The following is a 72,089-nucleotide window of genomic DNA, read 5'->3' as shown; positions in this document are numbered from 1 at the left end:
TTTGGCCGTTTAGTGTACAAGAAACAATATTTTCATCATATCCCAATACATGTGACAATAATAAATCAAATCAAACAAAAGTATTTGGAGCCTAGTTAAGCATCAGAATGAGGGTGGCCGGCATCACCACCGAGTCTAATTCTGCCTCACCCAAAAACTACTTGTGACATGTTGGACAAAGCAGCAGATCTTAATCAGCAATCAGGAACCTCAGTTGACTATTCTTGCATTAACCCTGGGACTTGAAGATCAATGTAGCTGCCCTATTATCAGTGCAGCTACAAGTAACAAATGGAACACAGCAACAGTGGAACCTGTGACCTTCCTAGACTGTTTAGTTGAACTCAATATTGTATAAGCTTGCTGAGCTGCTGGGAAAAGTATTATTACATCCTTTAGCTAACGCATAACTCTTCCACTCAAATGTATATGGTATTCAAGTGACATCCAGAACACATAAACCTTGTCTTGTTTCATTAATGATGTTACCGTGGTGTGTATTAAGATGTGTTGGGCAGATTTTCCTTTTCAATATCTCATTATAAGAGCTTGCTAAAGCAACAAGGACTGAACACAAAATCAGACACAAGCTGCTCACAGCGCTCAGCCCATTAAAATCAGTTGACACATTTTAATTATGTGGCCAGGTGTTGATATTCCTATTTGTGATTAATGTTGCATCACATATAACCATGCTTGATTGTATATGAAGAGGATGTAATTTATGAACTCCGTGTTATAACCAGTTAGTGATTATCCTGTATCTAATAACTTATGCCATGTATATGGAAAGATTACATCTTCTACCTTCAGACAAGGTCACAAACATGGGGCAGTATGAGTTGCACTTAATGGATAAAAAGATCGGATTACATTATGATGACTCGTTTGGAATAAAGAAATGTGATACAACTGTGCACGTAGAGTTCAAACCTGGCACGTAATAGCGGTGGCTCCACTTCAACACCATCATCAGCATCCAGAAGTGTTGATAATACAATGCTATATATCCATCCATTTAATAGAACTGGACCACATTATTAATTCTACAGGCAATAATCATTATGAATGGCAATCAATCTCAGGTTCAAACAACAAACCAGATATATTATTAAGCAAAGTGAATAAAAGCAAGGCAAAACAGCAGATAAAATAATATTTAATTACTCAATTACACTTTAAATCCACTTCAATATGATAAAGCCAAAAGGCTTTAAAATATTCGCAAAACCTGCAACTCGTGTGAAGAAAAGCTTTTATGTGACAGCAGAGACACTCATGGAGTGTTTCTATAGGTAAAGTCACCATAATCCCAGGTGACCATAGGCTGCTCGTAGGGGGAGAGCTGACAGGTGGTGATTTAACCTGAGGATCACCACACCTCAGGGGAGGGTCAAGTTTGGGAAGGCAGAGCCTTCATGAATAACTTCAGCCAGTACAGGAATTGAACCCATGCTGTTGGCTTTGCTGTGCATCAATAACTAGCTGTGCAGTCAATTTATAACTGCCCAAGGAAATGCTGTGACCCCCCTCTCAAAAAAAAAAGCTGGAACTTTATTTTCCCTTTGAAGTTCAGCTGAGACAAAGGAAGATCAAATCTGTCAATCACAAATAGAATTCAAAAGCATATAGACCGCCTGACAGCCGGTCTTCCTGATGGAACTAACATTCATAATTTCGAAACACTGTGGCTCAGGCAGATAGTACTAGCTTATCCCCAAGTCTGTCAGCAGTTCCAAACAATTCAGTCTCTCATGGTCAGGTTAAGATGAACTGTTTTCAACCTCTGGTTAACCTTTGGGGAGAAGACTGCTCTTTGACAGGATTAAAATGGTTACCAATCTGCTCTCTCCAACATTGTGCTAATGTCGAAGCATTTTGGCTAAGATCAAGGGTAGTATGGACATGCTGTGCTTGGTTGAAATCATTAGGTTACATTTCAGCTTCATTTGAAGCAATTTTTAAAAGCGGCATCTCGGCCTTTTGGCTAAGATGGAAATGAGATCAAGTCTTGGAGGAGGAGCTATACCTACTCCAATCAGTTGGATCATGTAGATCAAGCCTAAGACAGGAGGTGAGAGCGCTGTCTTGTCAGCTTGGATCGGGAACGTCTCAACTTGTTGGGACTCTGAATTGGACTTGATTTAATTGAATTGGAATAAAGACAAAAAAATCTGAAGCATTGTGTCCAATACCAGTTAAGCAATTCACCCACAACAAGCAGTCTATATACAAGTTAGCGATATGTATCCCCTTTATTGCTGAAATCAAATTAACAGGGAACTACCACCAAAATGCAGTTTAAGAGAAACTATTTTAAAAACATTGATGGACTGCATGTTCTTCATGAAGTAAAATTAAAATACAGAGTCTCATGATCGGTCACACGAATCAATATTTTGCCACTGAAATTTTGTCATGAGCTTACGAACTTCAGTCCCGCCCTGAACATAATGGATAGTGGAGCAAGCTCGGAGGGCCAAGTGGCCTCCTCCTGCTCCTGTCTTCTATGTTTCTATGTTTCCTTCCATATTTTTCCAGAAGAAATAAATATCCTTTCTATCCATTTACTAACTCCCCTTACAGAATTACTGAAGATCAGGCTGTCAATATTGAAATGAAACTTCCTCGTCCGCAACAAACTTTACTGTATGTTTAGGGAATTCTTGTGAATTTGATGACAGAATATCAGGTCTTTGTAGAATTTGTAATCAAAAAGCTGCTCTCCAGGCTTGAAAATACTTTTTAAAAAATAATTTTAATGCAAAGCTTACGTTTTAAATACATGCACTGTTGTACTTGTGATGTGCCTAAGGCCAAGTCCTCTGCTCAACTCTCCATGCCTCATGGTCTTGCACTTTCCTCTTCAGTTGCTGGTAGGTGTCTCTCATTTCCAGTTTCAGTGAATAATCTCACTCAGGAAAAGATTACACGAGGTGATTTCCTGTTGCTTTCCGCATGTATCCTTACAGTAAACACAGGCCCACTTCCTGAAGGAACCTCCTCCACCTATCTGTTGAGGTTCTAGCTCTTCTGTCATCCCCATGGCAACCTTACTGGTTCCGCCAGTGGCCATGGTTCATAACCCCAAATATGGAACCCTTATCTGTGTCTGAGATGACTTGCAACAGGATAACGTTTACCACTGACTGAGATCTCAAATGGTCAAACTATCACAATTGTTACAATTCACCCAAACAAAAGTGCTTTAACTGAATTCAAGGATACTGGTGTGCCTTGTTTAGGTCTCAGGCTCATAGTGATTACAATCTGAAAGATAGATTGCCTGTAATGTAACGATACATACAATTGCATTGCAATCCTTCACTTAATTCAATAAGTTGAACTAACCAGTCACTTTTTGGTTCCTTGTATTGAAGCAGCCATACAGCTCTATTAGTAGCAAGGGATTGGTTTTTGTAACACCCACGCTGCTGAGAATTTAGTCTTGGTACTGGGACTACAGGAGTGGTCAAGAGGAGCTCAGAATTTCCCCACAAGGTATGGAAATATTGGTGAAACAATCATCACAGTTACTGGTTTTGAGCAGAACTAAAAGATGTCCAGGGGCCAACTATTTCCCCACCCTCTGGAATACCTAGAAAGACTGACCAAAGAGGGGGAGAAAGTAAACGCATCTGTGGGCTTTAGATTTAAATGTTAGCGTGCACATATTCATTTTAAAGAAGCACAGTATACGTCAAACCGAACTGGTTAGATTGACTCAACTGCTCTCTAGAAAACAATCAGAGCACAGTAAAATGCATTACTCATATAGCTAATTTGGTACATCCTCTCACTACACTCTGCAATGCATGATGTACTTTTGCAGTAAACAGAGTGTGGGTGCCAGAAGGAATATTAACTTAATGGGATTTCGTAGTGGTCTGCATTTGCCAAAGCATTCACTGGGGCTTTTATGAATTCTTATCATTCAGTTACATCTGTATGTGTCTATAAACCCTCTCTAAACAACATTAATCAACTCTGTATAAATACACTTATGACACATATATAATCCTTATTTCCAAAGAGCACAACAGTTCCTGAAAGCATTGGGAATATATTAAACATTTCTCAAGTTATGACTGTTGAGTCACATTTATTTTAACAAAAACGTAACTTTCAGTGGTTGTACAGTTCTGTTTTTATTTGAAAACTTCCGGAATAACAACGCATGAAATACAATTTCAGATAAATTCAATTTAGCAATTACAGTTTTAATTTCCACTTGCATGTGGCACTAATTGCCTCTTTTTTTGGCTGATCAAATGCTTGAGGCACTTAATGACTACTGGATGTAATGGGTGGCAGAAAGATAACAATATCTGTCAGTCAATTTCATTATTAGAAACTTACGGGGTTCAACAAAATTGTCCTTCTTCGAAAGATTTGTTACTTATAAAATTCTACCATTTTGTTTGTGCTGAATGAGAATACTGGGTTGTGTTTTAAAATATTTAAAATGCTCCTTGAATGACAATAATCCTTGGAGACTCCAACAAGCATATGGATACACTCGGGTCAGCTATACTGTAGACAAATTGATTGCAAGTTTGATCTTGGAGTTTGCTGGGAATGCATACAAATTATAGGAATAAAATCTCTTCAATACAGTAATTGCTTACTTAACATTGGAGTTGCATTCCTGAAAAGTGCAATTTTAAATGAAGCAGCTTTTCCTGTTACAACCAACATAAAAGCTGTAGTTAGGTTTTTCAGGACCTTTCTTGTCAAGTGAAAACTATATGCAGGTCATACGTTTCCTAGTTCAATGGTTTATAAATGGCACACAAACAATGGAGCTTCAAGCAACAACAGTCTGAGGGAGAGCATTTTGAAAGGCAAGTGAAAAAGGAGTGAGTGATGTTTACTGTCCACATTCCACGCTGATTGATATGAAGAACTTACAATTGCAAAGCATTTTATCAGGACTTCCTGAAAATGCTTCACAGCTGATAAATTATTTTTGATGTGTAGAACCAAAATTACACACAAAAGATCCTGCATACGGCAAATAAAATGGGTGCTCAATCCATTTCATTTTGGTGTTTGGTTTTGTTCATGGATGAGTATTGATTCAAATGCTGGAAGAAAGCATTCTTCAAAATGCGTCATCAGATCTTTTACGTTCAGCTGAAGAGTGAGAAGTGACAGCCACATTTTCACATTTTATTAAAAGCACAACACCTCCAGCAGTACGACAACTCTGTCAGTACCTCCCTCAATCATCAACCTCGATTACATTTTTATGTGGGGCTTAAATCCAAAGCCTTCTGGCTGAGAAGGGTGACAACTGAGAGAGGTTGCTATTTGATACTGAGATGAAGTCTTGTGTTTCTGGTATAAATGTGGAATTCTGACTTAATTATTTTGGTGGTACTACTTAATCAAGAGCTTGTGGAGAAATGATGAGCCAGCCAGAACTTTGAAAGCATAGCCTTTGAGTAGAGTACGATCATTAATTTGGTTCAGTTGGTGCCTCTGGTTTAGAGGATTGTGGCTTCAACTCTATGCAGGGTTTGAGCACATCATCCAGTACAGTACTGGAGTGGTGCGTCATTGTTGATGCTGCTGCATCTTAGATGAAACATTAAGCTGCCTGTCCCAATGGATCAGGTGAACATGATTCCACATGCTCTTCAAGGAATTATGAATTCTCCCAAGTTCCTGGGCAACATTCCTCACTAAACCAAAACAAAATAACAGGGATGTTATTTTTCTCACTTACTGAACACTTTTTTCTCTCGTTATTGGGGTGGCAAGGCAGCATGGTTGTTAGCACTGCTGTCTCACAGAGCCAGGGACCCGGGTTCGATTTCAGCCTTGGGTAACTGTGGCCATGATTCTTCCATCATGACTTGCAATTTCTCTGTCGGGTCAGGATGAAAGATGCGCGTCTCTGGCCTTGAACAGGATTTGCGCACACACTGGGAACACACGCACATCTCCCAGAGCCGGAGAAGAGTTGCTGGCCAGACTACGCTGGAAACCTGCAGGAAGGCAGGTAAGTAATTTAAATTTTTCCTGTAAATATTTTAAATATGTTTGTTAATTAGTTATTGGGACCCAATTGATTCTTTCACCCTGCCAGGAGTTCTTCATTCCAGCAGTGTTCAGATTAGTTCCACACGTTCAGAAGACTCTGCCGGAATGAAGAGGGGCAATCGGGGCTTCCCAGGGGGTTGGCTGTTGGGGTGTGGTTGTGCCCCATGAGCATGGGCACCCAGGCAGTGCCAGCTTGTCTCCCCGTCACTGCCTAAGGGGCAGAATGCTCATGCTGTGGAGGCACCTTGGCATCGGGCAGTGCCAAGGGGCTATTTTGGGTGGGGTGTAGGGGTGATCGGTGGAGGTGGAGGGTCCTGTTGCCACTCTGCAGACAGGATCAGTCTGGGATGGAGGGAGGGCAGTGATTAGGATGGGCTGGGGTTGTGATCTGCTGGGGGGGGGGGGGGGGGGGGGGGTGGCAGGTCTGCCTCCATTTTGACCTTGGGGGGAGTCAGCGGTGGGGAGATCTGCTGGAGTGAGGGGGCTGGGGGTAACCCCACTACAATGGTGTGGTGGGATCGCCACTGCTGGGGGGGTGGGGCCTGGAAATCGGGGCACTCCAGGACAAGGGGGGGTCAGAATGGACCGGGAATTGCTGTGGGGGCTACAATCGAGCCATCGGGGGTGGGGGGGGGGGGGCAGGGGGCTGGAGGGGCAGCACTGCGTGGGTCCCAGGCTGGCCAGCGATCAGGTTGGCCAGCAAACAGCTGGGGCCTCTGCACATGCGCAGAGTTCCAGAACTGTCAAACTCCAGCGCAAATAGGCCACACCCTACCTGGGTTTTTAATGAGATTCATGACTGGGACCTCTTCAATGCACAGAGTGCAGAGTTTCAGGTGAGAAGCTAAACTGACAGAACAGTCAGGATTTAGAACAGTTCTCCCACCACTTCAGCACTTTTGGGAGAATCGTGGCTTGTGTGTGTGGAGCTTGCACACTCTTCCTGTACCTGCATGGGTTTCCTCTGGGTGCTCTCGTTTCTTCCCACTGTCCAAAAGATGGCGTAGGTTAGGTTAGTTGGCCATGTATATTGCTCCCTAGTGTCAGTGGGATTAGCAGGGTAAATATGCAGGGTTACGAGGATAGGGTCTGGGTGGGATTATTGTCAGTGCAGGTTGAAGGGCCAAATGGCCTCCTTTGGCACTGTAGAGATTCTGTAATTCTATGAACCGTGTTTGGGATGCCATTACCGTTTCTTGATAATAAGATGGCACAATTAAGAAAGCAATTTTTCTTTTGTAGGATGTAATTATGTTATTTATGATCCAATCGCAGAATGAATGGCCTTCAGTATTTCCAAATCTAGACCATGAGAATGGAATCTCCACAAAACAATATTGTTTGTAATGTCCAAAACAATATTGAACATCACAAGATCTGCAAACAATCCCTGTAGTATTAAACAAGCATCAACTTGTTTTTTCATAAGAATTGCAATCTTCTCACCACTTATCTACTGCCCTTTACCCTAATTTAATTTGAACATGTTAATCAAGCTGTTTTTCTTCTTATAACTGGAGAGTCTTTATCTCCTGATCATAGTCATGGTCAATTTTTTCTCATCAGAGTGATTGACCTAAAGATAGAATTTGCACAGGCAGTGATAATTATTAGAAAGTCCAGAGAAATCATGTCATCAGCCATGTGCAATAGATTGGTCTTTGTGGTAGAAATCACAGTGATGTTAACAGCACAGGGCATTATTTATGTGGAAAAGAGGCAGAGACTCCACATACACAGTTAATCAAGGAAATCCAGAAGCTGCTACTGGGGATGCCTTCCTCCACTAATCCCAGGATGCCTTCTAAAAAAGACATCTCACACACTAATCCCCCATTCCAATACATGGAGTAACAGTGTTCTACAAACCTCAGATATATGGATCCATTTCAGTAATCATTTTAATGGCATGGTACGTCTTACTTACTCCCAATCAAGCTCTCCAGCATTGACAATTTACTTTTATATGTGTGGAGATTCATTCCTTCTGATTTGAATTATTGTTGGAGGCTTTTAAAAAATGTTTTGTTTAACTTTTATATCTTCCACTCTTAAAAAGTTTTCATTCTTTATCTTTATTTTCTGCACCAGATTAGACAAAGGATGGATTTTACAGCGGACAGATTGCCCACCCCCTGAGCTAACTATCCATCAGTGTCTCACCAGCTTTAAATCCCTTTGGAGATCATACCCTGTGGGAAGCCGTAATTACTTGAGGGTGGTATTTACCCTTCTCAGGGACAGAAAGCCCTGACCTTGACACTTGCTGGCTAATTTGATTGACCAGTAGCTCTGTAGTCCCAGCAGTGCCAGAAGGACAGTAGTGGCCACTGCTAGGGTTAAAAGCAAAGCTCAGGGAGGAAGATGCCATCCCTGGACTCCAAGGTAAGTCCAGGCATTTTGGATGGTCAGGAGACTCCAGCAAGACCTTTAAGCTGCAGTTAATTGTTCCCCCGAGGGCCTCAATAGGCCTAATAATGGATTACGTGCCTGACATGTAATCATAAAATAGAATCACAGAATCCCTACAGTGTAGAAGGAAGTCATTCAGCCCATTGAGTCTGCACCAACAACAATCCCACCCAGGCCCTATCCCCATAACCCCACATATTTACCCTGCTAATCCCTCTAACCTAATAGGCAATTTAGCAAGGCACATCTATGTGGGAGGAAACCAGAGCACCCAGTGGAAATCCACGCAGACATGGGGAGAACGTGAAAATTCCACACAGATAATGACCCAAGCCGGGAATTGAACCCAGGTCCCTGGCGCTGTGAGGCAGCAGTGCTAACCACTGTGCCGCCCCGACAACAATATGGTAATATGGGAAGATGGGCAGGGGAAGATTCTGCACCCATTTTAATTTACATGTCCCCACCCCTCTACCTTCAAATAGGCCAGCAGGGGGGCCATGAAATTCACCCCATTGAATTCAATATTCAGCTAATTGCTATTGGTTTGGATTTTTCGTACTCCATTCATTATTGATTAATTTGATTGATTACAGAGATACATAATTGTTCAGTCAAGATGAGCTGCAGAAGGTGCTGTGTGTTATGGCTAGTTGGCTGACTGAATCTGCAATACAAAAGCCCAGAGGAAGTGCAAGGAAAATCTCTACTTGGGCCTATTAATATTTCTCCTGATTTCTGTCGACCTGTGGATGATTAAGAAATGTTGTTTTCCCACACTTCTCCTTTTTAAAAGGCTAATATCACAAGTGTACTCCCCTGGTGGATAGCCTTCCCTGCTGTTATCAGGTGCATACTACATTTTCTAACCATCGAAATAAGGAATGGAAAATGAATTATAATTTTTTTTATTCATTCGTGGGACATGGGCATCGCCAGCTGGCCAGCATTTATTGTATTTGAACTTTTGGTTTGCTAGGCCATTTCAGAGACAGTTGAGAGTCAACCACATTGCTGTTGTTCTGGTGCCAGACCAGGTCAGGACAGCAGATTTCCTTCCCTGAAGGACATTAATGAACCAGATGAGTTTTCCAACAATCAACAATGGTTTCATGATCATCCATAGATTCTTAATTCAGATATTTTTATTGGATTCAAATTCCACCATCTGCTGTGGTGGGATTTGAACCTGGGTCCCCAGAACATTATCTTATTTTCTATATTAATAATCTAGCAATAATATCACGAGTCCATTGCCTCCCAATTGCATATTTCGCATTGTGATCCTATTTTCTTTCACCCTTTAAAACATTAGCAGTGCAGGAAAAATATTAATACGCTGAGGATCAGAGAAGCCGATTGCATTACCTGAGCAGTATCTCAATGCAAGTTTCTTGTTTTAGACTTTTATGTTGAGATACAATTTAGCAGCAATCCTGAATCTTCAATGATAAGAGATCATTCATTAAGTCTACACTATCAGATACTGTGAAAAATAGTGGAAGGTTTAATTAAAGTGTACTGGCAAATCAGGATTTAATGCTTTGATTGCTTGCTCAACTGCTAATTGTGACAAAGAGACACCACTTACTTTGAGTTTATGGATTACCTTGAGAGTTATAACTTAGGCAATTGGAGCAGCTCCCAGAGAATAAGATCAATTAGAAGTATGCTCTATTCAAGTGTTACTTCTGGAACAAATGGGTTGAAAGCAGAGGAAAAATGCCAATCCAGGTAGTTACAAGCACTACTCACCATAATAGCAATCCTGGTGAAAAGCAGGGTGACGTTTACCACAATGAAGAAGTGCACAGTACACAATCAGTTGCTATCAAGGGAAGGGCAGGGAAAGGCAATCATTAGAAAGAAAACCTGTGGGAGGTTGGGGGTGGGGCAGGGGGAAAGGTCACTTGGTTGACCATCAAGCATCATCCAATCAGGTGATGAGTCTTTGAGCTTTCCAATTGGCCAAAGGAAGATTCAAATCCAATTGGTGGTCAGAGCCCCTGAATTTAGACTCCGTCGCCCCCCCCCCCCCCCTCCCTATCGCCACTTCCTCCCAGTTCTATTTGAGACATTGGCTGTAGTGAGGTGATAGAATCCTGACAGAGCAGAGGAGGCCATTCAGCCCATTGAGTCAGCACCAACTCTCCGACAGAGCATCTTACCCAAACCTTCTCCCCTGCCCCATCCCTGTAACGGCATGGTGGTTGGTGCTGCTGCTTTGCAGCTCCAGCGTCCTTAGGTTCGATTCCCGGCTTGGGTCACTGTATGGGGTTTGCGCGTTCTCCTCGTGTCTGTGTGGGTTTCCTCCGGGTGCTCCGGTTTCCTCCCACAGTCCAAAGATGTGCGGGTTAGGTTGGTTGGCCATGCTAAGAAATTGCCCCTGAGTGTCCAGGGATGAGTAGGTTAGAGGGATTGGTGGGTATAATGTGTGGGGGTAGGGCCTGGGTGGGATTGTGTTTGGCGCAGACTTGATGGGCCAAAGGGCCTCTTTCTGCACTGTAGGGTTCTATGATTCTATGAACCCTAAATTTTGTTCCGTACATCCTTAACCGGAATAAACAAATGCTCAATAAGGTGGGGTTTAAATTTACTATTTAGCAATTTGATATGCGTATTAGTTAAAATATTTTCCTTCAAGGAATAGAATATCTGCTGCCTAATGTGGAGTGAAACTTTTCATTAATCTACATAAACTCTGCATGCCTAATTCCACAATGAACATGAGTTAATTCCCAGACTCCAAATTGAGTTGCTTTCAGTAAAGTTGTGTATATTTTTTAGATGAAAATGTTGCAATTTACAGGTTATTTTCAGGTTCCAAAATATTGCAAACTGTAGCAAGTGATAAAAATTTTTAATTTTTTGTGGTGTATGACTCCAGGGTTCTCTAAAATAACTAAATCTTCTGCCTTCATTAATTGTATCTCCTTTAAGTTAATATGTAATTATTCAATTTGGGTTGATAACTGGTAGGTAACAATTGTTCCATATAAGTGCCAGGCAATGACCATCTCCAACAAGAGAGAATCTAACAATCTCCCTTTGACATTCAATGGCATTGACATCACCAAATCCCCCATCATTAACAAACATCCTGGACATCACTGTTGATTAGAAAATGAACTGGGCCAGCCATCTAAATATTGTGACTATAAGATTAGGTTAAAGGCTATGAATTCGGCAGCAAGTAACTCACTTTCCAAAAGGCTGTCCACCATCCACAAGGCACAAATCAGGAGATTGATGGAATACTTCTCATTTGCCTGGAACACTCCAACAATGCTCAAGACCTTCCAGCATAAAGGAACCAATTTGATTTGTACCCTGTCCACCACCTTAAACATTCATTCCCTCCACCACAAGCACAGTATGGCCACAGTGTGCATCATCTACAAGATGCACTGTAGAAATTGACAAGTCTCCTTTGACAGAATCTTCCAAACCCATAATCTCTACCACCTAAAAGGACAAGGTGAGCAGGTAGAATCATAGAATCCCTACAGTGTAGAAGGAGGCCATTCAACCCATATAGTCTGCACTGACCACAATCCCACCCAGGCCCCATTGTCATAATCCCTCATGTTTACCCTGCTCATCCCTCTGACACTAGAATCAATTTAGCATGGCCAATCCCACACATCTTTGAACTGTGGGAGGACACCGGAGCACCCGGAGGAAACCCATGCAGACAGCAGGAGAATTTGCCAACTCCACACAGTCACCCATAATCAGAATTGAATTCAGGTCCCTGGCACTGTGAGGTAGCAGTGTTAATTACTGTGCCAATGTGCTGCCCTGCCATCATGCTGCCCATGGGAACACCAACATCTTCAAATTTCCTTCCCAGTTACACAGCATCTCGACTTGGAACTGCATCACTGGGCCAAAGTCTTGGAACTCCATCCCGAACAGTACTGTATCTACACCACATAAACTGCTGTGGTTCAAGAAGGCGGCTCATTGCCACCTTCTCAAGGGCAATTAGGAGCTAACAACAAATGCTAGTGACACCCACAACTCATGAATTATTTATTTAAATGGATGAGAAGGGAAGTAAAGGAATCTGAGGAAATGGAGATTAAAGAAAGACACAGTCAAAGGAAAGTTCTGAGAGACATAGCAAAGCAAAGCGATTTTGAATAAAGGTTCAGAGGGCAGAGGTGTAATGGCTAAAGATTAGGCAGTAATCAAGCAGAGCATGCAAGGGACAAGAAATAATCCAGAGGAAATGGAATAGAGGATATGGGCTAGAGTACATAGTTGAAGAATATACACAATAAGGAGAACAGTGAGGCCTTTGAGGGGTTCACAAACAAAGACCTACAATCCAAGTCTCTGGGCCATGGGCAGCAAAGTTGAGTGCAGATGGTGTATATTATGGGTTTCTGAGGTTTTTTGAATGGGGCAGATAAAGAAAAATTACACGATTGGATAATAAGTGGAGATAGCCACAGTTAATCAGAAAAATGGACTGGAATTCAGGTTACTTGGCAACAGCTGAAATAAGGTACGTTCAGCGAGTCTGTTGTTGGCCTGTGCGCTACAGAGCCAGCAGTACCGAGTGAAAGAATTTCCCTGTACCTCAATCGTCACCCCAGGGCTACTCATTTCCATAGATTAGCCTGTTTACAGCGCTACACAGGAATAATTGAAAACACACTACTTTCACAAATCACAGCTTTGAAATTGTCATTCTTTCCACAGTAGAAAACGGGGATAAAGTACAGGCGCCAAAAATAACATAGTATTGTGAACAAGTTACTGAGTCATTTTGCTATAACATAAAGGTGGCTTGTATGTTTAGAAAACAGTGAGGTCAAACATTTCTGAAAATAATAGAACCAGGAAGCTGCAATTAGAGGTGTGGTGATTCGTATATAAAGGCTATTGAACATCAATAGCAACACCATTAATATGGGTTAAAGGTTATTCAGTAAAACACACATTTCATCAACCCTCATTGTACCACCAGGAAATTTCACATCTCCAAAAGATTCTTCAAGGGAGCTTTGCTTTTTCTGCTTTCCTAATGCAATTAACTTCACGATTATTAATTGTAGTGTCTTGCGCATAGTGGGAATAGATTTCAAACAAAATTAAATTGACAAATTTAGAGGTATTTTGCAGTCTGAGAGGAATGAGAAACATACCATGTAAGGAATTCCATTCAGTACATCTGGTAATATTAGGTGTGAATGGTAAACTTAGTCAGGGAGCTCTGTAATTACACACAGGTTGATCACACTGTTCTGTGGGACACTGAGCAAGCATAACAAAATTAGATTAAGTAATCAAGAGTACCGTACTCCATGCTATCTACTTCACATTATTATGCAGACACCAGATTCTTTGACTTGCACATAAGACCCCTTTGACCCCTGTGCTGGATTACTTTACTGACCTTTGCAGTCTATTCTGCAATCTTCATGCAGGCCACAAACTAGTCTCTGACTTCCTGCCCGCTCATGACTCCTGCCTGTCTGAACTATTTCCTGCTCCAGGCATTGCTTCTTTGACCAACCCCTGTCCTTAAACTCTAACATTGCTGTTTGATGTGTATGTTGCAAACTCTGTTTAATGTCTTAAATTCCATGGCTTCCATTTCCACTGTGATTGCAAATTGACCCCAAACCCAGGTGGAAGCACTTCTGTTCCACCACCTTTCCCCTCCCTTTATTGAAGTGGCACCTTCTCCCAAAATCATTATCCTCATTTTTTGATCTTCTCTAACAAATGATTCCAAGTTCACCTTACTGTCTTTCCCAATTCTCCAGATGAATTCCTATAAACATGAGAACTTAAATTGCCTTACAGTGACAGGGACCAGGGTTCCAGCCTTCGGTTATTGTCTCTGTGGGGTTTGCATGTTCTCCCCTTGTCAGCACGTGTTTCCTCAGGATGCTCCAGTTCCTCCCAAAGTCCTAAGATGTGCAGCATAGGCTATGCTAAATTGCCCCTTGGTTGTCAAAGGTGTGCAGATTAGGTGGATGAGCCAATTTGCCCCTTATTGTCCAAAGCTGTGTAGGTTAGGGAGATTGGCCATGCTAAATTGCCCCTTAGTGTCCAAAGCTGTGTAGGTTAGGGAGATTGGCCATGCTAAATTGCCCCTTAGTGTCCAAAGATGTGTAGGTTAGGGGGATTAGTGGGATAAATATATGGGGTTATGAGGATAAGGTCTGAGGAAGATCTTCTGTCGGAGAGTAGGTGCAGACTCAATAGGCTGAATATCCAGTCTCCTTCTGCACTGTACAGATTCTATGACTGCCCCTAGATAAACATCGGGCAGGATTTTCCAGCCTCACTTCTCCCTAAACCGTAAAATCTCGCCCGAGGTCAATGGATCTTCCCATTGTGTGCCCCCCCCACCCCCCACCTGCTCCAATTCCTGTGGCGGGTGGGCCAGTCTCTCTCTGCCTCAAATCTAGGCATCCTTTGTACAACACTTATAAGGAAGTGTTACTTTAGACATAACCAATCTAGAGAAGCTGATCGAATATATTTTCAATCAACGTTCTGAGTGACTGATCTGTATGGCATACATCACCACCTACTGTTCACTTGATAGTTTTGCAGATATGAGATTAAAACATAGCCCATAATTCATTCTTAAAAGGCCTCAAAACTTTAAACTTTCTCCATAAAAAAGTTAAAACCCTTTTTTTAAAATTATCCTGAATTGATAGAACAAAGTGGTTGAACACTCCTACAGAATTGTTGACCCAAACTCATCCTCCTCATTTTGGTCAAGTTTTCAAGCAGATTCTACATAAAATTTTTATATATTCAATTAGATGGAGAATAACATGCATGAAGCAACTTCCCAACTTCGACTAAGGTGTCTAACTGAAAGATACTGGAAGGTAGCATTAACACAATGTAAGACCAAGACTGGGCTCCAAGATGCAGAAATGTATGCAATGCAAAGTGGCACCACTAAAGTTAAAGTTAAATTATATGTCACAAGTGAGCTTACATTCACACTGTAATGAAGTTACTGTGAAAATCCCCTAGCCGCCACAATCTGGCGCCCGCTCAGGTAGGGAGAATTCAGCATGGCCAATGCACCTAACCAGCACATCTTTCGGACTGTGGGAGGAAACCGGAGCACCTGGAGGAAATCCACGCAGACATGGGGAGAACGTGCAGACTCTGCACAGGCAGTGACCCAAGCCAGGAATTGAACCCAGGTCTCTGGCCCTGAGGCAGCAGTGCTGACCACTGTGCCACCTTGCTGCCCGTGCTAACAACATCCATTGGAAAAGAGCTGAAAAGTAACAAATAATCTTCCAGTTGCAATAAGGGGTAATTTCAAGAATGAGATATTTGGTGTAGAAGTAACGATGGTTAGCATTGCTGCCTCACAGCTCCAGAAATTCAGGTTTGATTCCAGCCTTGGTGGCTGCCTATGTGGAGGTTGCACATTCTCCCCATGTCTGTATGGGTTTTCACTGATGCTCTGGTTTTCTCGTGCAGTCCAAAGATATGCAGGATTGGTGGATTGGCCATGCTAAATTGCCTCTTGATTGTCTATGTGTATGTATGTGTGCCCTGTGATGGACTGGTATCTCGTCCTGGGTGTATTCTGCCTAGTGCTCAGTGACTCATGGGTCAAGCACTGAAGCGCTGCAATCTATGTGACCGTTGACCCGTTGACAGTGAAGGAACGGTGTGTGGCTTGGAGAGAAACTTGCAGGTGGTGGTGTATCCATGTACCTGCTAGAACTTGTTCTTCTACATAGTAGTAGTTATGGGTTTGTGAGGTGCTGACGAAGGAAGCTTGGTGAGTTGGTACAGTGCATCTTGTAGATGGTACATACTGGCATGACTATGTGGGCAGTAGGAGGAATGAATGTTTAAGGTGGTGGATGGGGTACTCTTGAAGCAGGTTATCTCCCTCACACACTATTCCATCAGAAAAAAACTAGGAGTCCACAACAATCGTCACCAGGAAATCAAATTGGAACTCAGAAGAAGCTTCTTTACTCTGAGGGCAGTAAGAATGTGGAAATTGTTATCACATGGAGTAGCTGAGGTGAATGTTATAAATGCACGAAAGGGGAAACCAGATAAACATATGGCGAAAAAGGAAATAACAGGGTCATGCTGATAAAGTTAAAGAGGAAAGTTGGGAAAAGACCTCTTTTCAAAATGTTAAATGACTCAACAGCCTAACTTTCTAACACATGCATCATTTCTCATTACCAGAAGCTAAGATCCAGTTTTCTATTGTATGTTTCTCCAACTGATGAGAAAGTTAAGCACAAATTTAATCTCTGACGAAGGTAAGATGAGTGTAGAGGGATATGGGCCAAATGCAGGCAGTTGGGGCTAGCTGAGTAGTAAAAACTGGGCAGCATGGACAAGTTGGGCTGAAGGTCTATTTCCATGCTATAATCCTCTATGACTCTGTCTTCTGCTTCTGCTGAAGGCCAATTTGACCCCCAACTGGTTCAAATGCCCTGCGCATGAGGGAAGGGGCAATAATTCACCATTGTTCTTGTTGCCGATCACAATCTAACGTGTGTGGTTAATGTAGCAGGATAGAATTGGGGTTGCCCTCCACAATCAACAGTTTCCCACAATAGTCATGAAGGCTATTGGAGGATAGATTGTCTTACGATGCACCTTTCTAAAACAAGCAACTGTGATCTGTATCCCAGGATTGGCACCTTCAGAATGGAGGGAAGGAAACAGTCAAAGAAAAAACAAAGGAAATAGGAGCGCATTCAAGGACTCCCTTTTAGCAGCACTGGACTTGAACTTCACTGTGTTTGAGGCCAAATTCAACATGAAGCTGTTTATTTTCTCCTTCCATCTTTTCTCTTTTCTGAGTTGCTTCTTCCAGTGGTAATTCCTGGCTTCTTGAGTACCAATTGTAAATTAAAAGCAAAATATTGTGGATGCTGGAATCAGAAACAAAAACAGAAAATGCTGGAAAAACAGAAAATGAACAGCGTTTAGAGCCAACATTTCGATTCTGGATGACCCTGCGTCAGAACCCGATGAAGGATCATCTAAGCACGAAACAGACATTGTCAAACCTGCTGAGGTTTTCCAGCATTTTACTGTTTTTGTACCAATTCTAAATGATGTGTGTGATTTTTTTAAAAAATGAGTTTTATTTACCAAGATAACTGACTATCAACCACAATTCACCATTGCCAAGGCACAAGAACCTATAAATACTAACATTTGTAATATGCAAACCCTACACAACGTGTTGTCTAACATCTTTAAGCTTGAGAGCCAAAGTTCTTTACAGCTTTCAAATCACTCCACAATCATGCTGACATGTACTACCCACCAAAACAATCTCAGATGTTTTTCATACAGACTAAGAACATGGTGCAAGATAAGGCTGTTATGAATTCACCGCATTCTTGGAATGAATGACTGAACTGCAATCTGTTGTCTTCACACAGAAGATCTTCCCAAGTACAGATCATGTAACTATGTTGTCACAGGTTCATGCATTCCCAGTCTGCTGCCACCAGAGGCCATTAGTGCACTTTGTGAAGACTGTGATGTTACAGTCTGAACGAGGCAAGGTGGGGACTAATCACAAGTTCTTCATCAAAACAGCCGCATATCATTTTAGGGCACTTTTTTTTTATAACTATTTCAGTTATAGCTTTGAGCTCTGTTGAGTGATTGACTTCAGACTGAAAATAATCATTTTCACAAAGGAGTGTCCATTGACCACAACATCTTGAAATTAAAGTGCATAAATAAAAGAAAAATCAAATCGCATGGAACAAGCTGCTGTTTGTTTAAGTGATTCAGATTCTAGAAAAAGCAGTTTGGAGTGAACACAGGGAGAGTCTTGTGATCTGCAGCTATCCTGGCTCATTCTTTCCGTTTGAACACCAGGGCTGTGACACTATTTCCAACCTTTCCTCCAAACTGGAATTTAGGTGTTGGCAACTCCTGCAGCATCTCGAATCCTGCAATAAAACAAATAAAAAGAGCATGTTATTGCACATAGCAACTATATTAGCTCTAGAAAGTTAATTGGGTACTTTGAAACATGTTTCTCGGGGGATACTTAAATAAAGCAGTAGAAGCCAGGGGTGGTCTGGCCCATTCAAGCCTGATAGAGGTTATTGGCATTCCACATTGTTAAAATATACTGGGGTCTGCCAGAATTCCTGTATTTGTCTAATTTGGTTTAACAGATGCGCGCAGAGATCATCTTGCAGCTTTTATTTCATAGCACTAGTGCAGAGCGAGACTAATCTATTTACTAGGCTGAAGGCATCTGGGGGAAGCAACCAAAATCTTCTAACATTCATTGATCTCCTTCAGTAGTTGCCTGAAAAAGGACAAAGATAATGCCATGGAAAGTTACAGCCACGAGGAAGTGGTTTGGAGCACAGGCATAAGTTACAGCGCAGAAAGAGGCCATTCAGCCCATCTTATCAGCACTGGCCAAAAAATATGAGGAAACAAAAATATAATCCCAGTTTCCAGCACCCAGTCCGTAGCCTTGCAGGTTACAGGGGAAGCAATGGCCTAGTGATATTATCACTAGACTATTAATCCAGAAACTCAGCTAATGTTCTGGAGACCCGGGTTTGAATCCTGCCACGCCAGATGGTGGAATTTGAATTCAATAAAAAAAGCTGAAATTATGAATTTGTTAATGACCATGAAACCATTGTTGATTGTCAGAAAAATCCATCTGGTTCACTAATGTACTGTAGGGAAGGAAATCTGCTGTCCTTACCCGGTCTGGCGTACATGTGACACCAGAGCCACAGCACTGTGATTGGCTCTCAACTGGCCTCTGAACAAGGGCAACTAGGGATGGGCAATAAACGCTGGCCAGCCAGTGATGCCTATGTCTCACGAAGGAATAAAAAGACATCACTTCAAGTGAAGATCCAGATACCTTTTAAATGAGTTGAGCGTTTCAGCCTTACCCACCCATTCAAACAGTGCCCACCATCCAGAAATCAAACTTAGTGATGGAAAGGGTAAAAGGAGGGTTGTAAGTCAAAGATTTCTTACATCGTCAGGTATTTATACACTTTTATTACAGTTTCTATTTCAAACACAGTTCATGAAACCCAGAGTAATCCAACTATAAATAGCTTCACCTACTGCACAGAAATGATGCACAGCAAAAAATAACAATGCCAGAATGCTAAAATATGGTTTTGAAGCTATCTTCCCTTACTCAATAAATGTTCTGTCTCAGGCTTCAAGATAATAAAGCTGCTAGTTTAAAAGAGCAGTGAAATGATGATAGAAATGAAATACCTTCACTGAAGTGATTGACCAGTTCCTCTCTGGTCCAGTTACACGATGTTATAATGAACAGGCCTCCATCCTGCAGAACACTATGCAAGGTCTGCTGATATAAACTCCGCTTTTCAGCTGGATGGTCAGGACTAAGGCTAATGGCATCAAAGGTTCCCTTGTCTGTGCAAATATCATACTGAGAAATGTTAGGAGCTGGATGCAAAAAGTCTGCCACCTAAAAATAAAAAAGCTACGTTAAGAATAACATTTCAGACATTCCAACTGCTCCAAGATATTGGCATGGACGAGGGTTGGGAGGAAATTTGTGTTATTCATATAATCTATAGAGCAGAAGGAGGCCATTTGGCCCATTAAGCTTGCACCGACAATAATCCCACCCAAGCACTGTCCTATCCCTGTAACCCCACAAATTTACTGTCCTGATCCCCCTGCCATTTAGGGACAATTTAGCATGGTCAATCAACCCAACCGCACATCTTTGGACTGTAGGAGGAAACCAGAGCACCCGGAGGAAACCCACACAGATGTGGGGATGTTGTGATCACATTTCTTCCACCCAGAAAAAATCATTTAGCTAAAACTGTCATTATTACAATTATCCATGAGCTCATCTATGTGGCCAATTGAATGATTGATCAATACAGCAGAACGATGTGGACCATTACAGTTAGCTCTGATGAATATTTGGCACAATCCCTGCTTGAAGCAGGACAGTTATCTATGATGATTAATAGGAGGAATTTAATTGTGGGCTCAAGTTAAAAGTTCCCTACCGACTGATAGCAAGAATTGATTAATGTGTAAAAAGTGAACATGGCAACAATTCATTATTGCTACATTTATCCAAACTGCGAGTAAAACAATTTCCAGTGCCTTCAATTATCCTATTATTTGCAGCACATAGTCACGAGGGGGTGCTGATGCAGAATCAATGTCAGTACAGTTAAAACAATTGGTTGATGCTGCAGCTTGAGCAGCATGCCTGAGAAAGGCTTAAAATTCCAACACAGACAAAGGATTTGCAAGGATTAAAAATAAACTTGGCATCAGAATACATCTCCTTCGTTTGTTATGTTACCAGCAATTAACTTCTGAGCAATTACTCTGTATAATTTATGAGCCAATTACACCCAAAGATCTATTTTAATTGCAGTAACTCTACATTCCAGCTAACCCTTCCATTTAGCAACGTACAAGTTGCCTCCCAGTTTCTCTGAACACTTGAGAGCATATTGTCCACATTCCTTTCCCGCTTGACTGACACTTTTGAGAATTACCCCCCAGAATAATACACAAGGAACGCGACAAGCTACAAATCCAAACTTGAAGCTGTTTGCATTGCAGTGGCTGCCTTCTGGGACATCGCAACTCATTCCCTGCCTCTCCTGAACTCTCTTGTCCAGCACTATCCTCAAAACTGCTGTTTTTCTGCTTGAGAAACTGTTCTTGTAGGGATCAAAACCAGAGAGGTGATGGTTGTTAACCTGCAATCTGATTCAGATCTCACTGGTGAAATTCAATAAAGCATAGGCTAGTCCCAGAAAACTGCCACTGAATCTGACAGATTGTCATAAAGACTTAACTCATTCAGTAGTGTCCTAAGGGAAAGTTATTATACAACCGCATTGGTATGGGCCTGGAGTCACATGCAGGCCAGACCAGGTGAGGATGGCAGATTTCTTTTTCTAAAAGACATCAGTGAACCAGATGGATTTTTATAATAGTGACAATGGTTTCATGTCCATCATTAGACTTTTAATTCTAAATTGGTCTCACCCATGTAAGACTCCAATTGCACTTTAGGCAGTTGATTTTTACTGCCCTCGGGACAACTAGGAGGACAATTAGTGCTGTCTTGCCAGTGCTATCCATATTACAAGACCAACTTTTTAAAATCTCCTTTTCTTAAGCAACTGACAATTCTTAGATTTTTCTTTGTTCTCCAAAGTCCCGGAATGTCTTGCAACTACATTCCGATTTCTCTCGCCATTCTCTCTTCAAATCATTTTAACCTAGCTCTGACCCATCCAAATTACAGAGACCATTCTGATCAAAGTCACAAATGATGTCTTGTACGGTTGTGACCATCGCTGCTCTTTCTCTCTCTTTCCATCCTTCTCCATTTTTCTGTTATCCTCAGGGTCAGCAATCACTTCATCTTACAGCAACGTCTTCTCTGCTTTCCAGTTCTGGGGCACAGCCCTCTCCTGGCTTTGCTGTTTCTTTAAATTAATTCTTGGGATTTGGGCATGGTTGCCTGGGCCAGCATTTATCGCCCCTTCCTAATTAACCTTGAACTGAGGGCATTTTAGTTGTCAACCTGTGATAACCCCCATGACTTGTATGGGGGAAATCACTGATTGACCTCCTTGTAGGACTCATTGAATATGAGCTCCCTCATGATGGTAATACTGTGCCCTGTATAAAGCAGGCCCCTGAGTGGGTCTGGCATTCCAGTTTTCACTTTGCTTTCCTTTATTTTGTGCAATAAAAGACTGTTCCTTTACAGCCGACTCCTGGAGTTATTATACAACCACATCGGTATGGGCCTGGAGTCACAAGTACGCCAGTCTAGGTGTGGATGGCAGATTTCTTTCTCTAAAGGACATCAGTGAACCAAATGGGTTTTTACAATAGTCGACAATGGTTTCATATCCATCATTAATTTGAAATTTTAATTGAACTAAAAATTTCACCATCTGCTCTGGTGGGATTCAAACTGGGGAAAGCAGTGGGTCTCTGATTACTAATCCAGTGATAATTCTACCACACCACCTCCTCCCCCTTCAAAGGGCTTGAGAACGGGAAAATTTACAATAAAACCACAGACAACTCAGTGGGTAAAGGCAACAGGCAAATTGGATTATCCAGACCAGGATGACCCAGGCCACCCACAGAAAGCAAATAAGTGCGGCGTGCAGGAATGGGACAGCCGTAGTTATGGGGGATTTCAATCTGCATATTGATTGGTCGACCCATGTTGGACGTGGGGGGCTCGAGGAAGAGTTCTTGGAATGCTGCCGGGATAGTTTCCTCGAACAGTGTGTGTTGGAGCCGACGAGGGAGCGAGCTATCTTGGATCTGGTGCTATGTAATGAAGCGGGTAGAATTAGGGACCTTGTGGTGAAGGATCCTCTTGGGGAGAGTGATCATTGTATGGTGGAGTTTCTGGTGCAGATGGAGGAGGAGAAAGTGGGTTCCCGGACACGCGTCCTTTGTTTGAATAGAGGGGAGTACGGTAGGATGAGAGAAGAATTAGCGAATGTGGACTGGGGGAGCGCTTTGGAGGGAGGGTCTGTTGAGGAGCAGTGGAGGATCTTTAAGGAGATCTTTCTTGGTGCTCAGCGGAAATTTATTCCGATGGTCAAAAAGGACTGTAGGAGGAGAGGTAATAAGCCGTGGATAACGAAGGAGGTGAAGGAAAGTATTAAATTAAAAGCGGAGGCGTTTAGAGTAGCTAAGAGTAGTGGGCGAGAAGAGGATTGGGAGAGGTTTAAATGTCAACAAAGATTGACAAAGAAGTTGATAAAGGAGGGTAGGAGAAACTATGAAGCTGGGCTAGCGCTTAATATAAAAAAGGATAGCAAGAGTTTTTATAAATATATAAAAAGGAAGAGGCTGGCTAGGGTGAATGTTGGTCCTTTAGAGGATAAGAAAGGGGACCTAGTGGTAGGGGATGGGGATATGGCTAAGGTATTGAATAACTTTTTTGTTTCTGTCTTCACGGAGGAGGACGTGAATAATTTGCCGGGTGTTAGCGATGGAAAGGTGGTAGGACTGGAGGGTCTTAATGACATTACTGTTACTAGAGAGGCGGTGCTCGACAGGCTGGAGGGGGCTGATTGTGGACAAGTCCCCAGGACCGGATGGAATGCATCCGAGGGTTCTGAAAGAAATGGCGGAGGTGATAGTGGATGCCTTGGTGGTTATTTTCCAGACGTCGCTGGATTCCGGGGAAGTGCCGGATGATTGGAAAACGGCTAATGTTACACCGTTGTTTAAGAAGGGTGCCAGGCAAAAGGCGGGGAATTATAGGCTGGTTAGTTTAACGTCTGTGGTAGGTAAAATGTTAGAATCTGTCATTAAGGAGGAAATTGCGAGTCATCTTGAAGGGAATTGCTTGATAGAGCAGACGCAGCACGGTTTCATTAAAGGGAAGTCGTGTCTGACAAATTTACTGGAGTTCTATGAGGATGTGTCTAGGGCGGTGGATAGAGGAGAGCCGGTGGATGTGGTCTTTCTAGATTTTCAGAAGGCGTTTGACAAAGTGCCTCACAAGAGGTTATTGCAGAAGGTCGAGTGTCATGGAGTTGGGGGTAGGGTGTTAGCGTGGATAGAGGATTGGTTGTCAAATAGGAGGCAGAGAGTGGGGGTCAACGGGTGCTATTCGGATTGGCGGATGGTGACTAGTGGAGTGCCCCAGGGGTCGGTGCTGGGGCCTCAGCTTTTTACCATTTATATAGATGATCTGGAGGAGGGAACCGAGTGTAGAGTGTCGAAATTTGCTGATGACACCAAGATTGGGGGAACGGCAAATTGTGCGGAGGGTGTGGAGAGTCTGCAGAAGGATCTAGATAGGCTGGGTGAATGGGCCAGTAAATGGCAAATGGAATTTAATGTTGGCAAGTGTGAGGTGGTCCACTTTGGTAGGAAGAATGGTAGGAAGGACTATTACTTACGGGGCGAAAAACTGCAGCAGGCGACGGTGCAGAGGGACCTCGGGGTCCTTGTGCATGAGTCACAAAAACCCAGCTTGCAGGTGCAGAAGGTGGTCAGGAAGGCGAATGGGATGCTGGCCTTCATAGCGAGGGGGATTGAATATAAAAGTAGGGAGGTCTTGCTGCGGCTATATAGGGCATTGGTGAGGCCGCAGCTGGAGTACTGTGTGCAGTTTTGGGCGCCGCACCTGCGCAAAGATATTTCGGCCTTGGAGGGAGTGCAGAGGAGGTTTACTAGGCTGATACCGGAGTTGAGGGGGTTGAGCTATGAGGAGAGGCTGAATAAACTGGGCTTGTACTCATTAGAGTTTAGAAGAATGAGGGGAGATCTCATTGAGACATATAAGATGATGAATGGGATGGATAGGATAGAGGTGGAAAGACTCTTCCCGATCAAAAAAGACAGTAGGACTAGGGGGCACAGCCTCAAGATAAAAGGGGGGCGGTTTAGAACGGAGTTGAGGAGGAACTTCTTCACTCAGAGGGTGGTGAATCTCTGGAATTCTCTGCCCGTTGAAGTGGTGGAGGCTGCCTCGCTAAATATTTTTAAGACGCGGGTTGATGGGTTTTTGATAGGAGAGGGGATTAAGGGTTATGGTGAGAGGGCGGGAAAGTGGAACTGAGCAGCGACAGATCAGCCATGATCTTATTGAATGGCGGGGCAGGCTCGAAGGGCTGGATGGCCTACTCCTGCTCCTATTTCTTATGTTCTTATGTTCTTAAAGCATACCTTGACAGTGAGATGCTACATTATTGGAAGCATAACCTCAGTCACTGGCTAAGTCGCTGTCTTCAATGGGTAAGCGAATGAGATGGAGGAGCACAGAGAAGGAAAGTCACAGTTTTGGAAAAATCAGAAATTCACAAGGGAAGTTTTGAAGAAAAATTCTAGGTAGCCTTATGACACGGCACATTGATGTATCAACAAGCTTCACCAGAGGCCAGTAAGACGCAGGTTTGTGTCAATTTCCAACCTCATCCAAGCCACATGAAAAAAGGTTGAGCGCAACTAATATGATTCTCCTCAGATCGGGTAGTTATTTTGGAAGTCGATGCAGAAATATGCACCATTTCTCCATTGTCAGAGACTTACAATGACTCCAGGAGCTGGCTGTGATGGAACAGTGCTTTTATTGCACGAGATGAAAATAAACAATAACCACAAACCTGTAGTGAACACAACAAGTCCCAACCAGGACTAAAAGGTTAGTGGACTCTCTCAGGGAGTTGTGTATAGAAGGCTTGGTATACAAGCTCCATCTGGCTGGCTAATTACCAATCCCCAGGGAGCAGGTATTCAATGAATTCAACTGGGAGATTAATTAATGATTCCCCGTGTAGATCATGGGGGTTATCACAACACTGATATTACAGAAAGCTGGAGAGAGTTGCTTCTCAACTTGTGAATACGAGACCGAAGGAGAAATTGAAAAGGGCAGCCCCCAAAAAGAAAGGAACCCCCCCTCAAAACAAAAGACAAAGCAGGCATTAAAACATTAAAATAAAATGTGATTAAAGGGGTCGATAATATACCCCAGCCCCTGCGATGCCCAGCGGGCATGGAAGAACATAAGAACATAAGAAATAGGAGCAGGAGTAGGCCATCTAGCCCTTCAAGCCTACCCTGCCATTCAATAAGATCATGGCTGATCTGAAGTAGCTCAGTTCCACTTTTCCGCTTTTTCCCCGTAACCCTTAATTCCCTTGTCTGCCAAAAACCTATGTACCCGTGTCTTAAATATATTTAGTGAGGTAGCCTCCACCACTTCAATGGGCAGAGAATTCCAGAGATTCACCACCCTTTGAGTGAAGAAGTTCCTCCTCAACTCCGTTCTAAACTGCGCCCCCTCCCCCCTTATCTTGAGGCTGTGCCCTCTAGTCCTGCTGTCCTTTCTGAGTGGGAAGAATCTCTCTACCTCTACCCTATCCATCCCTTTCATTAACTTATACGTCTCTATAAGATCCCCCCTCATCCTTCTAAACTCCGACGAGTACAGACCCAGTCTATTTAGTCTCTCTTCATAGTCCAACCCCCTCATCTCCGGTATCAGCCTAGTGAACCTCCTCTGCACTCCCTCCAAGGCCAAAATATCCTTGCGCAAGTGCGGCGATCAAAACTGCACACAGTACTCCAGCTGCGGCCTCACCAGTGCCCTGTACAGTTGCAGTATGACCTCCCTGCTTTTATATTCTATCCCCCTCGCTATAAAGGCCAGCATTTCATTCGCCTTCTTGATCACCTGCTGCACCTGCAGACTGGGTTTTTGCCACTCATGCACAAGGACCCCCAGGTCCCTCTGCACTGTAGCATGCTGCAGCTTTTCGCCCTTTAAATAGTAATCCCTCCTACTATTATTTCTGACAAAGTGGATAACCTCACACTTGCTAACATTGTACTCCATCTGCCAGGTCCTCGCCCACTCGCTCAGCCTATCCAGATCCCTCTGCAGACTTTCCACATCCTCCGCACAATTTGCTTTTCCACTTATCTTTGTGTCATCCGCAAATTTCATCACCCTACACTCAGCCCCCTCCTCCAGATCATCTATATAAATGGTAAATAGCTGAGGCCCCAGCACCGATCCCTGTGGCACTCCACTAGTTACCAACCGCCAATCAGAATAGCACCCATTGATACCAACTCTCTGCCTCCTATTAGACAACCAATCCTCTATCCACGCTAACACCTTACCCCCAACTCCATGCCTCCTAACCTTCTGAAGCAACCTTTTATGAGGCACCTTATCAAACGCCTTTTGAAAATCGAGAAACACTACATCCACCGGTTCCCCTCTGTCTACCGCTCTAGTCACATCCTCATAGAATTCCAATAAATTCGTCAAACACGACTTCCCCTTCATGAATCCGTGCTGCGTCTGCTCTATCAAACAATTCTTCTCTAGATGCCTCGCTATTTCTTCTTTGATGACGGATTCAAGCATTTTTCCAACAACAGACGTTAAACTAACCGGCCTATAATTCCCTGCGTTTTGCCTGCTACCTTTTTTAAACAGTGGTGTAACATTAGCCGTTTTCCAATCTTCCGGCACTTCCCCGGAATCCAGCGAAGTTTGGTAAATAATCACTAAGGCATCCAATATCACCTCTGCCATTTCCTTCAGAACCCTGGGATGCATTCCATCCGGTCCTGGGGACTTGTCCACCATCAGTCCTGCTAGTCGATCAAGCACTACCTCTCTAGTGACAGTAATCGCATTCAGGCCCTCAACTCCTACCATCCTTCTATCTTTAAAATCCAGCAAACTATTCGCGTCCTCCTCTGTGAAGACAGAGGCAAAAAACTTATTTAAGGCCTCAGCCATTTCCTCATCTCCCACCACTAAATCCCCCCTCTCATCCTCTAAGGGTCCAACATTCACTCTAGCCAGCCTCCTCCTCTTTATATATTTGTAAAAACTCTTACTGTCCTTTTTTATATTTAGTGCTAGTTTAGCTTCATAGTCTATCCTTCCTTTCTTTATCAACTTCTTAGTCAATCTTTGTTGATTTTTAAACCTCTCCCAATCTTCTACTCGCCCACTACTTTTAGCCACTCTAAAAGTATCAGCTTTTAATTTAATACTCTCCTTTACTTCCTTCGTTAACCACGGCTGGTTATCCTTTCTCCTACATTCTTTCTTTACCATTGGAATATATTTCTGCTGAGCACCGAAAAAGATCGCCTTAAAGATCCTCCAATGTTCCTCAGCCGTCCTACCGACCAATCTGCGCCCCCAATCTACATTTGCCAATTCCTCTCTCATCCTATCATACTCCCCTCTGTTCAAACAGAGGACACAGGTCCGGGACCCTACTTTCTCATCGTCCATCTGCATCAAAAACTCAACCATACAATGATCGCTCGTCCCAAGAGGATCCCTCACAACAAGATCCCTAATTGTTCCTGTCCTCGTTACACAACACCAGATGTAAGATAGCTCGCTCCCTCGTCGGTTCCGTCACACACTGTTCGAGGAAACTATCCCGACAGCATTCCAAGAACTCTTCCTCAAGCCCACCGTGTCCGACATGGGTCAACCAATCAATATGCAGATTGAAATCCCCCATAATTATCGCCATCAACAGTGTCCAAGGGCATCAACAGTGCTCTCGGACACCGCATGCTCCCTCCCCAGGGACACCTGGCCGTGAATGTAGCCACGGTAGAGGGGCAGACAGTTGGGTCGGGCAACCCCTTTGGTCGCCCGTGGCCTGGACCTGTTTATGGCAGATTTAGCCAGGGCCAAATAATTAAATCATCTGAAAGAACAATAAAAAGAAAGATATATTTGTTGATGATAAATTTGATGTGAGTTTGGTGTTTGAAGGAAACACTTACTAAAATCCATACCTGTAATTTCAAAGACATCACCCCTTCCTTTTCAGCAATAGCTTTAGCAAGGTCCACAGCAGAAGAAGAATTATCAACTCCGGTCAAGTTAGTAAATCCTGATTTTGCCTTTAATGAATAAAAAAAAGCACATTCCGTATGAAATATCAAATGATCTGTTTTTGCCTGTCTCCAACCACTAATATACCTGATGTTGGCACATTTTCACACTGCCAAATTTTCAGGCTTGAGAATCCTTCCATTCTCATTTTTAAAAACTGAAAATCTCAAATGATGTAGAGGAAGTCTAGCACTGCTGTGAAGTGATTTGTACTTTGTGGCAATATTGCATGAGATGTTATACTTTGCCAATTTGACTGCAACAGGAAGAGCAGTGCAAAATCTGCTACAGGAAGCAGGCTCACATGACTTTGGATTGAAATAATAGAGTATAACTTCAGTATCATGTCAAACCCAGGCATTTTCTTGGGCCTTCTGAGAACTTTCCAAATTTGCTTTGAATTTTTAAATATTTGATTTGATTTATTATTGTTACATGTAATGGGATACAGTGAAAAGTATTGTTTCTGGCACACTATACAGTATAGACAAAATATACTGTTCATAGAGTACATAGGGGAGAAGGAAAGGATAAGTGCAGAATGTAATTTACAGTTACAGACATGGTGAAGAGAAAGAGCAGTTTAATATGACCAGCTTAATATACAATCAGTTTAACGTTTTTAAAGTTTATTTATTAGTGTCACAAGTAGGCTTGCATTAACACTGCAATGAAGTTACTGTGAAAATCCCCCAGTCGCCACACTCCAGGGCTTGTTCGGGTACACTGAGGGAAAATTTAGCATGGCCATTGAACTTGGCCAGCACATCATTGGACTGTGGGAGGAAACCAGAGCACACAGAGAAAACCCATGCAGACATAGGGAAAATGTGCAAACTCCAGACAGTGACCCCAAGCTGGGAATCAAACCCAGGTCCCTGGCATTGTGAGACAGCTGTGCCAACAACTGTGCCGCTGATAACAATTTAACATATGACGTATATATATGATATAAAATATGCAGAGAATCCAAAGGCACCTACCTACATTCTCAATCTCACAGATTTGCCTTGCACATGCATGTGATGATCTACACGAGAGCTGTGTCCTGGATCCGACAGTTCCAAATACAGCTGGGCAGCAAGGCAGGGATGGGAAACATGGATGGAAATTGGTATCACGTGTTTTTTTTGAGGAAACCACTTACACTTCCATAACATTAATTACATACAGAGGTGTCTCAGTGCACTTTATAGGGAGATAGGGCAGCAAATCAACTTCACCTAGGCATTGGGGAGAAATGGTTTCGGAGAGATGAAACCATAGTCAAAGGGGGTGGTCTGAGGGAGGTTAACAAAGCAGAACTCCTGGGAGAGGAGGTTCAAATGGTTAAGAACAAGACAGCCAAAAGAATGGCCACCAACAGAGAAGCAGGGAATGAGAAGAAAACCAATGTCAGAGAATCAGAAGGTGAAGATATCAAGGCCAAAGCTATGAAACTCTGGCAAGGATCTGGGTAACGGAGATGCAGCTGGAGTATGGGTAGAACGTTAATTTTGGTTATGATGAACTACATTTCACGCTAGTGTTTTTAGATTACGAAATACACTTACGAGTTCAATCAAAAAAACACCATTTCCTGTCCCAATATCCAGCAGGGCCACATCCTTGGGAATTTTTTGCATTTCCATCCAGGTTATTATACGATCCATGCTTTCTTCACCAAACCTAAAGGATAACAGGAGTTGTTGACCAATGATTATCTCTGAAAAATTACATCAGTATTTATTGCCATGGATTGATTAATAAAATGAGCCTCTCAAACAAGGGAGAACAAACAAACAATAAACCACATATCCAAGGGATCTGGAAAATAATATTGGTGGGCCATGCAAAATTATAAACTCTTAAACTGCATTTATTGTTCAGAGGCTCAGCAGCCTCTTTTTGGAAAATATATACAAACAAAGTTAAAAGACGCTAATTTAAAATGTCAACGAGAAAGATTTCTGCAGATTATTTTATAGAGCTTGTTTTTTCTTCCCACTCCTGCTCTTTTAGCCTGGAGGGACCTGGATAAAGTCATAAAGACACTAATGGCTCTCTGAGCCGTTGTCTGGAGTGCCCAGGTTTTGTTTATGAGCTGAGAGAGTAAGCAATAATGTGAAGATGCCGGTGCTGAACTGGGATAAGCACAATAAGAAGTCTCACAACACCAGGTTAAAGTCCAACAGGTTCATATGGTAGCAAAAGCCACTAGCTTTCGGAGCGCTGCTCCTTCGTCAGGTAAGTGGAAGTCCTGTTCACAAACAGGGCACATAAAGACAAAAATTCAATTTACAAAATAATGGTTGGAATGCAAGTCTTTACAAGCAATCAAGTCTTAAAGGTACAGACAATGTGAGTGGAGAGAGGGTTAAACACAGGTTAAAGAGATGTGTATTGTCTTCAGATAGGTCAGTTAGTGAGATTTTGCAACCCCAGGCAAGTCATGGGAGTTATATATCCAAGACCCCAGTTGAGGCTGTCCCCATGTGTACGGAACTTGGCTATCAGTCTCTGCTCAGCGACTCTGCGTTGTCGTGTGTCGTGAAGGCTGCCTTGGAGAATGCTTATCTGAAGATCAGAGGCCGAATGCCCATAACCGCTGAAGTGTTCCCCAACAGGAGGAGAATACTTTTGCCTGGTGATTGTTCAGCTGTGTTCATTCATCCGTTGTCATAGCATCTGCATGGTCTCCCCAATGTACACATGACAACACAGAGTCGCTGAGCAGAGACTGATAGCCAAGTTCCGAATACATGAGGACAGCCTCAACTGGGATCTTGGATTCATGTCACACTATCTGTAACACCCACAACTTGCCTGGGCTTGCAAAATCTCACTAACTATCCTGGCTGGAGACAATACACATCTCTTTAACCTGAGTTTAACACTCTCTCCACTCACATTGTCTGTACCTTTAAGACTTGATTACCTGTAAAGACTCGCATTCCAACCATTATTTTGTAAATCGAGTTTGTGTCTTTATATGCTCTGTTTGTGAACAAAACTCCCATTTACCTGTCAAAGGAGCAGAGCTCCGAAAGCAAGTGGCTTTTGCTACCAAATAAACCTGTTGGACTTTAACCTGGTGTTGTGAGACTTCTAACAGAGTAAGCAACAGCAGGCTATACAATTGGGAAATAAGTCATAACCAAGTCTCGAATCCTAGCTTCATACAGACACATGGGCCCATTTTTCCAAGCAAGGTGGGGAACCCAACATCCAGGTAAATTCTGGGTCCTTAAACTCAACAGTGCCTCAACAGTGTCGCTCCTGCAATGCTACTTTTAAATTCAAAGGCCCTAACTGGATAGGAGATGACCAGCACCTCCAGGAAGCAAGAACTGCCTTCCTGGCGCCGGTGGCAAAAGCCGATAGCAGCCATTTTGAGCTTGTCACTAAGTTGCCAGGTAGGACTGTAGCTCGGCACTGGCCAGTTGCTGGAACACAGGGGAGAATGGCCATGTAAACAAAGATAAGATAAAGCACTCAATTAACGTGAACGCCCATCAATTTTACACACATTCAAATCAACGTTTCGATGTTTCCACAACAAATCTGACAGCTGGGCACTTATGGGCGATGCACTGTCCGGGTTCACGAAAACAAATATTGGAAATCGCACTTCTGACCAAACAAGCTCATTAAGGAGTTTAACGAGCCAGCGAACGGGATTCCCCTTCCCTCTTCCCCCAACAACCCTAACAATTCTAAACTGTGCCGGAGTCATTGGGATCCTGAGATGACCTCTGGGACCACGTTTTGGAAAATATGCTTGTACCAGGTCCCAAGCCAGTGGGTGTTGAAAAAACCGGGCCTTTTTTCAGTTGGTGTCATTAACTGCTAACTAAGAACATGAAACCAGGTCAACTATCCATGCATAATTGTAGTTAGAAAAAAAAAGAATAATTGTAGTGCCCCTGCTATAGACCGTAAAAAACTGCACACATTGTGAAATCCTTCGCTTCTGCTCCAGAGAACCTTTTGGGATAATTCATGTGTCAATATAAATATTCCAAAAACACTGCACAAAAATTTAAAACGACACCATTAGATGCACTGAACTGCTCAAAGAGAACACTAATCTGTCACTATGGTTGTGACCATAAAATTTAGTCAAAGATCGAACATTATAGAAGAAAGACCAGATCAATTGATCACTGAAAATATTTCATGCCAACAGCTTTTCACCATACTATATTCTGTTTGTATGTGCAACAATCTTATTGTGAAGTTTTCGACATATTTCCTTCTAGGCAGCAACAGGGAAGTAATTATTTTTCCCTTTGTAATGCTGATGAACAATAATTGCTGCTGATAAACAATAATCAGTTGATCAGTTCTACTGGAATATAAAGCTACATTTGATTATTGTTTCAAAATATAATTCACATTCATAGAATCCTACACTGCAGAAGGAGGTTATTCGATCCATTGAGTCCACACCGAACACAATCCCACCCAGGCCCTATTCCCGTAACGCCATGCATTTATCCTAGCTAATCCCTCTGACACTAAGGGGCAATTTAGCATAGTCAATCCACATAATCCGCCCATCTTTGGACTGTGGGAGGAAACCAAAGCACCCAGAGGAAACCCACACAGACATGGGGAGAATGTGCAAACTCCACATAGTGACCCGAGCTGGGAATTGAACCCGGGTCCCCGATGCTGTGAGGCATCAGTGCTAACCACTGTGCCACCATGCTGCCGCATTTTTCTAATTTTATGCCCTTTTGGTTGCTGACCCTCTACCAGTAATGTTCCCTTAATAATGTCCCATTATTGAAGGAGTGTGGCATTTAGAACTGCATCATTCTCAGACAGTTCCAAGTTATAAATAGTATGTCTGAAGTACTCTCAGCCGTGACCCTTGGAAACCAACATTGGTCGCTATTTTTGGAAGTGGGACTTTGAGCTTTATCAACAGGTACCTCTTCACTCAGTACATGTTACCGTCCCAGCCATAGTATTGCAAGATTTTAAAGTTTGCATTTTTTCCCCTCATTTTGAAGATATCCTTAAATCACAAAGCCAATAGCGGGCAGGGTGGGGGAAGGAGATATAAGATAGCACCACTGATACTTATCTAAGGAATAACAGGTTTTGCTTCTCACCATATCTCACCAACATCGCCCGAATTGTAAAAGGACTGCAGCTCCCTTTCGTAAGCATGATCCCAACTACAAGGTAACAGGAAAAAAACTCAGATATTTAAAACTAAAAACCAAATCTTCACTGCAAAAGACTGGTGTGAGGCAGAAGAGCAGAATAAAACAAGATATTTCACACAATTATCTAAATGCTTTTTAAAAGACAAAATTGTACCTGCCTCTACTATTGCTTCTGGCAGCTTGTTCCAGACACTCACCACCATCTAAGTGAACAATTGCCCCTCTGGCCCCTTTTGTATCTCTCCTGTCTCGCCTTAAACCTATGCCTTCTGGTTTTTAACTCCCCTACATTTGGGAAAAGATGTTGACTATCTATCTCATCTATGCCCCTCATTATTTTACAGAGCACTACAAAATCCTAAGCCTCCTATGCTCCAGGGAAAAAGTTTATTCAACAATGAAATACTATATTTAAATTTCTTCAAAAAAACTGTTATGATGCAGATAGAGCCCATTGTGTTTCCAGCAATGGTATCACCCAGATTGTTGTAGTAGAGGCATGAATGTTAGGTTACAAATGACGCTGGTACTCAGTTGTTTCACTCTATTGCATAGATGCTAAAATAAATCAGTCACCACAGCAATTATGCATAGCAGAGAATGTTGAATTTCTTAAAATTAGCTATACACACCCAATATTTATCGGGAACGGTAGTGTGGGGGTAACGTTACTGGGCCAGTAATCCCGAGGGCCCGGCTAATGGCCCAGAGATTTGTGTGCAAATCTCGTTATGACAGCTGGCAGAATTTAAATTCAAGAAATTAAATAAACCTAGTCTCAGTAATGATGACCATGAGATCACAGGATCACCTGATTCACCAGGCCCCCTAGGCAGCACCTTCCAAATCCACAATCACCACCATCTGGAAGGATTCAGACAGCAGACACATGATAATACCACCCCACCTGCCAAGTTCTCCTCTAAGCCGCAGATCATCCTGACCTGTAAAATCATAAAATCCCTACAGTGCAGAAAGAAGCCATTCAGCCCATCAAATCTGCACCGATCTCCGAGGAGTATCTTACCCAGGGCAACCCCTTGCCCTATCCCCATAACCCCACACATTCACCCCACTCATCTCTCTAAGCTACAATTCTTGGGATACTAAGGGACAATTTAGTACAGTCAATTCCCCCAACCTGCACATCTTCGGACTGTGGGAAAAAACCGGGGCACCCACAGGAATTCTATGTCAACACAGGGAGAATGTGCAAACTTCACACAGACAGTCGCCCAAGGGTGGAATTGAACCCGCGTCCCTGGCGCTGTGGGACAGCAGTACTAACCACTGTGCCACCATACCAAAACAGAGTGGACTAGTAACAGCTTCTAGTCATACTCACTGAATTATACCTTATAGGCAAAGTCGCAGACTCCTTTATCACCATCCCTGGGATATGTTCCATTCCGTGGGCAGAACAGTCCTACCAGAGATGCTGGCACAGAGTTTGTGAACAGAACTCCCATTCACTTGATGAAGGAGCAGCGCTCTGAAAGCTTGTGGCTTGTGCTAATGAATAAACCTGTTAGACTTTAACCTGGTGTGTCAGACTTCTTACTGAATCATAGTCATACAGTGCAGAAGAGGCCTTTTGGCCCATTGAGTCTGCACTGACATGCAAGAAACATCTGACCCCCGACTTAAGCCCATTTACCAGCACTTGGCCCATAGCCTCGAACATTATGACATGCCATGTGCTCATCCAGGTACCCTTGAAAGGGTTTGAGGTAACCTGGCTCTACCACCCTCCAAGGCAGTGCGCGCATTCCAGGCCATCACCACCCTCTGAGTAAAAACATTTTTCTTCACATTCCCCCCTAAAGCTCCTGCCCCTCACCTTGAACTTGTGTTCCCTCCTGCTGACCCTTCAACTAAGGGGAACAGCTGCTCCATATCCACCCTGTCCATGTCCCTCATAATCTTGTACACCTTGGTCAGGTCACCTCCCACCCCCTCCCCAATTTTCTCTGTTCCAACAAAAATAACCCAAGTCGATCTTCATAAGTTAAACATTGCATTCCAGGCAGCATCCCAGTGAATTTCGTCTGCAACCCCTCCAGCGCAATGGGATGTTGTAGATTATGAAGGCTGTGGCTTGGCTAGTCTGTAGGGTGACCCTCCAGTACCCTGTGAAGAGCACTTTACAGTGTTGGTTGGGCTGAGGTTTCTCGCGTTTTGTCCTGAGACAGGGGTTACTGCCCAGTGCTTTATCCGATATTCACCTGATGGGATTCAGGCCAAGACTAGTTATAGCTCGGCGGGTTGCTCTGTCCTGACAGAGAGCGGGGGGATTAGGAATCAAGGGTAGGACTGGAGTCACAGGGATCATTCTGCATCAACTGTGCAATGCGTGACAGTCACATTTCATTGCATTTCAGCAAACACTTTGCTGACTGTCCTTACTTTTCATTGAAATGCAACTTAACAAAGAGCAAAGTATCAAGAGCACATACTATTCCTTCGTTCCTAATTTGGAAGGTTGGAATTCATCACTAGACGGGGACTGAGCTCCGGCTTTTTCCTGCCTCTCCCAGCCATGTGAACACTCAGCACCTTCCATCGCTGTTGACCCAGGAAGTTGGTCTACTTGGTCATGGCAGAGACGTGCCGCACTGAGTAATGAGTGTGACTAACCAGGCGGCCGCCATCTTTGTGACTGGCAAAATTGATGCTCTCACTATGAAACCTGACAAGTTTGGGTTTCGGATGCTGAATCAAGCACCATCTAATTCAGAATGATTAAAATGGTCGGCGAACTGTGCAAACAGTTTAAGTAAAGCAACATATATTTGGTTTGTCCTGTTTTTTTTTTGATTAACCTGAACAGGGAGTCATCCTTTGATTTTAATTTTGGACTGGTACTGTTTGGGAGTTGTGGGGAGGATAGGGTGGTGATTTTATTTCCTATGTTCAACAGTGTCCCTTCAGTGGAGGTGACCAAACATTCTCTCCCCTTCCCTTTACTTAATTCATTCACGGGGATATTGGTGTCACTGGTAAAGCCAGCATTTGTCACCCTTTGCAAAGCTGTACTTTTTAAAATTCATTTGTGGGAAATGGGCATTGCTGGCTGGCCAGCATTTATTGCCCATCCCTAGTCACCCCTTGAACTGAGTGGTTTACTGGGCCATTTCAGAGGCAGTTAAGAGTCAACCACATTGCTGTGGCTCTGAAGTCACATGTAGGCCAGACCAGGTAAGGACAGCAGATTTCCTTCCCTAAAAGACATTAGTGAACCAGATGGGTTTTTATGACAATTGACAATGGTTTCATGTCATCAGTAGATACTTTTTATGAAATCAAATTCCACCATTTGTGGTGGTGGGATTCAAACCCAGGTCCCCAGAACATTAGCTGAGTTTCTTGATTAATAGTCAAGTGATAATATCACCAGGCCACCCCTCTCCAAGCTGCGAACCACCACTCTGAATACAGCTAAATGGAGAAACATACAAAATAGAAACAGGAGTAGGCCATTCAGCCCTTCAAATCTGCTCCACCATTCATTTTGATCATCAAATTCAATATCCTGATTAAGGGACCATATGCCATGGTCCCTTAGGCCCCAAGAGCAAAGGGCAGCTAAGTGTCAATCACATTGCTGTGGCTGTGGTGTCACATACAGGACAGACCAGTTAAGGATGGCAGATTTCCTTTACAAAAGATGAAAATAAACCAGATGTGTTTTGAATGATAATCCAGTTTCATTGTCACTACAATTGATTTTTATCTTTGTATTCCAGATGCATTTGATTAATTGATTCTAAATTCCCCCACTGCTGTGGTCGGATTTGAACACATCATTAGTCCAAATCTTTGGATTACTAATGCAGCAAAAGAGCTCCAATCCTACTATATCCCCAGCATATTCCCTTGAGTGGTGTTCAGAAGGTCACAGCATGGAAAGTATACGTCTATATTAGAACATTCATTTATAAAAGTAATATATTGGAATCTCATAAGGTACACAAAATATACTCAGAAGAACTTTCAAGCGAGAATTTCAAATATTTACAAGTTTTATTATCAATATGTAAAAATTAGCAAATAAAATAGACTGCAAGAAAGAGAAAGTACTTTCATTGCATTGCACACGCAGTGGACAGATCATCTAATTCTGGGTATAAAAACCTAATACTCCATTTGAATTCAAAACAATATATCCATTAGGTCAAAATGGAGCTCATATTTAACAATCTGCCAAATCTCAGCTACAACCTGTCCCAGATTCAATCTGGCCATCCTGCATCCCTACACCCATCAATTAAACTGGAGGACTAGGTTAAAATATTCACAAAAATACCAGTCGACTTGAAATGTAAACTCTCTTTCTCTCCACAGATGCTGCCTGACCTGCCGAGTACTTCCAACATTTGCTGGTCTTATTCCCGCTTTTACTGTTGCAGGACCAGGCACACTGAGAGTGAGAAAATTTTAGATCTGATATTAGCCCTGCATCAAAGTTACACTTTGTTGAAAACTTAACAACTTTTAATTTGAATCCAAACTTTTGGCTAGCAATGACATGCGGGATGGGATGTCAATTAATAGAATACCCAGCAGACAAGATATAGTTTTTTTACAGGATATGAGCATCGCTGGCTGGACCAGCATTTATTGCCCATCCTTAACTACCCTTCATTTCAGAGGGCATTTGAGAATTGTGGTTCTGGAGTTACATGTAGGCCAGACTGGGTAAGGGCAGTAGATTTCCTTCCGTAAATGATATTAGTAAACCAAATTGGGTTTTACAATAATCATTTCATGGTCATCTTTAGACTTTTAATTGCAGATTTTAATTGGGTTCAAATTTCACAATCTGCCGTGGTGGGATTCGAACCCAGAACATTATCCTTGATCTCTGGATTTCAGTGATAATTCCACTGTGCCACTGCCTCCCCTAAAAAGATTGGGGATTTATGATCAAGTTAAAGATTGGACAACTTTCTGAGAGGGGAAAAAAAAATCACCCCGTTAAAAGCCTTCTTGGAGCCGGCAGCTCGGATGCAGACTGTCAAAACTGAGATTCGGGCTTCCATCTGCCTGAGCAGCAACTGGCGGGAGGGGCGGAAGTGAGCTAACTGCGGGGCGGAAGTGGTCTGTTCCCAGCGGTCTGTGCGCGGAGCGGAAGTGTCCGTGCCGCGGGGGTGTGTGGGTGGGGAGGTTGGAAGAAAGATGGCCGCCTCCGTCTCAGGCTACACTTTCAGTTCTTTAGTTTACCATCACGCCAACAGCCCCTCGGACCATGTAAGTGGCAGCGCCGCCGCCCCCGGCCCGGCTTCCCCGCGGCACAGCCGAGCGCACGGACGCCGTCAGCCCGTTCGGAGTGGGCTTTTTCCGGCTGGGTTGGAGAGAGAGAGAGAGGCCGAGTGTACGGCTCCTGTCGCCCGGGTTCTCTCTCTCTCTATCTCCCCTTCCTCCCCTTCCCGCCTCCCCTTCCCGCCGGCCTTTCCTGGCAGGAGGGTTCGGGGTTCCTTCAGCAATTAAATCCCTGAAGCTGCAGGATCCGAGCTACCGGGACAGAGCCCAGGCCCTGGGCCGGCTGGTAGCAGCTGCTCTGTTCCCCCCAGCCAGAGGTCACCAAGGAAATGGGTTAGACTTTACAGCCGGACTCAGGAGTCAGCCTGCTTTGGGAGTAGCTGCTTTTGCAGCTCGCCCACTTCGTGCAGGGTTTTCTCCCTTTGCCTTGAAATATTTTCTTCAACCGAACTGGAAACGGGATGTAAAGTTTTGAAGGCAACAAAAAGGCAATGTTGAGGCTTTTTGCAGAACTTCTATGAAGTGTCTTTACAGTAACTTTTTTTTGAATGGACCACCCCGTTTTCTCGAATGTAAAGTTCAAAATAGCCTGCCCAACAGTATGTATGAAGATAGAAACAAGAGTTAACGTCGGGCCAATGACCTTTCATCAGAGCAGATGTACAATTTGTTGTTGTACAGTTGTTTTTAACAACTTCTCGAGTGTCTTGAATTTACACAGAATTTTGTCAACTGGACTGATAACATTTAAGCCTGGAGTTTGTTTCTGGTGATTAAGGCTGGTATTAAAATGTCTACAAACAAATGATACTTGCCTGGCTGGCAGATATGGCTTGATGATCTTGAAGCAACTCAACTGTCAATACTTTCACTGGTCTTATCAGTGGAGTCGCTTCATTAGTGTTAGATTTATCTACTGCAAAAGTTAGAATAAATAAGTTGCTTCAAAATAACTTGATTTAATTTTTATTTCTGCCTCATTTAGATTATTTTTGCAATTTTTTATCCTTTATTTGCTCTAATTTAACTGAATTTATCATTCTAGGAAGGCTTTCTTTTGGGTGATGTTAAACAACTCGAAACATTCAGTATTAGCGATTCACAGATCAGCAACACAGAGCTACTGCAAGTAATAGGTAAGTCTGATAATCTTATACGTGTGATTATGTCAGAGTGAGTGGCAAGAGGTTTGCAATACAAATCAGTCTATGCTGAAGTAATGGATTTGTGGTCCATTTTCTCCTGTTGATTTTTGGCAATAATTGATTTTTCTGATGAAGATGTTGGGAGTACTTCTATCTTAATTTCAGCAGCTGAACAGGCCTTCTGAAAAGTTATAACCTTTGTTTCCGCAATTAATTTTAAAAATTAGAAGAGAAGTAGGAGTGAAGGATTAAAATATCAGATCAAGTACAAGTAAACAAATCTGACTTTAATGAACGTTTTATGTTTCCATTGCATTAGAGCTGTTCTCATTTGTTTAGAATATACCTGAATTAAATGTGATGCTTAAGTTATCAACTTGAGAACAATGACAATAGCCAAGGAGTGAGACTTGTAAAGTTGTCTAAGACTAAGGTAGCTGCCTCAGTCTAAGAGGTGTGAGTGAAATTAGGATGTGCTTATCGAGGGGGATAGTGATTTTTGTTGTAATGTTCATCTTTGTATTGATGCAGTTCAATAAATTTCAAATGATCTTTGAGTCTGTTTAAGGTCTGTTAATATTTCATCAATTCATTATTCTGAACTGTTATGTTTTAATCATAGTAATGAAAGATGTAGTACAAAAGCATGCGAGCAATTTAACAAAGCACTTTTGGCAATTAATTTTTTCAAGCATTGATTTATAGGGTGGTATTGTGTGATGGACTGTTGGCTACTTTTGCACAAGGGTTTTGAGGAAGAGTTGCATTTAATTATCGAGTTTTTGGAGTAAAATGAATTTGCAGAAAATTTTGGTTCTTTAAGGCGCATCAAAGCAAAAGGTTTCAAAAACTAATATGTTAGGCATTTAAATTGTTTCCACAAAGATTGAAAGCAATAATAATTTGTTAGCCCGTCTGATAAATGTCTTAAACCCATTGCATTGGAAGCTCCTGATTCCAGGAGCTTGACTGGGTTTGTTTTAACATAAAACACTCCCCTTTGGCTGTGAACTTTGAGATAAAAATAGAAACAAACGCCCACAGACAGATTTTAAATAAAGTTGCTGGGGCAGGGTTTTAATTAATGAGGATAGAAGGCTATGAGTATTTTAGAAAGTTAAGTCAAACAAAATGACTTTATTATGCAAAGTAATTTGTTCTAATTTGAATGAAGCAACAGAGCAAAGAAAAACGAAATGTGTTTTGTGCTGGTCTTGTCTTACCTGGTTTTCTTGGTCAGTTTGTATTGAACTTGGAGGGCACGTGTGAAGGATGTAAATATTCAGCTCAGAACATAGTCCAATTATTGTACTCTTGTGTAACACTGTAGTATAATTGAACATTGGGTTGTACTTAAACATGAGGTGGGTGGGACTGCTAATGGGAGTAACCAGTACTACTAAACTACAGAGAATTTCTAAGGCAAGACTCAAATTTATAATAGGCAAGGTGGGACCAAATTTCCTGTTTGAAAAATGTACTGAAAGCTTTAACAGTGAATTGCTGTAATGGGAGTTGTCAGGATAACAGGTTAGGGAAGGTGGCTTTGGTAAATATAAACTGTTGTCATCTTGACCTCAGTAGTGCATTTGTCATGACTGCATAACTAAGTTGCTAAGTAATGAGATTTTGTACATGCAAATAGAAGGCAACGTATCTGTGCGCCAAAATGCTGTACTTTATGGATGTCTATTGAAATAAAATAGATTTATATTTCACTTTAATCGTTCTTAAATGTAAAAATGCTGTTTCTGTTGTGTTTAAAAATTGAAAGAAATAACTTGCATTAATGTAGCATCTTTTAGTTTCTCATGATATCCTAAAGTGCTTTACAACAAAATAATTTTTCAAATGTGGTCATTGTCTTGCAGGCAAGCACTTTACCTAAAATGTTCCACAAACAGTAGTGAGATGTTTTAGTTAAGAAATAAATATATACCAGAAAATTGGTGATCTCACTTAGTATTTTTGAGTAGTGCTATCTGGCCTTATACTTTTTATAAACTTCATGGTATATGAGCTTTGCTGATGAGGCTTGTCGTTACTGCACATTCCTAATTGTGCTTGGGAAAATGGTGAACTGCCGCCTTTAACTATCGTCGCCCTTGTGATGTAGGAATATCCAGACTACTCCTAAGGAGGTAATATCAGGATTTTGACACAGCTACAGTGACAGAACAGTGATCTTGATTCAAGTCAGGATGGTGGGTGAATTAGAGGGAACTTGCATGCATCCACAGCCCTTATTCTTGCTGGTAGAGAATGCAAATTTGCAAGGGATATTGAACAATTGGCAAATTGTTGCAGTCCACTTTAAAGGTGGAATGTGCCACTGTGCATCGGTGCTGGAGGAATGAATGTTTAAGGTGGTGGGTGGAGTGTCAATTAAGTGGACTGCTGCTATGCATCATATACATCATTTTCAATCGCACTCTTAATTTGTGCCATGTAGATGATGGGCAGGCTTTGGGAGTTGAGAAGTGAGCTACATGCTGCAGAATTTTTAGCCTCTGACCTGCTGTTGTAGCTGCAATATTTAAATTACTGGTCCAGTTCCATTTCTGACAAAGGCAACTCCCACAATGTTGATGGTTAACTGCATGAGCAAGCAACTGGCACCCTACATTAGATATCTCTTCCATGCACTTAGAAAGCAACGCAACAGCCAAGTTACAGTAAGCAACACATTGGGAAATCTACACTGTTAAATTTAGCACCTTTCCAAGCTTTAATTATATTGTAGCATATAAATACGTGGAAATAATTCTGTGAACTTTGAAGCAATTCATGACCCATGAAAATGGAGGAACTGGACAATGCAACTTAATGTATTGAAGCTGTCTGTTTTGCTTGTGACATGAAAAAATAATTCAGTTGTGTATATTTTGTAGAAGCTTAGATCATAAGTGTATCAATGTTACAAATTAGCATTGCTCAGATACAGAATTGATCATGGTGTAGTACTTACCAATAAGATCAAAGGCGAATTAAAATTAATATTATCTAAACTGGGCAAGTTAAGAAGAGACGTGATTCAGACAATACACCGTCCCTTCAGATGTTGGGACCTTGGGTTGCGTTTCTTTGCTGAATCCTGTGTTCACATGCCTTATTGACCTGTTTCTATGCAACTGTTTATAACACCGAAGATGGCAAACTAAACTGGGGCAGGTGAAGGGGGAAACATAAGACTAAGGGTAAATTGAAATCTAGAATGGGACCTTTGGCTTCAAACCTCTCCATGGTCAAGGTGGAATTTTAATTGGACATATGGAGTGGGGCACAAGTCATAGGGTATGAGAGGGTATACAGGAATTTGTAGAGAACAAGAACCAAAAAGAGAACATTTGGAATAATCCTGTCTGGAGGTTTCAAAGGAAGGGTAATTTAAACCACAGTTATGCAATCTTTTTTTAAAAATCCAATAGTGATTGGCCATAAATTTGTTTTGGTAGCACCATATTGTTGGATGCAATGAGCACAATATTTATTAATACACTTACTCAATTTAAATTATAAATTCTGAGTCTGCCTTAGATGTTTTCTTGGGTTCAGTGGTTTTAGTCCTGCAAGCTACCCTTGCATCTTGCACTGAGGTGTGTGCCTATACCATAGAAGCTGCGGCTAAAGAGATCAAGGGGTATAGAGAGAAAACAGGAGTGGAATACTGAAACTGCATGATCAGCCATGATAGTGAACGGTGGTGCAGGCTCAAAGGGCCAAATAGCCTACTCCTGCACCTATTTTCTATGTTTCTATAATACGATAGTATAAGTTTGGCAATAAGAACTGTGCTCACTTGCCATCTGAATTGGATGTAATCTACTTCATGTTTCAATAGATGGACTGCATACTTTCCAGCAAGATAGAGTTCAATACAAATTGATAAGCTGCTTTACTTTGGAGGCAAGTGAATGCACAGTAGTTAAAAATAAAATTTGGTTAAGTTCAAACTGCTCCTTGTGAATTATTTTTAAAATAGGACCCTACAGTGCAGAAGGAAGCCATTCTGCCCATTGAGTCTGAGTCAACCACAATCCCACCTAGACCCTATCCTCATAACCCCATGCATTTACCCTAGCTGGTTCCCCAACACTAAGGGGCAATTTAACATGGCCAATCCACCTAATCTGCACATTTTTGGATTGAGATGAAACCGGAGCACCAGGTGAAAACCCACACAGATACAGAGAATGTGCAAATACCCCACACAGTGACCAAAGTTGGGAATCAAACCTGGGTCCCTGGCACTGAGGCAGCAGTGCCAACCACTGTGCTGCCCAAAATGCTCCACAATGTGTAACTTGATATTTTCCTTAACCTTTTTTTGGTCTGATGGTTTCAATGTGAGCTTTCTCTCATGAGGCTGTATTGCAGGAATTTGCCAGTGGACCCAACGATCTGCTTCCCGCAAATGTGTTCTCAGCAGACACCCCAATGCTGTGCTCAGAGAGAGGTAATCTTAGTGACAAAATTGTGGTTGTTTGCTGGGATCCTTTTACATTAGCTCTTATATTTCAGATGCTTAATTTGGATCCTTATCAATATTTTTCAGTTCTGCTGTTCTGTGAATTTGAACTCAGAGGTTCAGTTAATTTAATAGCATTTATAAGGCATCAAAATTTCACCTGTGTTGGTGTGGTCAGAATCTCTAAACGTGATGGGAACTAAGAATTTGCCGAACTGATTATTGCGTAACTCAAAGGCCTGAAGAGCATTCTGTTTGTAGAACTGGGTCAATGCTGTCTAAACCAGCTAGTGAAGAATTAACATTTTAATGCTCTTAAGGCTTGTAAGATTATAAAATATCAATGACTAGTAGTAAATTAGCTTAAGTCAATTGGGAAACTGAACAGAAATAACTTGGTTTCTAAAGACTAATGGAAGACATGGAATAATATAATAAATGGGACAGTGCCCGTTTTTCATTTATCCTTGTATAGTTTCATGAATAATATTTGAGAATTTGCTGTTTGTGTGGAATGTTCACTGGCATCTTGCATTCAGTGAAGGAGTCTGAAGTTACAAATTTGTTTTGAACAGCATTAGTAATTTAAAGCTAGATTTTAAGATTTGTAAAAAAAAGTATTAGTTGATCTTTCGCCAATTACTGTATTATGTCATTTATCTTTTAGTGTCTTGGTTTTTACTTTGGGCTTTAAGTTTTCTCCCACTTCAGCACTGGTAACTTACTCTGATATTGACCACTAGGTGGTACACGTGAGTATTCTAAGAAACATTCCTTTCCAGTCATTCTCTTGTGGGTAATCACCTTGACACTTAGCTCTTCTCTGGCCCAAAGGGCACAACTGATATCAGGAAAGTGCCAGTGATATTTTAATACTTTCTACCTTAATATTTACAGTGCATAACATTGATGTCACTGGTAAAGCATTTTCCGTGTATTGGGTTAGATAATATCCAAAACGCAGCAAGGTAAACTGATGGTTCACGATGGCTAGGCTGTGTCATTAGAATGGATGATGGTCACCTACCAAAAGAGACAGTCTGGAGGATTTGATGGTGCCAGTAGACTGGTATAAAACCATGGTACGAGGATTCATACAAATGAAAAGTCTCGTGCCATACTGACTTTAATGACTGGGAATGATCTGCCCATAACTGGTGTTTGATGCCAAAATCTTCACTTGAGTATGGAACTTTGAAGAACTATCATCTGATTGCTGCAGTAAAGCACCAGTGCTATAAGGAGCACATGGCAATAATTCCTGTATAAGAGAATGATGGCCTGTCATGTTCCCACAGCAACTGGTTATGCCTTGCTCGAATTGGACTGTACTCCATCTGAAGATTTGTGATAGATGAGCAGTAAATGTGAAGCAAAGAAGATAAAACAGGCACAAGAGAATTCCATTTTTGACCTAACTAATTGGTTTTACAATCACTGCAACCCGGCAGCAAAGATGTAGCTTGTGCCAACAGGAGAGGTTATAAACAGTACACTATCTCTGTAGCAGGAAATTCAGTGATCAGTGTTAAGCTAATATTTTCGGTGGGTGTTTGTCCTCTGTCCTTTTTTGAATGTTGTGAAAAAATCTATTGAAGCAGCTCATTTCCTAGCAATTGTTTTCCATTCTTCATTTAACTTGATGTTATACATCTCCATGCTCCAGTTCTAGTTTGTGAACATACTGTGATGAAAGTACGTATATGTATTGATGTGTGTATGTTTGTTTAAAAATTCAGCTTTACGCTACAAGTAGTCAGTATGTCTGGGAGGAATACAGCTCAGATGCTGGGAAAGCAGTATAATTACTTATTACCAGTAGTTATGTTAAGTAAAGTTAATGGGCTTTTGTTTATTTAAGTTCCACTGGGATTTCTACTTAGAGTGATTGACTGACAGGGTCGTGTAAAGATGTGATTTATGAACAGAGGAAAAAAGCTTTTGCAGAAGTGAGTTTGAAGTTCTGGTTGGGGTTTGTTTAAGGACAGAGGTCCTCAAGGTGCTGTCCACAAAATCTCTCTGAAATCGTCAAGGCTGTTTTCAGTCATTATCACAGGTATATTTATGGTTGCTAATTGTATTTCGTCTGTAATAAACAGTGATAAGTTAGAAATTTGAGTTTCTTTTAATGTTTAAATACTGTTCAATGGGTAACAGTTAAGGTGCCCTATTTATTTGTGTCAAACTTAATCTGTTATTTAATAAATTTACTTTTACTATAACAATTTATCAGTGGAATTATTCTTGGAATGAAGTATCCTATCCTCTCATTTATTGCCAAAGTAAAAAAAATTGTTGGAATCTATTCTGGCTTCCTAATGTAATTTGGGATTTTGATCCAGGGCCCTAACAATACATTGACTGCTCTATGCATCCTAAGATTTGTGGAAATAAGGTGATAAAACGGTTGAATAAATTTTTGCTCTTTTGCCAATATTACGGCTGGCAAATAATTTTCCCTGTGTTTATTTGGAAATGTAATTTGCCCTGCTCCATAAACAGTTAAATCAAGGGAGTGTGAAAATTCCTCCAGAAATAACCTCCTCATGGGATGATGCGAAGGGACAGTTTCATTAAAGGTGTAAACAGGCTGTGCAGTCAGATGAGTGCCCCAGAATATTTGTTTAAACTGGAGAATAATTGATTTGTTACAAGAGTTTGAGGGCAGTATTCCAACATCCTGTTGTAAACTCTAGGAATAGACGTGGTGGTTATTCACTGGTTGGATGCTTCATGGAATTGATGTAAGATGAAGTTGATGGTGAAGGAATTACAATTATGATTTTGTCACTAGTTAAACACCTAGCAGTTCATCAGTGGGAAGTAGATGCTGTTGTTACATGATTTAGAAACCAAATGATTTCTGACCTTAAAGATTTATACCAGTCTGGATGGGGGCATGGTGAGGATAGTCCATGCAGAGGATGACTACAACAAATTATAGGAGAACATCAATAATCTTGCAAAATGGGAAAATCATTGCCAATTGAAGTTTAATACAGATAAATGTGCCATAGTAAAACATAGAAACTAGAAGCAGAAGTAGGGCATTTGGCCCTTCGAGCCTGCACTGCCATTCATTTTTGACCATGGCTGACAATCAAATTCAATATCCTGATCTCTTTCCCTCCTGCACTCTCTCCCTGCACCCCCCACCCCCGCACCCGCCATATCCCTTGATTCTTTTAGCCCCAAGAGCTATATCTAATTTCTTCTTGAAATCAGACAACATTTTGGCCACGACTACTTTCTGTGGTTGTGAATTCCACACATTCACACTCTCTGGGTGAAGAAAATTCTCCTCACTCGGTTCTAAAAGGTTTACTCTTATTCTCAAACTAGGACCCTAGTTCTAGACTCCCCCACCATTAGGAATATTCTTTCTGAATCTACCCTGGTCTAACACTTAGAATTTTATCTGTTCTGTGAGATCCCCTCTCACTCTTCTAAACTCCAGTGAATATAATTTTAACTGAGTTAGTCTCTCATATGACAGACCTGATCTTTCCACGAATCAACCTGGCAAACCTTCGCTGTATTCCCTGTATAGCAAGGACACCAAAACTGCTCACAATACTCTAAGTGTGGCTTCACCAGTGCCATATATAATTGCAGTAATACATCTCTACTCAAATCCTCTCACTATTAAGGCCAACAAACCACCTTTTTTGCCCCCTGTATCCTCGCGCTTACTTTCAGTGATGACTGTACAAGGACAGCACGGTCTTGTTGAATATCTAACGCTCTAAATTTGCACCCATTCAAGTAATCTGTCTTCCTTTTATTGCTAGCAAAGTGGATAACCTTATGTTTATCCACATTGTACTGCAAGTGCCATCCGTATGCCCACAAACTCACTATCTAAATCACACTGAAGCATCTCTCCCTCCTCCTCCTCACAGCTCACCCTCTCCCCAACCTTCTATCAGCTTCAAATTTGGAGATTATATATTCAGTTCCCTCTTTTCAAATCATTAATATATAATGTGAATAGATGGGGTACATGTTGGTGGAGATCCTGTGGTCATTGGGCTGTATCTCTACTTCTGAACCAGAAGCTTTGAGTTTGAACCGCACCCCGATACTTGATAGCCAAGGCAAGTGTGCTCATAATACAGCCAAATAGGTTGAATAGCAACCTGAAAATCTTTCCAGCACAGGCCAATAGCAGGCAGCATGGATGAGAGAAATTCCTGGTCAGCCATGTGATAGAAAGAACATTGCAACCTCTACCACCACTGTCATAGCTCCAGACTACAACTTGCACATGAATGTATGTTGCTATGGCAACCTGAGCTTGCTGAGTAAACTGGAACATAGCACCACGTTTTGGCTGGAAGAAAAAGGTGAATTGTTACTTGAAGATACAAGTCTAGGTGGGCTAGAGTTTTGGAGTATGAATACTTTTGGAGTATGAAGTTTTGGAGTATGAATACATCGCTCATTAGAAGTTACAGCACAGGTTGGCAAGGCCATTTAAAAAAAAAGCAAGCCTGTAACCAGTGGGGTTGCACATTATTTGGAGCTAGGATCACAACTGTTTACAATATATATTAGTGACTTGGAGGAAGAAAGTGAATATACTGTAGCCAAATTTGCAGAAAACACAAAAATAGATGAAAAGGCAAGTTTTGAGAGGGATACAAAGAATTTACAAAGAGATATTGATGGGTTAAGTAAGTGGGGGTAGGGAGAGGAGAGTTGACATGGAGTAAAATGCGGGAAAATGTAAAGTTCATTTTGGAAGGGAGAATAAAAGAACCACGTATTACATAAATGGAGAAAAACTGCAGAAAGCTGCAACATAAAGGAACTCGGTACTTGTGTACAAAATGCAAAAAGCCAGCGCACGTACAGCAGGTAATCAGGAAGGCTAATGGAATGTTGGCTTTTATTTCACAGTGTTGGACTGTAAGAGTAGGGAAGTCTTGCTGCAACTACAAGGTACTGGTGAGACTGCATCTGGAGTATTTTGAGCAGTTTTGGTCCCCTTATTTAAGGAAAGATATTTCATTGGAGGCAGTTCAGAGACGGTTCACTAGGATGATCCCCAGTTATGGATGGATTGTCTTATGAGAAAGAGTTAAACAGTTTGGGACTTATTGGAATTTAAAGAAATGAGAGATGATCTAATTAAAACATGTAGGACTGAGTAAATGCTAAGATGTTTCCTTCATGGAAGAGTTTAGGACCAGAGGACATAGTCTCAGCACAAAGAGGTGCCAATTTAATTCTGAGATGAGTAGAAATTTCTTCCAAGGGTTCTGACCTTGCCACAGAGAGCTATGAGGGCAGAATCCTTGTGTATATTTAAGCAGAGGTAGATTTTTGATCACAGTGAGTCAAGGCTTGCGGGAAAAGGACGAAGTAGAGTACCGGATCAGCCATAATTCTACTGAATGGCAGAGCAGGTTTGAGGGCTGAACAACCTATTCATGTTCCTGTTCCTGTGATCTAAGAAATCCAATGAGGAGTTCAGAAAAAACTTCTTTACTTGGTGCTGAAAATGTTGAACTGTCTACCACAGGAAGTGGTTGAAGTGAATGGTATTGATCCATTTAAGGGAAAGTTGAACAAGCATGTGAGGAAGAAGGCAGTAGATGGTTATGAGAGGGAAGATGCGGGAAGATGGGAGGAAGCTGAGTGGAGCATAAACTTCAGCATGAACTGGTTGAGTCACAAGGCCTGTGTGTACCGTATATCCAATGTAATTGTTTTATATTGTGACAATCAAGTTCTGCTGTCGTAAAATGCAGCCATACAACTATAGTCATTTAACAACTGTAAATGTTTAAACTTATACTGTTGCCTTCAGCTCAATTAGATTTTTCTTTAACCTTATTCTGCTCTGGACTTAGGGAAGTTAAAACTGCTACCTAATATGGTATGTTTTTTTCTTGGAAGTCAAATGGAAATAGCTTCAGAGAAGATACAGAAAGTTTGGAACAAACTAAGAGGGGAAAACAGAATAGAAAGTCTTATATGGGGTGTGGTTAATGAACTATGCCATGTAACTCCTGTTGATGAATTCATAAACTTGTGATCTGATGAAGTATAACCTATTAATTATCTGAATGTAGTTGTTTGCTAAATCTGGACTTAATGTAACTGCCAACAGCTCAGTTTTACTAGTTCCCAAGTTAGTTTCGATGCCAGTGGATAGCTTATTTGTTGGATGTTATTTGCCAAGGCAGTAATATGTGATGCAATTGCAGTAGTGTAGTGGTATTGTCACTGGACTCGTAACCCAGAGACTCAAGACAAGATCTGGGGACCCAGGTGCAAATCCCACCATGGCAGATGAAATTTGAAAATCTAATTGTCTTAAAACCCCACCTGGTTAACTCATGTCCTTTAGTTAGGGAAGGAAATCTACCATCCTTACTTTGTCTGGCTTGCATGTGAATCCAGATCCACAGCAATGTGGTTGATTCTGAAATGGAGAGCAGTTAGGGATGGGCAGTAAATGTTGGCCCAGCCAGCAATGCCCACATCCCCACAAATAAATTTTTAACAGCTTAACATTTGGGAAAATATTACTGTCCATCGTAAATATGTAATATTAGAGCATTCAGAAATACATAAAATCAAGCAGAGGCAGAAGGCTTCATGAAAGGGAAATCATGCCTGACAAATTTATTAGAATTCTGAGAGGTGGTACCACACAGGATATATAAAGGGGAACCAGTAGATGTCGACTTGCAAAAAATATTTGATAAGACACCTCAAAAAAAAGCCTACTTAAGATAAGAGCCATGGTGTTGGGGGTAGTGTACAAGCATGGATAGAGGACTGGCTAACTAATGGAAGAGTTGGAATAGGAGGGACATTTTCAGGATGGCAACCTGTGACTAGTGGAATGCCATAGGATCAGTGTTGGGACTGTGATTATTTCTAATATGGATTAATAACTTGGATAAAGGAAGTGAATGTACTATTGCTAAGTTTGGAGATGACTTAAAAATAGGTGGGAAGGCAAGTGGTGAGGATAAGAGTCTACAGAAGGATATAGATAGATTAGGTGAACAGGCAAAATTTGGCAAATGGAATATAATGTAGGAAAATATTAAATTATGCACTTTGGTAGGAAGAATAAAGAAGCTGAATATTAAATGGAGAGACTGCAGAAAGATGCAGCGTGGAGGAATTTGGGGGTACTTGTGCATAAATCAGAAGCTAGCATGCAAATTCAGCAGATAATTGGGAAGGTAGGTAAAATGTTGGCCTTTATTTCTAAGGAAATGGAGTATAAAACTAAAGAAGTCTTGCTAAAACAATATAAGGCAGTTAGACCAGACCTGGAATACTGAACAGTTTTTGTCCCCTTATCTAAGGAATGGTATACTGGCATTGGAGGCAGTGCAGAGGACTTTCACTAGGCTGATCCTGGAGTGGAGGGATTTTCTCATGAGGAACAGTTGAGGATGTTGGGCCTGTACATATTGGAGTTTAGAAGAATGAGAGGTGGCCCTCTTGACATATACAGGATTCTCAAGGGGCTTGATAAGGTAGATGTTGGAAGGTTGTTTCCTCTTGTGGTAGAGTCCAGGACCAGAGGACATCATCTCAGAGTAAAGGGTCTTCCACTTGAGACAGTGGTAAGGAGGAAGTTCTTCTGAGGGTGGTGAATCTATGGAATTATTTATTGTAGAAGGCTGTAAAGTCTGGATTGTTAAGTATGTTCAAAGCTGAAATAGATATTTAACCCGTAAGGGAGTCAAGGATTCTGGGAATAAAGTGGGAAAGTGGAGTCGAGGATCATCATACCAAACTAGTCATGATCTCGCTGAATGACAGACCAGACTCGATGGGCCAAATGGCCTGTTTCTGCTCCTGCGTCTTGTGGTCTCATGGCCTAATATGGTTTCTTGTGGAATGTATCCTGAAAATTGGAAATAATTTTGAAATGTGACCTTAAGCATTGACTTAATGATGTTATGCTTGCATGGAAACCATTCCAAAATATAAACGGATAGTTTGACTCCAGCAGGAGGTTCTGCAGATATTTCTGCAGTATTTCATGAAGTAATTCATCAATGAACGCAAATGTAATATGTGAATAATATTCCTACAGCAATCTTTTAAAAATAAGTTTTGGTTTTCTGCTCGTTTATTACGGCTTAGGCCGTTTGTTCCTTGAAGTGAGTCAATTTTAATTTGCAAAAGTTATAAACCCTGGAAAGTCTCAATATTCCAGTTATGCACTGTTTAATTTTTACATACTACAGGCTAGCTTCTGGAATTGCATAGAATGTTTAAAGTTGCATGTGACTAGCTCTTGTGAATATTGTAATATGGTAATTGTTCTGTTTATATCCCCAGAGAGTTTGAATCTGCAATGCAGTAATTTGCACAGTAATCTGTATGGTTATTTTGAAAATAAGTGCTATTCCACAGATTTAGTACTAAAATGTGTTTATTTTGGTTTTATTACAGAAATCCACAACCATGAACCAGGTTACCAACTCTTTAGGTAGGCAATTTTATTCTGTTTACTTATTTACTGAAACTACTTTGGCAACCATAGAAATTGCTTGTGAATTATTTTAGTTCCAAACACCCAATTTGCATGCCTTTCTAATAGCTAGAAAGGGAGGGGCAGTGGCAAGGAGGAGGGGTTGTGTGGTTGAAGATCATTCATCCTCACTCCAGGGCATCACCACAGCAGTACCTTGGTAAGGTCTGAGGCCCAACCATCTTCAGCTGCTTCATCAGTGACCTTTCTTCTATCATAAAGTCAGAAGTGGAGATGTTCATTGCACAATGTTCTGCACTATTTGCAACTCAGATACTGAAACAATACCTGTCCAAATGCAGCAAGACATGGACAATATTCAGATTTGGATTGACAAGTGGCAAACGTTTGTGCCACAGAAGTGCCAGGCAATGACCATCTCTAAGAAGAAATGATCTAACCATCATCCCTTGACATTTAATGGCATTATCGTTGCTGAATTCCCCACTATCGTCATATTGGAGTTACTATTGACCAGAAACTGAACTGGACTAGGTGTATAAACACTGTGGCTACCAGAGCAGGTCAAAGGCTAGGAATCCTGTGGTGAATAATTCACCTCCTAACTTTCCAAAGTCTGCATGGCACAAATTAAGGGTGTAATGGAATATTCTCCACTTGTCTGGATGAGTACAGCTCAAACAACACTCTAGCAGCTCGCATCATCTAGGACAAAGCAGCCAACTTAATTGCTATTCCTTCCTCACTGATACACATTAACAGCTACGTATACCATCTACAAGATGCACTACAGGAAGTCACCAATGTTCCTTAGACAGTACCTTCCAAACCCACAACCACTACAATCTAGAAGGACAAGGGCAGCAGATATTTGGGAACACCATCACCTTAAGGTTCCTCTCTAAGTCACTCACCATCATGGCTTGAAATGTATCACCATCCCTTCGCTGTCGTGGGGGTCAAAATGCTGGAACACACTCCCTAACAGCACTGTAGATGTACCTATGCCTAGTGGACTGCAGCGGTTCAAGAAGGCAACTCACCATTGCCGCCTCAGTGGTAACTAAGGGTAGGAAATAATTGCTGGCCTAGCCAGCAACATCTACGTCCGGTAAATACATTTTTAAAAAAATTTACCTCTGCATCGATGCTGCCTTTTCCTGTCACGCTGTTAACACTTTGTCATAGCAGTTGTTGTGCTGTCTGTTTCCAAGCTACCACTTTTTTTTTACTGTGACACTTAACAAGCTCCACTAAATCAGTGCTGCTTTGCAACTGTGTTTCCATGTTAGCTCAATACTGAACAATTCTGTTTCCTAACCACAGCTTGCCTGATAACTGAATGGATTTGGTTGATGTTAAGTCGACCCCTTGACTGAAAGAGGTCTGACAAGCAACAATTCCATTTCAAATTAATTCTTCCTTTTAAACTGCCATATTTCTAATTTTGTGTAAATTGATCATCAATAAAAAAAAAAGGAAACTTCCCCTGGTCTCACTTACGAGGCTTCGCCTACTTGACAAAAGTATTTTGCTGATACTGAATGTTTTCATAGAACAAAGAACAGTACAATACAAGAACAGGCTCTTCAGACCACCAAGTCTGTGCCAATACAGATTCTTCTTCAAACTAATATTTTCTTGCCTCTATGAAGTCCATATCCCAGTATTCTTTGCTTATTCATGTATCCAACCAGATGCCTCTTAACATTGTTATAGAACCTGCTTTCGCCACCACCTTCAGCAGCGCGTTCCGGACATTTCAGTACCTTCTGTTTGAAAAACTTGCCCCATACATCTCTCAAAGTATCCCCTCCCCTCCCTTTCAATCTATGCCCCCAAGTAATTGACCCTTCAACCCTGGGAAAAAGACTGACTATCCACTCCATCCAAGCCTGCAAACCCCCCACCCACCACATCTTCCTCCGCACCAGTGAAAATAGTCCAAGTTTGTACAACCTTTCTTCATAGTCCATATCCTCCAAACCAGGTAACAATCAGGTAAATCCCTTCTGCACTCTTTGCAATGCATCAACATCCTTCCGGTAATGTGGCAACCAAAACGACATAATACTCAAAAGTATGACCTAATCAAAGTCTTATACAGCTGCAACATGATTTTCCAATTCCTAAACTCAATGCTCCTACCAATGAAGGCCAGCATGCCATGTGCCTTCTTGACCACCTTGCCCACCGGAGTTGCCACCTTCAAGGGACTGTGGATCTGCATGCATAGATCACTCTATGCTAATATTTCTAAGGGCTCTACCATTTACTCTATGCTTTCCTTCTGCTGTAGACCTTCCAAATCGCATCACTTCACATTTGTCCAGATTAAATTCCATCTGTTATCTTTGAGCCCAGGTTTCCAGCTGATTTATATCCTGTTGTATCTTCTGGCAATCCTCTTCACTATCTGCTACTCCCCAAATTTTTGTATCATCTGCAAATTTACTAATCAGACCACTGACATTTTCCTCCAAATCATAAGGGACCTTATCGAAGACTTTACGAAAGTCTGTGTATACAACATCGACTGCTCTGCTCTAGTTAAGTTTTCTTGTCGCTTCCTGAAAGAACTCAATCAAGTTTGTGAGACCTCCCCTTCACAAAACCATGTTATCTATCGCTAGTAAGCCTGTTCTCTACCAAATGTGAGTCCCTAAGAATCTCCAATAATTTCCCCACCACCTGATGCTCATAGGCCAGTAATTTCCTGAATTGTCCCTTCTGCCCTTAAACAGAGGAACAATGTTAGCTACACTCCAATCCTCTGGTACCTTTGCCGTAGCTAAAGAGGACCTAAAGATTTTTGCGAAGGCCTTGGCAATTTCTTCCCTCGCCTCTCTGTATTCTGGGATAGACCCTATCTGGCCCTGGGGACTTGTTCACCTTAATGTTTTTCAAAACCTCCAATACCTCCTCCCCTTATTTCAACATACCCTAGAATGTCAACATCCTCCTTTCTACGCTCACCATCCACCACATCCTTCTTTGTGAATACTGATGCAAAATACTCGCTAAGGACTTCACCCACCTCATCTGGCTCCACACATCAATTCCCTCCACTGTCCTTGAGTGGACCAGCCCTTTCCTTCGCTACCCTCTTCCTCCTTATATACATACAAAAAGCTTTGGGATTCTCCTTAATCCTGAGTGTCAAGGATATGTTATGGCCTCTTTTTGCCCACCTAAGTCCCTGTCTAAGCTCTTTCCTGTTATCTTTGTATTCCTCAAGAGCTTTATCTGTTTTCAAACTCCTGAAATTGATGTAATCCACCTCCTCCTTTTTCACTAAGCTCACAATCTCTCTTCTCATCCAGGGTTCCCGAATCTTGCCACCTTTATCCTTCACTTTTACAGGGACATACTTGTCCTGAATTATTAACAGCTGACTTTTAAAAGACTCCAAGATATTGGATGTGGATTTACCCTCAGACAGCCACCTCCAGTCTACATTCCCTAGCTCCTGCTTAATACTGTCATAGTTAGCCTTCCCCTAGTTTAGCACTTTCACTCTGGATCTACTTCTATTCTTTATACAAGTATCATGAAATTTATAGAATTGTGATCACTGTTCCCAAAATGGTCCCCCACTGAGACATCAATCACCTGTCGAGGCTTGTTTTGCAGAACTGGGTCCAAGATGGCCCCTTCCTGAGTTGGACTATCTATATATTGCCTCAAGAAGCACTCTTGGACACACTGAACAAATTCTGTCCATCCAAGCCTCTGACACTAAAAGAATCCCAGTTTATGTTAGGGAAGTTAAAATCACCTATCACAACAACCCTGTTGTTTTCACATTTTCCCATAATCTGCTGACAGATCAGTTCCTCCACTTCATGCTGGCTGTTGGGAGGTCTGTAATGCAACCCCAAAAGTGTGATCACGCTGCTCCTGTTCCTGAGTTCTATCCATATGGCCTCACTGCATGATCCCACCAAAGGTGTCCTCCCTCTGTGTAGCTGTGACGTTCTCTCTAATCAGTAAAGCAACACTCCCACCTATTTTTTCACCCTCTCTATCTCGCCTGATGCATCTAAATCCTGGAATGCTAAGCTATCAGTCCTGTCCTTTCATCCAAGTCTCCATAATTGCCACAATATCATAGTTCCATGTAGTAATTCAAGCTTTGAGTTCATCCGCCTTATCTGTCATATTCCTTGCATTAAAGCAAACACAACTCAGACCATCTGTCCTATCTCGTTTTGTACACTCTCCATGTTTTATTTCTCTTAGCCTCACTGGACCCTTTCACCAAGTTCTCCACAATCTCTGTACTCTTAACTGTGGCCCTTTTTGATTTTTGTCTTTGGTTTCTCTGCCTTCCACTTTTCCCCTTATTGCCTTTTGTTTCCGTCCCCATTTTACTTCCCTCAGACTTTGTGCATTGGTTCCCATCCCCCTGCCACATTAGTTTAAATACTCCCCAACAGTACGAACAAATAGTCCCCCGGGGCATTGGATCCAGCCCTGCCCAGGTGCAGACCATCCAATTTGTACCGCTTCCACCACCTCCAGAACCGGTTCCAATATCCCAGGAATTTGAATCTCTTCCTCTTGCACCATCTCTCAAATCACACATTCATCTTAGTTATCCTGATATTCCTACTCTGACTGTGAGTTTCTACTTTTTAATTTAACTCCTAAACGCAGGGGACCCCCGCACTACCTTCCTACTTTTCCTCTATCTGGTGGTCACTCATTCCCTACCTCCCTCAGTAATTTTTATCTGCAGTGTGACCAACTCGCTGAACATGCTATCTATAACTTCCTTAGTATCATGGACGCTCCAAAGTAAATCCATCCACAGCTCGAGAACCATCAAGCGGTCTAACAGGAGCTGCAGTTGGACATACTTCTTGCACATGAAGGAGCCAGGACACTGAAGGAATCCCTGAATTCCCACATCGCACAAGAGGAGCATGGCATGGGTCTAGGATCTCTCGCCATGACTTAACCCTTAAGTTAACCCACAACTACTACAATGCCAAGAGAAAAAAGGCTGCTCACCAATAACCAATTGCTTACCTGCGGGCTGTGGCATCACGGTTTGATTTTTTTCTAGCTCTCACTGCCCTCGAGCCTTCCTCGCAGGTCCGTCTCTCCACTCCTCCCAAAGATGAGCACCTCCTTTCATTTGGAATCCAAATTTCCAGTATCATCAATCAGCTGCATCCTTTGGTCTTGTGTCACTTTCTGACCTTTTTTTGGCCAGAGGAGGAGGGAGGAAACACTAATGTAGAGTTTTGGCTGTAACCGCTCCTTGACACCAATTATTCTGCATTCCCACTTTTCAGTAGATGTGACTGCACTGACTTCTCCCAGAATGCACCTCAGTGAAGTCTCCCTGCCATCTCTGCTGGATGCTTTTTTGCCTGTTTATTCCTGGAGGAGTTGGTCCACTTCCCACTTTTCAGTCGAGATGACTGTGGCGACCTCTCCGAGTGCACCTCACTGAAGTCTTTCTCTGCCATCATTGCTTTGTCGTACGTGGCAGTTTCCTCATTGATCCCTTGTCTGATAAGGATATCATCTGCACAAACATGTCTTATGTACAGAAATTTTTTTATTCACTCATAGGACATGGGCGTCACTGGCTAGACTAGCATTTATTGCCACCATCCCTCGTTGCCCTTGAACTGACTGGCTTGCTAGGCCATTTCAGAGCCTAGTTGAGAGTCAGCCACATTGCTGTGGCTCTGAAGTGACATGTAGCCCAGATCAGGTGAGGACTGCAGATTTCCTTCCCTAAAGGACACTAGTGGGTTTTTTGACAATAGTCATCAGTAGATTTTTAATTCCAGATATTTTTATTGAATTCCATCTTCTGCTATGGTGGGATTAGAACTCAGGCCCTCAGAACATTAGCTGGGTTTCTGGATTAATTATCTAGCAACAACACCACTAGGCAAACTCCTCCACTCAAAGTGTGGTGTTCTACTCCTTGCTTTGATTTGTAGCAAATCCCAATTAGATGAGATACCTTGCGAAACTTTGTTAGTTCAGCCATACTTGAGTTTGGTTTGGAGGTGCAATTTGCTCAAAGCAATTGACTATTGGCAATGATTTTTCCATCCTGTTCTCTGACATGTGATTTTGCATCATTCCCCCATGGTGTAAACTGTCTCATTTACATATTCACCTAACTCTATATAAAGAGTCAGTCTCATGAAACCTGTGGGGAAGACGTTGGAAAAATGGCATCTGCTGGTGACAAAGGCATGAGTAAGGGTTTGTGTCCATGGAACTGAGATAGAGGTAGAGTTGGTTATATTATGAATGTAGAAATAGGGAATGTTGGCAAGGAATTGGATATTGATTGTAATGCTCAATTCAGGACTGAGAGAACTCCAGTTGCATATCAGTGGATAGAGTTAGGGCTGACATTCAGATCTGGGATTGGGTTTGCTTAGTGCCCCGAGTTTCTGATGCAGGCTGAGCATAATGAATTGCTGTTGAGTTCTAAGAAGTTGTCGCCACCATAACTTAATGGTGGAAAGGTATGTGACATTTCACTAACAGTTGTGGACAGTGGTGGAGCAGTAAGGCTAGTTATCAGTATGTGAGGGGCAGTTAATATATATTGTATTGGGGGACTGGGACTGGAATGCTGGGGTACACAGGAACTATCCATGTGGGCACAGGAAGAGAAATGGTTGTGGATGATGTACTGGTTTTGTTGAGATAGGTAGGACAGAAGTGATTTATAATTGCTAATCCTTCTTAACATTTTGTCCTCTTTCAGTCCAATTCTTCCTGCTGGCATCATATGTGCTTTCAATTCTGGTCACAATTTGACGTCTTCTTGTTGTAAAAGTAGTGGCAGAAGTTTGTGCCATGGCCTCACTTTCTGCGATGTTCTCTTATGATCCTTATCCTGATCTGCTTTGCATTTAGAAGTCTCTTGATTCCAATGTTGACTGGGACAGCCATAGTATTAGAGGATTGGATGGAGAGAAATTTGTTGAGTGTATTCAGGAGGAATTTCTCATTCAGTATGTGGATGGCCCAACTACAGAGGGAGCAAAACTTGACTTCCTCTTGGGAAATAAGGAAGGGCAGGTGACAGAAGTGTTAGTGAGGGATCTCTTTGAGATCAGTGACCATAATTCTATTGGAGAATGATAGCTATGGAGAATGATAGGTCTGTTCCAAAAATTAAAATTCTAAATTGGGGCAAGGCCAATTTTGATGATATCAGGCAGGAACTTTCAAAAGTTAATTGGGGGAGTCTGTGGGAAGGTGAAGGAACATCTGGTAAATGGCATGCTTTCAAGTGTGTTAACCACGGTTCAGGGTAAACACCTTCCTCTTAGAGTGAAGGGCAAGGCTGACAGAAGTCGGGAGCCCTGGATGACTTGGGATATTGAGGCCCTGGTCAAGAAGAAGAAAGAGGCGCGTGACATGCATAGGTAGCTGTGATCAAGTGAATCCCTTGAGTATAGGGAATATAGGAATAGAGTTGAGAGAGAAATCAGGAGGGCAAAAAGGGGACTGAGATTGTTTTGGCAATCCAATGTTTATACAAATACATAAAGGGCAAGGGAGAGAGTAGGGCCTCTTGAGGATCAACAAGGTCATCTATGTGCGGATCTACAAGAAATGGGTGAGATCCAAAATGAATATTTCTCATCAGTATTTACTGTTGAGAAAAGCATAGATGTTGGGGAAATAGTGATGTCTTGAGGAGTGTATATATTACAGAGAAGGAGATGCTGAAAGTCTTAAAGCACATCAAGGTAGATAAATCTCCAGGACCTGAAGAAGTATATCCCAGGACATTGTGGGAGACCAGAGAGGAAATTGCAGGTCTCCTAGCTGAGATATTTGAATCATCGATAGTCACAGATGAGGTGCCTGAAGATTGGAGAGTGGTTAATGTTGTGCCTTTGTTTAAAAAGGGCTGCAGGGAAAAGCCTGGGGACTACAGGCCAGTGAGCCTCACATCTGTAGTGAGTAAATTGTTGGAAGATATTTTGAGAGACAGGATCTACAGGCATTTAGAGATGCAAGGACTGATTAGGGACAGTCAGCATGGCTTTGTGAGTGAAAAACCATGTCTCGTAAGTTTGATTGAGCTTTTTGAAGGGGTAACCAAGAAGGTAGATGAGACAGTGCAGTTGATGTTGTCTACATGGACTTTAGCAAGGTCTTTGACAAGGTACGGCATGGTAGGTTGTTGCATGAAGTTAAATCGCATGGGATCGAGGGTGAGGTATCTAAATGGATACAAAGTTGGCATTTTGGCAGAAGCCAGAGGGTGGTTGTAGAGAGTTGTTTTTCAAACTGGAGGCCTGAGACTAGTGGTGTGCGTCAGGGATCAGTGTTGGACCCACTGTTATTTGTCTTTTATATTAATGATTTGGATGAGAATATAGGGGGCATGGTTAGTAAGTTTGCAGATGACACCAAGATTGGTGGCATAGTGGACAGTGAAGAAAGTTATCTCCAATTGCAACAGGATCTTGATCAATTGGGCCAGTAGGCTGACAAATAGCAGATGGAGTTTAATTTAAACAAATGTGAGGTAATGCATTTTGGTAGATTGAACCAGGGCAGGACTTAGTTAATGGTAGGGCATTGGGGAGAGTTACAGAACAAAGATCGAGGGATACATGTTCATAGCTCCTTGAAAGTAGAGTCACAGGTGGACAGAGTGGTGAAGAAGGTATTCAGCATGCTTGGTTTCACCGGTCAGAACATTGAATACAGGAGTTGGGACGTCTTGTTAAAGTTGTACAAGAGATTGGTAAAGCCACACTTGGAATACTGTGTGCAATTCTGGTCACCCCATTATAGAAAGGATATTATTAAACTAGAAAGAGTGCAGGAAAGATTTATTAGGATGCTACCAGGACTTGATGGATTGAGTTATAAGGAGAGGCTGGATGGACTGGGACTTTTTTCTCTGGAGTGTAGGAGGTTGAGAGGTGACCTTATAGAGGTCTATAAAATAATGAGGGGAATAGACAAGGCAGTTAGTCTACCTTTTCCCAAAGGTAGGGGAGTCTAAAACTGGAGGGCATAGGATTAAGGTGAGAGGGGGAAGAGATGCAAAAGTGTCCAGAGGAGCAATTTTTTTCACAACAAGGTGGTGAGTGTCTGGAACAAGCTGCCAGAGGTGGTGGTAGAGGTGGGTACAATTTTATCTTTTAAAAAACCTTTAGATAGTTACAAGGGCATGATGGGTATAGAGGGATGTGGGCCAAATGCAGACAATTGGGATTAGCTTAGAGGTTTTAAACAAAAAAGGGTGGCATAAACAAGTTGGGCGAAAGGCCCTGTTTCCATGCTATAAACCTCTATGACTATGACTGTATGATACTTTTGGTGGAGTCTTGTTATTTTTTATCCTGAAACCTGCACTTCTAGCTTCAATGTGCTGACTTTTACTGTCATATTTTGAAGTGTCCTATTCAATGTATATCAAAGAAAATGTCTTCAGTTACAAGATAGCATTTCCATTGAAGGATGTTGGCTATAATAAAAGACTGAAGCAGCTGCAGCAGCTCATAAAATGCTGCAGACTCCAATCTGCTGTCATAGCATTGCTACTTTCATCATATTCTATTTTGATGGAAGAATACATTTGCATAGCTAAGCAAAATGAATCAGTGTTTGACTTACATTGTTTAACTGTACCACTGGCCATTGCACCATCATTGACTTCGTCAGTGAGGTGTTTTTCTGGAAACATTAACTTGATGTTGATTTGTGTCTGAAGAATCCTGACCATGTGAATAATAGTCCAGAAAATATCCTAAATTAAAATGTAGCCTGTTAAAGATACAAGTCTTCTGAGTCAGAGGTTCCCCTTCCACATTCTGTCATTTATGCTGTTGAATTTTGAATAAACACCAGAGTGCTAAACACCAGTTTGTACATTTCCTTCTGAAATTATAGATCTTGAGGTCCCAAGCTTCTGCAGTTGATCAATTTGCACAACAATTAAGTGGATGTCATATTGAAGATTTAATTAGTCTTCTTAAGCTTTCTGGTCTATCCAATAATGAATTATATAATAAAAGTAAATTACTGTGGATGCTGAAATTTGAAACAAAAACATCTAATGAATTCTGGTAATGTGCCTTGGACAGTGTTGCAGATATAATGCTGATGTATAGTGCAAAGGACATTACCTCCAAATACTGTTGCTGTGTTGTTTAGTTTTTGTAGTGCAGTACCTGTGTTGCTGTACACCAACCACAATAATCAGATGACAATAACATTAAACACTGACATAATGTTTATAGTTAATATCTTAACATAAAGCTGATGACTTTCTCAAATGGCAATAACTAAAAATACCACCCTCACTGTTTGTTGCTGGCTGTTAGTATTTCTGCCACTGTAAGCAATTGGATGGTCAAACCAGCAGTTATGTATAAATCTATTACCAATGGCTGATGTTTGTGACCATTGACAGAATGTGTGGGGTTCTAGTGATATTTTATTCCTTGCTACCTTTGTTTCTGAGAGCATACAATTCAAGTTTAACCTGGAATGGTATTTTTTGGCAAACAAATCCCAAGTGCATGAAATAAAATCAGTGGGTAAATTGGTAAATATAGTGAGGTGCTAAACATCTATCTGAACTGCACAAAATAATTGGCACGCTAATGCATTTTAAACAATGCCTTTTTAATTGACTCCTAAAGGCTTGGCAATGCTAATCGCCAATTCTAGATGGCTGTCCATGATAAGTGTGTATAGTGTAGGTGGAACTTCCACCTAGCTGGTTATGTATACACTTTGACACTTCTCTCAAGCAACTATTGACATCTCCTCCGATGTCTACTCATGTTGAGATATTAGTATGTTTTTTTTTGTAACATTACAAGGACTGCATTTTTTGATGTAAAATTTGTCATTTTCAGTTTTTACGACTATGCAGGAAGAGTTGATGAAGAAAGTCTGGATAGAATCCTTAAAGGAAGGAGGAAAGTAAGTATTCACTTTGCTAGTAAATGTTTCACTCTCCTTTTTAAAGTAAACGTTGCAACATAAGATCAGGGCTAGGTCCATTCAACCCTGTGAGCCTGTGGCACCCTTTAGTTTAATCCTGGTTATTCTGTGGTGTCAGCCAGGGTTCAGTTAGTTGCACTGTTAGTCTCTGAGTTGGAAAGTTTTGGGTTCAAGTTCTTCAGGGCTTGAACACAAATCAAAACTGACACTTCAGTGCGGTACTGAAGGAGTACTGCACTGTTACAAGCAGGGGGGTTCTACCCAGTATCCTGACCGATATTTATTTTTTAATCAACATCACAAAAACAGCCTATCTAATCATGGTCATGTTGCTGTTTGGGGGTATTTGTTTATACAAAGTGGATGCAGATTACAAACAGACTGTCTTCAATATGCTTTAGGATATCCTGTAGTCATGAAAGGCTCTAAATTTTTTTCTTTCTGCACCTCAGCTCCATTTCACCCACCTTTGATCCATATTGCTCAATACATTAACCAAATAAAAATCCATCTCAGTCTTGAATGACTTGGTTCAGCTCCCACAATCTTTTAGTGAGATTACCACCACTCCTGGTTACACTCCAAAATAACATGATTCTAACTTTAAGATTATTCCTCCTTATTTTGGATTGCTGTACCAATGGACATAATTCCTTTGTGTCTACACTATCTATTCCTTTTGAACATCTCAATGAGATCAGCCCTTCACCACCTAAACTTCAGGGAATACAAAGCAAGTTTATGTAATCGCTGCTGATGATATGACACACAGAGGCCTATGTTCTCATCAAGGTTAATGTATCCTTCCTGAGGTGTGCTGTCCAAAACTTAATGCAGTTCTCCAGATGAGGCCTGACCAAGACTCTGTATGATTGGAGCATAACATCTTTCTGTATATTGAAGCCCCTTGAGATGAAAGCTAATCTATCATTAGCTTTTTGATTAATTTTGTACCCATTATATCTAAGTTTTCAGTGATTTCTATTGGAAGGGTGTGCAACTTAATCTATTGTCTGAACTAACACTTGTCAAACTATGTCTTAAACTGTAATTTTTTCCCCCGAACCCAACTGCAGTGCCATTGCGGACCCTTGATTCAGTTCTGAAATATACACAACAGAACTAAGCTGATTACAATCCTTGTTACTCATTATTTTGTTATTTTTTTGAATGAGAGCAACAATGTCTGGACTGTTAAAAATGTCAACTCCTGATTTAGAATCAAATTTCTCAAGGAGAAATTCTCTCCCTTTAACATGTGAATATTTAATGATGTGTTACACTGTAATGATGTGACCTGTCACACATGAAAGTACTTCTAGTTTCCTTCTTCTGTAGAATGTTATTGGCTGGTACAGATTTAGACGGAATACACAGCAGCAGATGTCCTACAGAGAACATATTATCCATAAACAGCTGACAAACATCCTTGGAGTGCCTGATCTAGTCTTCCTTCTATTTAGCTTCATCTCCACAGCAAACAACTCAACACACGCATTGGAGTATGTGCTCTTTAGGTCCAATCGCCGGTAAGCCATTCTAGCTTGATAAGTCTAAGCTGCATTAGGTGAATTAATTCTTTAAAATAAACTTGAACATTTACTTCGTAACCAATAAGTGAAATTGTTAAATTTGAAAAATTAATCTGTTTATACTCGAGTTGACAAACTTTTATTTTATGAATTACATTGCTCAGCCAGGTTAGGAAAATACTCAAACACAGTGTCTTGTGCGGGGTATGTTGCCATGGGCCATTTCAGATTTTAAAATAGCTGACTTTCTTTCTGAAGGTATGATCAGAGAGTTTCGCTCACTATTCCAAATTTGGGGAATACTAGTCAACAAGAGTACAAGAGCTCCTCAGTACCAAACACATCATGGAATTATGACAAGGTGGTAACAGAACATGGGTGAGTATTAAACTATCAGTTTGAAAATATTCCAACAGAGAATTGTTTAAATGAGATGTGGTGAGATTACTTTGAAAATCATAGTGGTATTGTCTGCATCATCTTCGATAACATAGGAATTCTGTGAATGTTGTTGGAATCACAAGTCTGAAGTAAATGCCTGTCCTCCTAATCGTGGCAGTGATGTCAGTTTCTTATGTTGATTTGAGCTAATGAGAGGTGCATTTTATGGCAGTCTTTGCTCAGTGAAGCATGTCTATTCTCAAATTTTAGTTTCCATTTTGTGATCATGGTAACTTAAACTGATGGTCCCTCCCATTGCTAGGCTCTTTCTGTTAACCAGTAAGCCTGATATCTAAAGGATGCAATGATACGTACAGAAGAGCAAAATATTACAGGTGCTTGAAATGTTCTTAAAAAAAAACACGGGAAATTTAGTTGGCCGACATGGAAAGAGATTCAGACAAAATGTTTTGGATGTAGAACCTTGATGTTTCTAGTATTCTGTTTTTCATAACTATTCTTTTTAAAAGGAGGTGGGGCTGCTAATAGCCTCATTGCTATTTACACTGGTACCAGTGCGTAGGTTACAAAAAGAACAAACTGGTTTCAACTTGTCTGTGTTTCATGAATCTAATTTCAGTTTATAGCAAGGGAATGCTGTGCTTTTTGATCCATGACAGACCCGCACAAGTGCAAGGATCCTATTAAAATGAGCTTGAAATTGACCTTAGACAATTTGGTATGCAACTGAAAGATATAGAGCTTGTAATGTGACTAATTATAATTTGATCATCTGGTATATTTCTTCAGAATTGTTTCATGTTTCCTCACACAGTTGAGGCAAACTACAATTAATTTTTAGTGATGACTGCAGCTAGGAGTAGATTTGTTACATTCCCTTCAAGATGGTTGTCCACACATTATCCGTTGCAATCTGAACATGCTGGCATCCTCCTATCAAACTTTGCACAGAAATTAGCAATGGAATCATTTTATCGGGTATTCGAATAAACAGTTGAGCGATACAAACTAGATACTTTTCAAGTGCCATTTTGGCCTGAATTTGATATCCATCTGGTGAATAGTGGACATAGTGCAATTGATTTCATGTCTCTAGTAAAAGGGGGAGAAAAGTGGCTTCAATTCCCTCTTGTGATTGCTATCCCAGCCATACATTAAGATCAGAATAGTTCAGCTATAATGTCAAAACATCTTTCCTCTCTTTTGTCATTTAGCCCTGGCAGCAGCACCATAAACAGGCCCAAATAGATTGTTGAGACTCTGCTGAGGCTCACCTGTGAGCTGTACAGTGTGCATGCTACTTTTGAAGCCATGCCTCAAAAAGGATAAAGAGGAAAAATACATTTGGGCAGCAAAAATGCCTTCCTACTTTTTGACCTAATCTAATTTCACTTGAGCAACAAAGATTAGTGTTAGGTTTATTTTGCAGCAAATGAAGGTTATTGAATTAAAACTCATATAAAGAAAAGCGTCAGTGTGAATATGTGTAATGGTGCATGTCTCTTGAATCACAATTTTTTTGTACTGACCTAGCTGTATGTCAGAAAGTTGAGACATTTTAATGGTTTCTCAGTAGCTGTGATGAGTACATAAAATATGCTCCAAGTGTTGGGTACTGAACAAAGTCTTCTCAATATTCCTATCCCATTTACAGATTGAAAGTTGCCTTTGCAAAGCTTTATTTGCTCACTATTCAGTCATTTGCTTTCACACTAGTTTTAAAAAGTCACGTTTAGTTACTAAATCTTAATTCTTCAGTGTTGAAACTCATTTGTAATGCTCTGTGGATGGTTCTCTTGGTGCATAAATGTAATTTCAGGCTTGAGTTAACAAACACTTCTAATTTTCTTGATGCAGGGCTGAGTTCTTTGACAAAGATGGAGTGATTAAAGATATCAGAGCCATTTATCAGGTGTACAACGCACTTCAAGAAAAACTGCAAGTAAGTTAGATGGTTGTGCTGGGAGTTAAGTAAGAATAATTGAATGCAAGGTATTACTTGTGTGATTCACACATTCTTATTTTGTCTTACCAATAATTACGAAGATATCCATATTTAAAATAAATCAGTGCACAACATCTTGTGATCTTGATGCACTTTGGATTTGAAAGGGTGGCAATTGTTTGCAAGGTTATGATTGTGGATGTATAAGAGACATGAGCTAATGATAACAGATTTTGATAATTTGTTCAGTTCATAAATTGCTCTGTGACCTGTAAAATTAATTGCCTTGAAGATGATTTAATTCTTTTCTTGGTGTGAGGAGCACTACTGCACCCTAAATTCTCATGGTTTCTACTGTTCCGCTCTGCATATTTATTTATTTTGATCTACCTCAACTGTGATTGCAACCTACAATTAATTTTTAGTGATGATTGCACTAAGTGATGCATTCTGAGGCAAAAATAATGAACCTGATGAATGCCCAACTTGTCACGTGGAGCTATCTGCATAGTATCCCCCTTCTGTGCCCCACTATATTTAATTTAAAATCCTAATCGACTGATTCCTCTACAAGTCTCCCTTGCGCTACCCTTTGGTCCTCTGACTCCACTTCGAACATGCTCTTGTTGCTGCCCTACCACTGGCAGAGTTTTTAGTTGTCTTGCCCTATGTTCTGGAATGTCCTTGCTAAATCCCTAAAACAGGTTGGTAAGACCGCAATGAAGAATATGATTCTGAGATACCTGTGCCATTTCTTCTCCATCACCGAAACTGTCTATTGTATACTACCATAATAGCACCTATCCCTGCCCCTGCCACAACTCATTCATGCTTTCATTACCCCTAGATTTGACTATTTCAATGCTCTACTGGACACCCTTCCCTCTTAAATTGGACTTCATCCAAAAACTCTGCCCATATCCTAACTTACGCAGCCTTGTCTTCCCAACCAGTAGTGCTTAAAATTCTCATCCTTCTGTTCAAATTCCTTCATGGCTTCACCTCGCCCTATTACTAGTGTTGATGGACCTCCCAGAACTGTTTCTCTAACTCTGGCCTCTTGTGCATCTTTCTTCACCCTCCCATTAGCATCCACATCGTAACAATGTAAACTTTAATGTCTGGCATTTCCTTAAGCATATTAACCTCAAATCTCAATCACACCTTCAAACCTACCTCTTTGACTCAGCTTTTGTCATCTATTCTAGTGTTATCTTTGGCTCAATGACAATTTTTGTTTTGTACGCTTCTTTGAAGCACCTTAGGATATTTTTCTGCATAAAATGCTATATGGGCAAATTGTTGAATTCAACTATTTTATTTTGTACTTCAATTTTTACCTTACTTTAACCCTTCTGCAGACAGTATGTGGAGAAGTGGAAAAAAGTGAACGGACAGTTGAAAGCTATTTACTCGAAGTGGATAAACTGAAAAAACAAATAGCACGTAGGAAAAGAGAGATTGCGGAGGAAAAGAGTAAGTAACTATGGAGTATAAATTTACATACTGCTAGAATTTTAAAAGAAACATCTTGTTTTATATTGAGCATTCTCACCAGGACTGAGATTTAATTTTCTTGAACAAGCGAGTAAGAACTCTCCTTTTTATAGTTAGCAGAATCCTGGATAAAGTATGCAAAATGCAATGAAGTGGACATCTTTAAACTCTGGGGGAAAGACTTGGATGAAAGCGTTTGCCATATAAAGTCATAATGGAGTCAAATTATTTTATTAACTTTATCATTTGTGCGCTCATTGACTGTTGCAGATGAGTAGAAAAGTTAATTAAAACACTGGTCTATATTGTTGGACTCAGAATACCTGTTTGAAAATATTCCTCAGTGGGGTGTTACAGCATTAGTTTCACAAAAATAAAAGAAAGCCTGTGGAGTCAATCAAATCAATTCAACATTTGTGCCCAAAATTGCCAAACACAAATTTGTTTTTTAAAAAGATGAATAATTGACCCAGTGGCACAGTTATGGTTTCTCAGTTGGTCAGCAATGCTGCTTTTATTTTGGAACTTGAATGTGCTTCCTTTTGTCAGCTGGCCTAGAACTGCCTTTCTCTGTATTTAAATGAAGGACAACTCATATATTTCTTCTCGCCTCTAAAATGGACTCAGGTGAATGGAAATAAAGCGCACATACAAGTTGTTTTCTTTGACTAAATAAACATGATAGCAATATCCCCAATTCTTAATCATTTCATTGTTAATGTTTCTACTTAGAACTTCAAGAGGCTGCACTGAATAGAGGATTAGCTGAAGAAAATTCAGCGCACATGCCTATTCTGCGGTTCTGTCCTGGACAAGCAATGGAAGTACATATGCAAGAAAGCCCGGACTCCTCTATTACTCAGTTGCCTAATTCTGATCTATCTGATACTGCTAGGGGCAATTTGCAGGTGTTGAGTAGTGTTTATGTGCCTCGGTTGCAGGGTGTGGGTTCTGCTGGTAAAGCTTCAACAAGCACAAGTGCTCCCAACTACTATGGAATCAGAATGGGGAGTCCCCAGTCACAAAAAGCACATGGGGATGGCGTTAATAAAGAAGAGGACAATTATGAAAGCTTACATGAACCTTCAGAAACGTCTGACAATGAATATGCTGCATTGGGTGACATGTGTCCGAATTCACATCCAGATGAAGATACAAATGGCCCTCAAACTTCACAAATATAATGGATTCTTAGACACTAATTTTGTGATGCACATTAATTTTGAAAGATGTGGGAAAGATGGTCTCCAGGCCAAGCAATTGAATCGATGTGGAAGATTGCTGTGTGCAGAAAGCTTAAATATCCTACATGTGATGGTTTATTGCCTTGTGCAAAGTGTGCTTTCAGATAAACAGGATGTAGGATTATTTGCCTGTACTCTTTTAGAAAGGTTCACATGTAATAGCCAAAAAAATTGCTTCCAATGGCACAATACCAACTGTTGGCACACATTGATAGCATCAGATAGGTTTTTCTTTTTTTTAAAAAACAAAGTGGTATCACAGGCTTAACCAATCGCTGCTGGGTCTGTACCTAATGAAGAATTTGTTTTAAATTGATAATATTGTACCTCTTGCACTATATTTTGTTTTGCCTTTTTTGCAGGCTCACAAAAGGGAAAGTTGTCTGCGGCCTTCAAAATTTACCCCATTAAGAGCCAAATTAGTGCTTGTTGAATTCTTCGTAACCTAATTGGAACAAAGATTGATTATATAATTGCTTTAGCTTGCACGTTGTAAGAATGTCTGTGACTAAGACTGTCTTTTTGGACATTTTTGAAGTAGTGTAGTGTACTGTATCACTACACTTCACCATCCAGTCCTTTTAAAAATGGAACTGTAAATTGCCAGTATGTAATCCAAAAAAAGTTTGGTTTCTTCATCAATAATGTGCCTGACTGGTGTTTAGTATAGCAAAATTTGTATATAAAATTAATCTACTGCTCATCGCTCCTGTTTTACTAGAATTATTGCTATGTTTCTTTTTGGGTGCTGTAACTTTCTCGGTTTTATTGCAATTCTGTTTGCCAAATTTTTAGTCTTTTTTTAAATGAAGCTAACAGAGGTTTCACTTCTTAAATATGATAGGCATCAACTTTGGAATCAACCAGAGGTAAAGGAAATTGGAGATTAATGGAAGCACTCTTTTAGGAGAAAAGACAAGCATTGTTTTAATTTACTAACTTCTGAATTTGTCCAAACATGACAAAATCAATCTTTTGTCTATTCAAAATCTTTGAAAGGGGTGACAATCTTTTATATAATTTGAGACACAAAGGATTTGTGTAGAAGTTGTTTTCTGTGCTACGCTTGTCATTCACAGGGAGCTTTT

The 72,089-nt window shown here is 41.3% G+C and overlaps 2 protein-coding genes across 3 annotated transcripts; one reads left to right on the top strand and one right to left on the bottom strand.

Annotated features, from left to right (window-relative positions):
- Window positions 1-17,571: 17,571 nt before the first annotated feature.
- Window positions 17,572-36,630, bottom strand: eef1akmt2 (EEF1A lysine methyltransferase 2). 2 transcript variants are annotated; one of them, XM_080205284.1, is made up of 6 exons: window positions 36,516-36,630; window positions 34,003-34,068; window positions 30,454-30,568; window positions 28,801-28,908; window positions 19,729-19,945; window positions 17,572-18,410 (listed from the first exon to the last, which is right to left on the bottom strand). In XM_080205284.1, exons 1-6 carry the CDS (start codon window positions 36,620-36,622, stop codon window positions 18,313-18,315), a joined length of 711 nt encoding a protein of 236 aa, XP_080061410.1. In that variant the 5' UTR covers window positions 36,623-36,630; the 3' UTR covers window positions 17,572-18,312. The 2 variants fall into 2 exon arrangements, with proteins under 2 accessions (XP_080061410.1, XP_080061411.1); XM_080205285.1 differs by lacking the exon at window positions 34,003-34,068 and having other exon boundaries at window positions 36,516-36,597.
- Window positions 36,631-39,194: 2,564 nt separating this feature from the next.
- On the top strand, window positions 39,195-71,706 carry abraxas2 (abraxas 2, BRISC complex subunit). Its single transcript, XM_080205667.1, has 9 exons — window positions 39,195-39,309; window positions 40,367-40,457; window positions 53,371-53,407; window positions 64,294-64,360; window positions 65,720-65,910; window positions 66,172-66,291; window positions 68,173-68,257; window positions 69,622-69,736; window positions 70,490-71,706. Exons 1-9 carry the CDS (start codon window positions 39,238-39,240, stop codon window positions 70,939-70,941), a joined length of 1,230 nt encoding a protein of 409 aa, XP_080061793.1. The 5' UTR covers window positions 39,195-39,237; the 3' UTR covers window positions 70,942-71,706.
- Window positions 71,707-72,089: the final 383 nt, after the last annotated feature.

Source organism: Carcharhinus amblyrhynchos, chromosome 17, assembly GCF_965287045.1.
Source record: "Carcharhinus amblyrhynchos chromosome 17, sCarAmb.v2.hapA, whole genome shotgun sequence".
In the NCBI taxonomy this organism is placed as follows: Eukaryota; Metazoa; Chordata; class Chondrichthyes; order Carcharhiniformes; family Carcharhinidae; genus Carcharhinus; species Carcharhinus amblyrhynchos.
The sequence above is the reverse complement of the archived record's forward strand: the minus strand, read 5'-3'. Positions and strand labels throughout refer to the sequence as shown.

What these genes read in the sequence shown, in the direction of transcription:
- eef1akmt2 (XM_080205284.1), bottom strand. Translation starts at nt 36,622, where the DNA reads ATGGAAGGTGCTGAGTGTTCACATGGCTGGGAGAGGCAGGAAAAAGCC. An exon ending in GTGTTTTTTTGATTGAACTC is followed by an intron (nt 28,909 to 30,453) that starts GTAAGTGTATTT and finishes TATTCATTAAAG; the next exon opens with GCAAAATCAGGATTTACTAA. An exon ending in GGTCAATCACTTCAGTGAAG is followed by an intron (nt 18,411 to 19,728) that starts GTATTTCATTTC and finishes GTTTTATTGCAG; the next exon opens with GATTCGAGATGCTGCAGGAG.
- abraxas2 (XM_080205667.1), top strand. Translation starts at nt 39,238, where the DNA reads ATGGCCGCCTCCGTCTCAGGCTACACTTTCAGTTCTTTAGTTTACCAT. An exon ending in CCAGGTTACCAACTCTTTAG is followed by an intron (nt 53,408 to 64,293) that starts GTAGGCAATTTT and finishes TGTCATTTTCAG; the next exon opens with TTTTTACGACTATGCAGGAA. An exon ending in AAGGTGGTAACAGAACATGG is followed by an intron (nt 66,292 to 68,172) that starts GTGAGTATTAAA and finishes TTCTTGATGCAG; the next exon opens with GGCTGAGTTCTTTGACAAAG.